Source organism: Rutidosis leptorrhynchoides, chromosome 5 (assembly GCF_046630445.1).
Source record: "Rutidosis leptorrhynchoides isolate AG116_Rl617_1_P2 chromosome 5, CSIRO_AGI_Rlap_v1, whole genome shotgun sequence".
Classification (NCBI taxonomy): Eukaryota; Viridiplantae; Streptophyta; class Magnoliopsida; order Asterales; family Asteraceae; genus Rutidosis; species Rutidosis leptorrhynchoides.
The window spans coordinates 225,989,442-226,061,530 of NC_092337.1; positions in this window are offsets into that span (position 1 = coordinate 225,989,442).

Sequence of the window (72,089 nt, forward strand, 5' to 3'; positions counted from 1 at the left end):
ATTAACAATGAACTACATATGTAAAAACAAGACTACTAACTTAATGATTTTTAAACGAGACATATATGTAACGATTATCGTTGTAAAGACATTTAATATATATATATATATATATATATATATATATATATATATATATATATATATATATATATATATATATATATATATATATATATATATATATATATATATATATATATCATATTAAGAGATATTCATACATGATAATATCATGATAATATAATAATTTAAAATCTCATTTGATATTATAAACATTGGGTTAACAACATTTAACAAGATCGTTAACCTAAAGGTTTCAAAACAACACTTACATGTAACGACTAACGATGACTTAACGACTCAGTTAAAATGTATATACATGTAGTGTTTTAATATGTATTTATACACTTTTGAAAGACTTCAATACACTTATCAAAATACTTCTACTTAACAAAAATTCTTACAATTACATCCTCGTTCAGTTTCATCAACAATTCTACTCGTATGCACCCGTATTCGTACTCGTACAATACACAGCTTTTAGATGTATGTACTATTGGTATATACACTCCAATGATCAGCTCTTAGCCGCCCATGTTAATCACCTAACACATGTGGGAACCATCATTTGGCAACTAGCATGAATTATCTCATAAAATTATAAAAATATGAGTAATCATTCATGACTTATTTACATGAAAACAAAATTACATATCCTTTATATCTAATCTATACACCAACGACCAAAAACACCTTCAAACACTTCCATTCTTCAATTTTATTCATCTAATTGATCTCTCTCAAGTTCTATCTTCAAGTTCTATCTTCAAGTTCTAAGTGTTCTTCATATATTCTACAAGTTCTAGTTACATAAAATCAAGAATACTTTCAAGTTTGCTAGCTCACTTCCAATCTTGTAAGGTGATCATCCAACCTCAAGAAATCTTTGTTTCTTACAGTAGGTTATCATTCTAATACAAGGTAATAATCATATTCAAACTTTAGTTCAATTTCTATAACTATAACAATCTTATTTCAAGTGATGATCTTACTTGAACTTGTTTTCGTGTCATGATTCTGCTTCAAGAACTTCGAGCCATCCAAGGATCCGTTGAAGCTAGATCCATTTTTCTATTTTCCAGTAGGTTTATCCAAGGAACTTAAGGTAGTAATGATGTTCATAACATCATTCAATTCATACATATAAAGCTATCTTATTCGAAGGTTTAAACTTGTAATCACTAGAACATAGTTTAGTTAATTCTAAACTTGTTCGTAAACAAAAGTTAATCCTTCTAACTTGACTTTTAAAATTAACTAAACACATGTTCTATATCTATATGATATGCTAACTTAATGATTTAAAACCTGGAAACACGAAAAACACCGTAAAATCCGGATTTACGCCGTCGTAGTAACACCGCGGGCTGTTTTGGGTTAGTTAATTAAAAACTATGATAAACTTTGATTTAAAAGTTGTTATTCTGAGAAAATGATTTTTATTATGAACATGAAACTATATCCAAAAGTTATGGTTAAACTCAAAGTGGAAGTATGTTTTCTAAAATGGTCATCTAGACGTCGTTCTTTCGACTGAAATGACTACCTTTACAAAAACGACTTGTAACTAATTTTTACAACTATAAACCTATAATTTTTCTGTCTAGATTCATAAAATAGAGTTCAATATGAAACCATAACAATTTGATTCACTCAAAACGGATTTAAAATGAAGAAGTTATGGGTAAAACAAGATTGGATAATTTTTCTCATTTTAGCTACGTGAAAATTGGTAACAAATCTATTCCAACCATAACTTAATCAACTTGTATTGTATATTATGTAATCTTGAGATACCATAGACACGTATACAATGTTTCGACCTATCATGTCGACACATCTATATATATTTCGGAACAACCATAGACACTCTATATGTGAATGTTGGAGTTAGCTATACAGGGTTGAGGTTGATTCCAAAATATATATAGTTTGAGTTGTGATCAATACTGAGATACGTATACACTGGGTCGTGGATTGATTCAAGATAATATTTATCGATTTATTTCTGTACATCTAACTGTGGACAACTAGTTGTAGGTTACTAACGAGGACAGCTGACTTAATAAACTTAAAACATCAAAATATATTAAAAGTGTTGTAAATATATTTTGAACATACTTTGATATATATGTATATATTGTTATAGGTTCGTGAATCAACCAGTGGCCAAGTCTTACTTCCTGACGAAGTAAAAATCTGTGAAAGTGAGTTATAGTCTCACTTTTAAAATCTAATATTTTTGGGATGAGAATACATGCAGGTTTTATAAATGATTTACAAAATAGACACAAGTACGTGAAACTACATTCTATGGTTGAATTATCGAAATCGAATATGCCCCTTTTTATTAAGTCTGGTAATCTAAGAATTAGGGAACAGACACCCTAATTGACGCGAATCCTAAAGATAGATCTATTGGGCCTAACAAACCCCATCCAAAGTACCGGATACTTTAGTACTTCGAAATTTATATCATATCCGAAGGGTATCCCGGAATGATGGGGATATTCTTATATATGCATCTTGTTAATGTCGGTTACCAGGTGTTCACCATATGAATGATTTTTATCTCTATGTATGGGATGTGTATTGAAATATGAAATCTTGTGGTCTATTATTATGATTTGATATATATATAGGTTAAACCTATAACTCACCAACATTTTTGTTGACGTTTTAAGCATGTTTATTCTCAGGTGATTATTAAGAGCTTCCGCTATCGCATACTTAAATAAGGACGAGATTTGGAGTCCATGCTTGTATGATATTGTGTAAAAACTGCATTCAAGAAACTTATTTTGTTGTAACATATTTGTATTGTAAACCATTATGTAATGGTCGTGTGTAAACAAGATATTTTAGATTATCATTATTTGATAATCTACGTAAAGCTTTTTTAAACCTTTATTGATGAAATAAAGGTTATGGTTTGTTTTAAAAATGAATGCAGTCTTTGAAAAACGTCTCATATAGAGGTCAAAACCTCGCAACGAAATCAATTAATATGGAACGTTTTTAATCAATAAGAACGGGACATTTCACCGAGGCCAACCTTGCACTTGTTCAATGACGTTATATGTATTTTTACTACGAAATACAATATGGTGAGTTTCATTTGCCTTTTTACCCTTTATATTTTTGGGCTGAGAATACATGCGCAATTTTTATAAATGATTTACGAAATAGACACAAGTAATTGAAACTACATTATATGGGTTAATGATCGAAGCCGAATATGCCCCTTTTGCTTGGTAACCTAAGAATTAGTAAACCGATCTACTAATTGACGTGAATCCTAAAGATAGATCTATTGGGCCTAACGAACCCCATCCAAAGTACCGGATGCTTTAGTACTTCGAATTCATTTTTATCATGTCCGAAGGATTTCCCGGAATGATAGGGGATATTCTTATATGCATCTTGTTAATGTCGGTTACCAGGTGTTCACCATATGAATGATTTTTGTCTCTATGCATGGGACGTATATTTATGAGAACTGGAAATGAAATTCTTGTGGTCTATTAAAATAATGGGAATGAATGATTATGATAAACTAATGAACTCACCAACTTTTTGGTTGACACTTTAAAGCATGTTTATTCTCAGGTGTTAAATAAATCTTCCGCTGTGCATTTGCTCATTTTAGAGATATTACTTGGAGTCATTCATGGCATATTTTGAAAGACGTTGCATTCGAGTCGTTGAAATTCATCAAGATTATTATTAAGTCAATTATAGTTGGATGTATTATGAAATGGTATGCATGCCGTCAACTTTCGTTGTAAAGAAAGTTTGTCTTTTAGAAACGAATGCAATGTTTGTAAAATGTATCATATAGAGGTCAAATACCTCGCGATGAAATCAATTATTGTGAATCGTTTATAATGTATATAAACGGGTCCTTTCATGTCAAACCCGGTAGCCACCTTTAGGATTCGCGTGAATTAGGGCCATACCCATTTCTAATTCTTAGGTTAACAAGCAATAATAATCAGGGGAAAATATTCACAACAATTAGTGGCAATTATAACGTCCATCTAATTCAAAAATAATCCACAGAACTTCTGTCTGCATAATAATTCATTCGAGAAATATTTTGCTTGTGTCTATCTCGTCAAACATTTATTAAAGCATTTCATGTATTCTCAGATCAAAATATATTTCAAAAGCATTTAATAAAGCAGTTGTAAAAACAACGCATATATTCTCAGTTCCAAAAATGTAAAGAGTAAAAGGGAATCAAATGAACTCACTATACGATATTTTGTAGTAAAAATATGCATATGATGATACTGAACAATGCAGGTTTGGCCTTGGATTCACGAACCTATATCATTCATATATATATTAACACATATAATCGTAATCGAATAAATATGTATATTATTATTAGTGATATAATTTTTATATTATTAACTTATATATTTTTCATTATTTCATTAAATGTATTCTTTTTGTATATAAAAGTATTAATATAGTTAAGTTACGTATGTTAAATATATTTTTATATCTATCATTTGTTTGTTGAATCTAGTAATTGTAATAATACTAAAATAATATTTGTAATTGTAAGAATGATAATATTGCTAATACTTAATATTACTAATAAAAATAATAATGTTAATAATCTTAGTGACAAATATAATGGCATAATAATAACTATAAAAATATTAATCTTTACTGTTAATGATAGTTTTAATAATAAATCTTATAATTATGATAATTATAGTAGTTTTTAATAACATGAAAAATTTAGTAATGATGGTAATAATCATTTTGATAATAATACTTAATACTTAATAATAATAATAATTTTTACTATTTTATTACTAATAATAATATTAATAATAATAATACTTATGTTTATAATAATAATTCTAATATTTATAATGATACTAGTACTAATATTAATGAATATGATAATAAATTTTATTATGTTCATAATAATAATAATCGTGATCATAATAATGATATTAATATTAAAATTATAAAAATAATAATAATAACATTAGTAATTAGTAATACTTATATACTTATAATAATATTAATAATAATAATTTTAATACTTATAACTATGATAATATTAGTAATTATAACTATACTACTTTTTAATATCAACCATAATATTAATCAATACTAATAATAATACTCATAATAATAACAACAACAATAATAACAACAATAATAATAATAATAATAATAATAATAATAATAATAATAATAATAATAATAATAATAATAATAATAATAATAATAAAAGAAAGTAGGCTACCTTCAAGAAAATCGGCCTAAAAAACATACTGCCTCATCAGGGACTCGAACCCAAGACCACTCGCTAACCCGAATCATCCCCTAACCAACCGTCTGTGACTGTTTTTCTGAATTGAACCCCAATAATATAAATATAACCCATTTTTTTTTATTGTTTCTTTCATCTTCTTCTTAATTCCCATTAGATCAGAGGCCAAAGCTAATTCATCAATTAGTTAATTATGAAATTTTAGGATTTGAAAAGGATACATAAAACAATTTGTGATTGATCAAATTAATTTAAAACAAAAAAAATATAAAAAACGCTGTAACGGTCAGTGAAGAACACGAAGTAACACAAAATCAATTTCGATATTTTAGGAAGTTTTAGACTAGGATTACAACACGAATTATTTTTCAAATCATCTCTAGAAACTTTCTGTAACCTCAATTTAACTTAAAACATTAAAATCAAATCGAATTTTACAAAGAACAATTTCTTTGACTTTTAAAAATCAAGCTTTGACTCCAAAATTAGAATTCGATAGGAAATATTGGACCTTGAAACTTTACAGATAGTTTGGATTAATGATTCCTAACAAAATGGCATTATTACATTTTGAAATTGATTTCTAAATCGAGCTTATGTAAAAATGAGGTACGAACAGAGGTTGAGTTTGGTTCTTGATTTTTCTGTTTAATTTAAATTGATTAAGAAAGCAGTTAGTGATATTTAATTGATAACGAAGGAAATTGAATGATTCTATAACAATTGAGATAATTGATTTATAACGCAGAAAGTGAGTATCATTGGCAATAATAGAGCAGACAAGAACAAAATAAAGGGAATAAATAAATAAAAAGTGACAAAGACCTCTAACAGAATTTGTTTTTGTATTAGTGAAATGAAATCGATGGCAGGTAGAAAACAAGATCGTGCAGTAGAAGGAGAAAGAAAAAAATAACGCAGAAAGGAATAAGAATAAATTCTAATTTAATTTAATTAATATTAATAATTAATAATTATATTAATAATAATACTAATTAATAATAACTATTAATAATAATATTAATGATTTTAATGATATTGGTAATATTAATTATCAAAATAATAGTTTTTAAAAGTGGGACTATAACTCACTTTCACAGATTTTTACTTTGCCGGTAATAAGACTTGGCCACTAGTCGATTCACGAACCTATAACAATATATACATATATATCAAAGTATGATCGAAATATATTCACAACATTTTTATTACGTTTTAATGATCTAAGTTTGTTAAGTTAGCAGTCCATCGTTAGTAATCTACAACTAATTGTCAACAGTTAATAGTACAGAAATAAATCAATATATATTATCTCGAATCAATCCACGAACCAGTGTATACAAGTCTCAGGCTAGATCACAACTCAAAGTATATATATTTTTGAATCAACCTCAACCCTGTATAGCGAACTCTAGCATTACAGCATATAGAGTGTCTATGGTTGTTCCAAATAATATATATAGATGACGTTGATATGATATATCAAAACATTATATACGTGTCTATGGTCTATCAAGGTTACATAATATGTTAGAGTACATGTATAATACAATATAAGTTAGTTAAGTTATGGTTAGAATAGATTTGTTACAAATTTCACGTAGCTACAACAAGCAAAAATATCAAATTTTGTTTTACCCATAACTTCTTCGTTTTAAATCCGTTTTGAGTGATTCAAGTTGCTGTGGTTTCATAATGAACAGAAATTTATGAAACTAAACAAAAAAAGTATAAGTTTATAGTCAGAAATATAGGTTAGAAGTCATTTTTGTAAGAGGTAGTCATTTCAGTCGAAAGAATGACGTCTTGATGACCATTTTGAAAAACATACTTTCACTTTGAGTTTAACCATGATTTTTGGATATAGTTTTATGTTCATAAGAAAAATCATTTTCCCAGAAGTACAACTTTTAAATCAAAGTTTATCATAGTTTTTAATTATGTAACCCAAAACAGCCCCCGGTTTTACTACGACGGCGTATGTCCGGTTTTACGGTGTTCTTCGTGTTTCCAGGTTTTAAATCATTAAGTTAGCATATCATATAGATATAGAACATGTGTTTAGTTGATTTTAAAAGTTAAGTTAGAAGTATTAACTTTGTTTATAAACAAGTTTAGAATTAACTAAACTATGTTCTAGTGATTACAAGTTATAATCTTCGAATAAGATAGTTTTATATATATGAATTGAATGATGTTATGAACATCATTACTACCTCAAGTTTAGTAGTTAAACCTACTGGAAGTGACAAAAAATGATCTAGCTTCAAAGGATCTTGGATGGATTTAAAGTTCTTGAAGTAGAATCATGACATGAAAACAAGTTCAAGTAAGATTATCACTCGAATTAAGATTGTTATAGTTATAGAAATTAAATCAAAGTTTTAATATGAGTATTACCTTGATTTAGAAAGATAACCTACGGCAAATAACAAAGATTTCTTGAGATTGGATGATCATTTGAAATGGATTTACAAGATTGGAAGTAAGCTATTAAACTTGAAAGTATTTATGAAGTGTTCTTGATGTGTTCTTGAATGATGATGTTTCTTGATTGTAATTGAAGCTAGATTGACCTAGATGATCAATATTACTGAATTATAGACGTTCTTAATATTAGAGAGAGTTAAGATGGAGAAAATTTGGATTAGAAAATCAAAGAAATGTGATGTGTGTGTTGTTTGAAAAAAATACCTAATGCTTAGTCAATATATGGTTACTAGTTTTTGTTTTCATGCTCATAAGTCATGCTAGTTGTCAAATGATGGTTTCCACATGTCTTGGTGACTCACAAGGGCTGCTAAGAGCTGATTATTGAAGTGTATATACCAATAGTAAATACATCTAGAAGCTGTGTATTGTATGAGTACGAATACGGATGAAAACAAGTAGAATTGTTGATGAAAACGAATGAGAATGTAATTGTAAGCATTTTTGTTAAGTAGGAATACTTTGATATGTGTCTTGAAGCCTTTCAAAAGTGTACTGATATGAAATGTCCCGTTCTTATTGATTAAAAATGTTCCATATTAATTGATTTCGTTGCGAGGTTTTGACCTCTATATGAGACTTTTTCAAAGACTGCATTCATTTTTAAAACAAACCATAACCTTTATTTCATAAATAAAGGTTTAAAAAGCTTTACGTAGATTATCAAATAATGATAATCTGAAATATCCTGTTTACACACGACCATTACATAATGGTTTACAATACAAATATGTTACATCAAAATCAGTTTCTTAAATGCAGTTTTTACACAATATCATACAAACATAGACTCCAAATCTTGTCCTTATTTTAGTATGCAACAGCGGAAGCTCTTAGTATTCACCTGAGAATAAACATGCTTTAAACGTCAACAAAAATGTTGGTGAGTTATAGGTTTAACCTATATATATCAAATTGTAACAATAGACCACAAGATTTCATATTTCAATACACATCCCATACATAGAGATAAAAATCATTCATATGGTGAACACCTGGTAACCGACATTAACAAGATGCATATATAAGAATATCCCCATCATTCCAGGACACCCTTCGGATATGATATAAATTTCAAAGTACTAAAGCATCCGGTACTTTGGATGGGGTTTGTTAGGCCCAATAGATCTATCTTTAGGATTCGCGTCAATTAGGGTGTCTGTTCCCTAATTCTTAGATTACCAGACTTAATAAAAAGGGGCATATTCGATTTCGATAATTCAACCATAGAATGTAGTTTCACGTATTGTGTCTATTTTGTAAATCATTTATAAAACCTGCATGTATTCTCATCCTAAAAATATTAGATTTTAAAAGTGGGACTATAACTCACTTTCACAGATTTTTACTTCGTCGGGAAGTAAGACTTGGCCGCTGGTTGATTCACGAACCTATAACAATATATACATATATATCAAAGTATGTTCAAAATATATTTACAACACTTTTAATACATTTTGATGTTTTAAGTTTATTAAGTCAGCTGTCCTCGTTAGTAACCTACAACTAGTTGTCCACAGTTAGATGTACAGAAATAAATTGATAAATATTATCTTGAATCAATCCACGACCCAGTGTATACGTATCTCAGTATTGATCACAACTCATACTATATATATTTTGGAATCAACCTCAACCCTGTATAGCTAACTCCAACATTCACATATAGAGTGTCTATGGTTGTTCCGAAATATATATATAGATGTGTCGACATGATAGGTCGAAACATTGTATACGTGTCTATGGTATCTCAAGATTACATAATATACAATACAAGTTGATTAAGTTATGGTTGGAATAGATTTGTTACCAATTTTCACGTAGCTAAAATGAGAAAAATTATCCAATCTTGTTTTACCCATAACTTCTTCATTTTAAATCCGTTTTGAGTGAATCAAATTGCTATGGTTTCATATTGAACTCTATTTTATGAATCTAACAGAAAAAGTATAGGTTTATAGTCAGAAAAATAAGTTACAAGTCGTTTTTGTAAAGGTAGTCATTTCAGTCGAAAGAACGACGTCTAGATGACCATTTTAGAAAACATACTTCCACTTTGAGTTTAACCATAATTTTTGGATATAGTTTCATGTTCATAATAAAAATCATTTTCCCAGAATAACAACTTTTAAATTAAAGTTTATCATAGTTTTTAATTAACTAACCCAAAACAGCCCGTAGTGTTACTACGACGGCGTAAATCCGGTTTTACGGTGTTTTTCGTGTTTCAGGTTATAAATCATTAAGTTAGCATATCATATAGATATAGAACATGTGTTTAGTTGATTTTAAAATTCAAGTTAGAAGGATTAACTTTTATTTGCGAATAAGTTTAGAATTAACTAAACTATGTTCTAGTGATTACAAGTTTAAACCTTCGAATAAGATAGCTTTATATGTATGAATCGAATGATGTTATGAACATCATTACTACCTCAAGTTCCTTGGATAAACCTACTGGACATGAGAAAAATAGATCTAGCTTCAAAGGATCCTTGGATGGCTTGAAAGTTCTTGAAGCAGAATCATGACACGAAAACAATTTCAAGTAAGATTTCCACTCGAAATAAGATTGTTATACTTATAGAAATTGAATTAAAGTTTGAATATGATTATTACCTTGTATTAAAAAGATAACCTACTATACGTAACAAAGGTTTCTTGATCTTGCATGATTACTTGGAATGGATTTAGAAAACTTGGAAGTAAACTTGCAATCTTGGAAGTATTCTTGATTTTATGAAACTAGAACTTTTGGAATTTATGAAGAACACTTAGAACTTGAAGATAGAACTTGAGAGAGATCAATTAGATAAAGAAAATTGAAGAATAAAAGTGTTTGTAGGTGTTTTTGGTCGTTGGTGTATGGATTAGATATAAAGGATATGTAATTTTGTTTTCATGTAAATAAGTCATGAATGATTACTCATATTTTTGTAATTTTATGAGATATTTCATGCTAGTTGCCAAATGAAGGCTCCCACATGTGTTAGATGACTCACATGGGCTGCTAAGAGCTGATCATTGGAGTGTATATACCAATAGTACATACATCTAAAAGCTGTGTATTGTACGAGTACGAATACGAGTGCATACGAGTAGAATTGTTGATGAAACTGAACGAGGATGTAATTGTAAGCATTTTTGTTAAGTAGAAGTATTTTGATAATTGTCTTGAAGTTTTTCAAAAGTGTATGAATACATATTAAAACACTACATGTATATACATTTTAACTGAGTCGTTAACTCAACGTTAGTCGTTACATGTAAATGTTGTTTTGAAACCTTTAGGTTAACGATCTTGTTAAATGTTGTTAACCCATTGTTTATTATAACAAATGAGATGTTAAATTGTTATATTATCATGATATTATGATATATAATATATCTTAGTATGATATATATACAGTTAAATGTCGTTACAACGATAATCGTTACATATATGTCTCGTTTCGAAATCATTAAGTTAGGAGTCTTATTTTTACATATGTATTTCATTGTTAATACACTTAATAATATATTTACTTATCATTTAACATAATTAAACAAGTGTATCAATATCTTAATATGATTCATATGTACCTAGTAAGACGTTGTTATAACGATAATCGTTATATATATATCGTTTTCGAGTTTCTTAAATTAATAGTCTCATTTTTATGTATATAACTCATTGTTAAAATACCTAATGAGATACATACTTATAATAAAATCATGTTAACTATATATATATCCATATATATGTCATCGTATAGTTTTTACAAGTTTTAACGTTCGTGAATCACCGGTCAACTTGGGTGGTCAATTGTCTATATGAAACCTATTTCAATTAATCAAGTCTTAACAAGTTTGATTGCTTAACATGTTGGAAACACTTAATCATGTAAATAACAATTTCATTTAATATATATATAAACATGAAAAAGTTCGGGTCACTACAGTACCTACCCGTTAAATAAATTTCGTCCCGAAATTTTAAGCAGTTGGAGGTGTTGACGTATCTTCTGGAAATAAATGCGGGTATTTCTTCTTCATCTGATCTTCACACTCCCAGGTGAACTCGGGTCCTCTACGAGCATTCCATCGAACCTTAATAATCGGTATCTTATTTTGTTTAAGTCTCTTAACCTCACGATCCATTATTTCGACGAGTTCTTCAATGAATTGAAGTTTTTCATTGATTTGGATTTCGTCCAACGGAATAGTGAGATCTTCTTTAGCAAAACATTTCTTCAAATTTGAGACGTGAAAAGTGTTATGTACAGCCACGAGTTGTTGAGGTAGCTCCAGTTGGTAAGCTACTGGTCCGACACGATCTATAATCTTGAATGGTCCAATGTACCTTGGATTTAGTTTCCCCCGTTTACCAAATCGAACAACGCCTTTCCAAGGTGAAACCTTAAGCATGACCATTTCTCCAATTTCAAACTCTATATCTTTTCTTTTACTGTCCGCATAGCTCTTTTGTCGACTCTGGGCGGTTTTCAATCTTTGTTGAATTTGGATGATTTTCTCGGTAGTTTCTCTTATTATCTCCGGACCCGTAATCTGTCTATCCCCCACTTCACTCCAACAAATCGGAGACCTACACTTTCTACCATAAAGTGCTTCAAACGGTGCCATCTCAATGCTTGAATGGTAGCTGTTGTTGTAGGAAAATTATGCTAACGGTAGATGTCGATCCCAACTGTTTCCGAAATCAATAACACAAGCTCGTAGCATGTCTTCAAGCGTTTGTATCGTCCTTTCACTCTGCACATCAGTTTATGGATGATAGGCAGTACTCATGTCTAGACGAGTTCCCAATGCTTGTTGTGATGTCTGCCAGAATCTTGAAATAAATCTGCCATCCCTATCAGAGATAATAGAGATTAGTATTCCATGTCTGGAGACGACTTCCTTCAAATACAGTCGTGCTAACTTCTCCATCTTGTCATCTTCTCTTATTGGCAGGAAGTGTGCTGACTTGGTGAGACGATCAACTATTACTCAAATAGTATCATAACCACTTGCAGTCCTTGGCAATTTAGTAATGAAATCCATGGTAATGTTTTCTCATTTCCATTCCGGGATTTCAGGTTGTTGTAGTAGACCTGATAGTTTCTGATGTTCAGCTTTGACCTTAGAACATGTCAAACATTCTCCTACATATTTAGCAATATCGGCTTTCATACCTGGCCACCAAAAATGTTTCTTAAGATCCTTGTACATCTTCCCCGTTCCAGGATGTATTGAGTATCTGGTTTTATGAGCTTCTCTAAGTACCATTTCTCTCATATCTCCAAATTTTGGTACCCAAATTCTTTCAGCCCTATACCGGGTTCTGTCTTCCCGAATATTAAGATGCTTCTCCGATCCTTTGGGTATTTCATCCTTTAAATTTTCCTCTTTTAAAACTCCTTGTTGCGCCTCCTTTATTTGAGTAGTAAGGTTAGTGTGAATCATTATATTCATAGATTTTACTCGAATGGGTTCTCTGTCCTTTCTGCTCAAGGCGTCGGCTACCACATTTGCCTTCCCCTGGTGGTAACGAATCTCAAAGTCGTAATCATTCAACAATTCAATCCACCTATGCTGCCTCATATTCAGTTGTTTCTGATTAAATATGTGTTGAAGACTTTTGTGGTCGGTATATATAATACTTTTGACCCCATATAAGTAGTGCCTCCAAGTCTTTAATGCAAAAACAACCGCGCCTAATTCCAAATCATGCGTCGTATAATTTTCTCGTGAATCTTCAATTGTCTAGACGCATAAGCAATCACCTTCATCCGTTACATTAATACACAACCGAGACCTTGCTTTGATGCGTCACAATAAATCACAAAATCATCATTTCCTTCAGGCAATGACAATATAGGTGCCGTAGTTAGCTTTTTCTTCAATAATTGAAACGCCTTCTCTTGTTCATCCTTCCATTCAAATTTCTTCCCTTTATGCGTTAATGCAGTCAAGGGTTTTGCTATTTTGGAGAAATCTTGGATGAATCTTCTGTAGTAACCAGCCAATCCTAAAAATTGACGTATATGCTTCGGAGTTTTTAGGGTTTCCCACTTTTCAACGGTTTCAATCTTTGCCGGGTCCACCTGGATACCTTCTTTGTTCACTATGTGACCGAGGAATTGAACTTCTTCCAACCAAAATGCACACTTTGAAAACTTAGCATACAGTTTTTCTTTCCTCAATACTTCTAGCACTTTTCTCAAATGTTCTTCGTGCTCTTGATCATTCTTTGAGTAAATAAGTATGTCATCGATGAAAACAATGACAAACTTGTCAAGATATGGCCCACACACTCGATTCATAAGGTCCATGAACACAGCTGGTGCGTTAGTCAATCCAAACGGCATAACCATAAACTCGTAATGACCATAACGCGTCCTAAAAGCAGTTTTTGGAATATCATCCTACTTTACTCGCATTTGATGATATCCAGAACGTAAATTGATCTTCGAATAAACGGACGAGCCTTGTAGTTGATCAAATAAGTCGTCAATTCTCGGCAGTGGATAACGGTTTTTGATGGTAAGTTTGTTCAACTCTCTGTAGTCAATACACAACCTAAATGTACCATCCTTCTTCTTGACAAACAAAACAGGACCTCCCCATGGTGATGTGCTTGGTCGAATGAAACCACGTTCTAATAGTTCTTGCAGTTGGCTTTGTAGTTCTTTCATCTCGCTGGGTGCGAGTCTATAAGGAGCACGAGCTATTGGTGTAGCTCCTGGTACAAGATCTATTTCAAATTCAACAGATCGATGTGGAGGTAGTCCCGGTAATTCTTTCGGAAATACATCGGGAAATTCTTTTGCGACGGGAACATCATTGATGCTCTTTTCTTCAGTTTGTACTTTCTAGAAGTGTGCTAGAACAGCATAGCAACCTTTTCTTATTAGTTTTTGTGCCTTCAAATTACTAATAAGATGTAGCTTCATGTTTCCCTTTTCTCCGTACACCATTAAGGGTTCTCCTTCTTCTCGTACAATGCGAATTGCATTTTTATAACATACGATCTCTGCTTTCACCTTCTTCAGCCAGTCCATGCCAACTATTACATCAAAACTCCCTAACTCTACTGGTATCAAATCAATCTTAAATATTTCGCTACCCAGTTTAATTTCTCGATTCCGGCATATATTATCTGCTGAAATTAATTTACCTTTTGCTAATTCGAGTAAAAATTTACTATCCGACGGCGTCAATGGACAACTTAATTTAGCACAAAAATCTCTACTCATATAGCTTCTATCCGCACCCGAATCAAATAAAACGTAAGCAGATTTATTTTCAATAAGAAACGTACCCATAACAAGCTCTGGGTCTTCCTGTGCCTCTGTCGCATTAATATTGAAAACTCTTCTGCGGCCTTGTCCATTCGTGTTCTCCTGGTTCGTACAATTTCTAATAATGTGGCCCAGTTTTCCACATTTATAACAAACTACATTGGCATAACTTGCTCCGACACTACTTGCTCCGCCATTACTCGTTCCGACACCATTTGTTCCTTTCGTTCTGTAAACTCCTGGTCCGTAGACCTCACACTTCGCCGCGCTATGACCATTTCTTTTACACTTGTTGAAAAATTTGGTGCAGAACCCCGAGTGATACTTTTCACACCTTTGGCATAGCTGCTTCTGATTGTTGTTGTTGTTGCGGTTGTTATTGTTGTTGGGATGATTGTTGTAGTTGTTGTTGTTGTTGTTGTTGTTGGTGGGCCGTTTGTTGTAGTTGTGATTGATGTTGCGATTGTTGGGATAATTGTTGCGATTATTATTGTAATTGCTGTTGTTGTTGTATTGGTGATTCTTATCACCGTTTTCCTCCCACTTTCTTTTGACTTGCTTCACATTGGCCTCTTTAGCCATCTGTTCTTTAATTCTTTCCTCAATCTGGTTCACTAGTTTGTGAGTCATTCTACATGCCTGTTGTATGGAGGCGGGCTCGTGTGAACTTATATCTTCTTGGATTGTTTCCGGTAATCCTTTCACAAACGCGTCGATCTTCTCTTCCTCATCTTCGAACGCTCCCGGACACAATAGGCACAATTCTGTGAATCGTCTTTCGTACGTGGTAATATCAAATCCTTGGGTTCGTAACCCTCTAAGTTCTGTCTTGAGCTTATTGACCTCAGTTCTGGGACGGTACTTCTCGTTCATCAAGTGCTTGAATGCTGACCACGGTAGTGCGTACGCATCATCTAGTCCCACTTGCTCTAGATAGGTATTCCACCATATTAACGCAGAACCTGTGAAGGTATGCGTAGCGTACTTCATTTTGTCCTATTCAGTACACTTACTTATGGCAAACACAAATTCGACCTTCTCAGTCCACCGTTTCAATCCGATCGGTCCTTCGGTTCCATCAAATTCCAAAGGTTTGCAGGCAGTGAATTCTTTGTAGGTGCATCCTACACGATTTCCTGTACTGCTAGATCCAAGGATATTGTTGGTATGTAGCGCAGCCTGTACTGCGGCTATGTTTGAAGCTAGAAAAGTACGGAATTCCTCTTCATTCATATTCACGGTGTGTCGAGTAGTCGGTGCCATTTCCTTCAAAATAGTCAAATGGAACAAGTTAATCATACAGAATATTAAGAGTAGTTAATAGTATTTCGTAGCATAATATGAACTCATTTATAAAAGCTTTTTCTTCATATTAGCGTTTTATAAGTTTAAATTCGGGTAGTACCTACCCGTTAAGTTCATACTTAGTAGCTAATATACAATTCAACTACTACAATTCTATATGAAAAACTGATTATAATAATATTTCGCGTTCAAACTTTTATACAATATTTTACAAACTTACAATACCGCTTATTTTACATAAAGCATGAAATATAGCACACAATAACTTTGATACAAGATAGTTATGAAGATAATTCTAGCTAGTACACAAGTCGTTCAGCAAAGGCAATAAAGACACGTAATTCATACGTCCAGAAACAAGTCATGCATTCTGGTTTTACTAGGACTACTTCCCATCCTTGGTCTTGTGGAACATAACCGTTATGGCCGTTGATAATACAGCGTGTTGTAACGTCGTCAAAGGGACAAGGGTTACGTAATGACCAACAGTCTTGTAATAACCTATAAACCTCATTTCTTACCCCAATTACCGACTCCATCACTTGTGGGAACGTTTTGTTTAATAGTTGTAGCCCGATGTTCTTTTTCTCACTTTGGTGAGAAGCAAACATTACTAACCCGTAAGCATAGCATGCTTCTTTATGTTGCATGTTAGCCGCTTTTTCTAAATCATAAAGTCCTATATTCGGATACATTGAGTCAAAATAATTTCTTAACCCGTTGCGTAAAATAGCATTTGGGTTCCCCGCAATATATGCGTCAAAGTAAACACATCGTAACTTATGGGTTTCCCAATGTGATATCCCACATCTTTCAAACGAAAGTCTCTTATAAACCAAGACATTCTTGGAACGTTCTTCGATTGTCTTACAAACTGATTTCACCGTAAATAGTTGTACCGAAGAATTCTGACCGACTCTAGACAAGATTTCATCAATCATGTCTCCGGGTAGGTCTCTTAAAATATTGGGTTGTCTATCCATTTTGTGTTTTTATACTGTAAAATAGACAAGAGTTAGATTCATAAAAAAAATACTTATTAATACAAGCAATTTTTACATATATCATAAAGCATAAGCACACTATATTACATACATTACACCACACGAATACAACTATCTTATTCCGACTCGCTCGTTTCTTCTTCTTTGGTTTTGGTTCGTTTTGCCAAGTTTCTAGGGATATATGATGTTCCCCTAATACGAGCTGTCATTTTCCACAATGGTTTAGAAAAACCTGGTGGTTTAGAGGTTCCCGGGTCATTGTTACAACTTAAGGGCTTCGGGGGTTGACGATACATATAAAGTTCATCGGGGTTGGAATTAGATTTCTCTATTTTTATGCCCTTTCCCTTATTATTTTCTTTTGCCTTTTTAAATTCAGTTGGGGTAATTTCTATAACATCATCGGAATTCTCGTCGAAATCCGATTCATCGGAGAATTGGTAATCCTCCCAATATTTTGCTTCCTTGGTGAAAACACCATTGACCAAAATTAACCTTGGTCGGTTGGTTGAGGATTTTCTTTTACTTAACCGTTTTATTATTTCCCCCACCGGTTCTATTTCCTCCTCCGGTTCTGATTCTTCTTCCGGTTCTGATTCTTCTTCCGATTCTTCTTCGGGAACTTGTGAATCGGTCCAATATATATTCGACTCTTCATTATTATTAGGTGAGTCAATGGGATTTGTGCTAGAGGTAGACATCTATCACACATTATCAAACATGTTAAGAGATTAATATATCACATAATATATACATGTTAATAATATATAGTTTCCAACAAAAATGTTAAGCAATCATTTTTAAAGAAAACACGGTCGAAGTCCAGACTCACTAATGCATCCTAACAAACTCGATAAGACACACTAATGCAAATTTTCTGGTTCTCTAAGACCAACGCTCGGATACCAACTGAAATGTCCCGTTCTTATTGATTAAAAACGTTCCATATTAATTGATTTCGTTGCGAGGTTTTGACCTCTATATGAGACGTTTTTCAAAGACTGCATTCATTTTTAAAACAAACCATAACCTTTATTTCATAAATAAAGGTTTAAAAAGATTTACGTAGATTATCAAATAATGATAATCTAAAATATCCTGTTTACACACGACCATTACATAATGGTTTACAATACAAATATGTTACATCGAAATCAGTTTCTTGAATGCAGTTTTTACACAATATCATACAAACATGGACTCCAAATCTTGTCCTTATTTTAGTATGAAACAGCGGAAGCTCTTAGTATTCACCTGAGAATAAACATGCTTTAAACGTCAACAAAAATGTTGGTGAGTTATAGGTTTAACCTATATATATCAAATCGTAACAATATACCACAAGATTTCATATTTCAATACACATCCCATACATAGAGATAAAAATCATTCATATGGTGAACACCTGGTAACTGACATTAACAAGATGCATATATAAGAATATCCCCATCATTCCGGGACACCCTTCGGATATGATATAAATTTCGAAGTACTAAAGCATCCGGTACTTTGGATGGGGTTTGTTAGGCCCAATAGATCTATCTTTAGGATTCGCGTCAATTAGGGTGTCTGTTCCCTAATTCTTAGATTACCAGACTTAATAAAAAGGGGCATATTCGATTTCGATAATTCAACCATAGAATGTAGTTTCACGTACTTGTGTCTATTTTGTAAATCATTTATAAAACCTGCATGTATTCTCATCCCAAAAATATTAGATTTTAAAAGTGGGACTATAACTCACTTTCACAAATTTTTACTTCATCTGGAAGTAAGACTTGGCCACTGGTTGATTCACGAACCTATAACAATATATACATATATATCAAAGTATGTTCAAAATATATTTACAACACTTTTAATACATTTTGATGTTTTAAGTTTATTAAGTCAGCTGTCCTCGTTAGTAACCTACAACTAGTTGTCCACAGTTAGATGTACAGAAATAAATCGATAAATTTTATCTTGAATCAATCCACGACCCAGTATATACGTATCTCAGTATTGATCACAACTCAAGCTATATATATTTTGGAATCAACCTCAACCCTGTATAGCTAACTCCAACATTCACATATAGAGTGTCTATGGTTGTTCCGAAATATATATAGATGTGTCGACATGATAGGTCGAAACATTGTATACGTGTCTATGGTATCTAAAGATTACATAATATACAATACAAGTTGATTAAGTTATGGTTGGAATAGATTTGTTACCAATTTTCACGTAGCTAAAATGAGAAAAATTATCCAATCTTGTTTTACCCATAACTTCTTCATTTTAAATCCGTTTTGAGTGAATCAAATTGCTATGGTTTCATATTGAACTCTATTTTATGAATCTAAATAGAAAAAGTATAGGTTTATAGTCAAAAAAATAAGTTACAAGTCGTTTTTGTAAAGGCAGTCATTTCAGTCGAAAGAATGACGTCTAGATGACCATTTTAGAAAACATACTTCCACTTTGAGTTTAACCATAATTTTTGGATATAGTTTCATGTTCATAATAAAAATAATTTTACCAGAATAACAACTTTTAAATCTAAGTTTATCATAGTTTTTAATTAACTAACCCAAAACAGCCCGCGGTGTTACTACGACGGCGTAAATCCGGTTTTACGGTGTTTTTCGTGTTTCCGGGTTTTAAATCATTAAGTTAGCATATCATATAGATATAGAACATGTGTTTAGTTGATTTTAAAAGTCAAGTTAGAAGAATTAACTTTTATTTGCGAACAAGTTTAGAATTAACTAAACTATGTTCTAGTGATTACAAGTTTAAACCTTCGAATAAGATTGCTTTATATGTATGAATCGAATGATGTTATGAACATCATTACTACCTCAAGTTCCTTGGATAAACCTACTGGAAATGAGAAAAATAGATCTAGCTTCAAAGGATCCTTGGATGGCTTGAAAGTTCTTGAAGCAGAATCATGACACGAAAACAATTTCAAGTAAGATTTCCACTCGAAATAAGATTGTTATAGTTATAGAAATTGAATTAAAGTTTGAATATGATTATTACCTTGTATTAGAAAGATAACCTACTGTAAGTAACAAAGGTTTCTTGATCTTAGATGATTACTTGGAATGGATTTAGAAAACTTGGAAGTAAACTTGCAATCTTGGAAGTATTCTTGATTTTATGAAACTAGAACTTTTGGAATTTATGAAGAACACTTAGAACTTGAAGATAGAACTTGAGAGAGATCAATTAGATGAAGAAAATTGAAGAATGAAAGTGTTTGTAGGTGTTTTTGGTCGTTGGTGTATGGATTAGATATAAAGGATATGTAATTTTGTTTTCATGTAAATAAGTCATGAATGATTACTCATATTTTTGTAATTTTATGAGATATTTCATGCTAGTTGCCAAATGATGGCTTCCACATGTGTTAGGTGACTCACATGGGCTTCTAAGAGCTGATCATTGGAGTGTATATATCAATAGTACATACATCTAAAAGCTGTGTATTGTACGAGTACGAATACAGGTGCATACGAGTAGAATTGTTGATTAAACTGAACGATGATGTAATTGTAAGAATTTTTGTTAAGTAGAAGTATTTTGATAAGTGTATTGAAGTCTTTCAAAAGTGTATGAATACATATTAAAACACTACATGTATATACATTTTAACTGAGTCGTTAAGTCAACGTTAGTCGTTACATGTAAATGTTGTTTTGAAACCTATAGGTTAACGATCTTGTTAAATGTTGTTAACCCATTGTTTATTATAACAAATGAGATGTTAAATTGTTATATTATCATGATATTATGATATGTAATATATCTTAGTATGATATATATACAGTTAAATGTCGTTACAATGATAATCGTTACATATATGTCTCGTTTCGAAATCATTAAGTTAGTAGTCTTATTTTTACATATGTATTTCATTGTTAATACACTTAATAATATATTTACTTATCATTTAACATAATTAAACAAGTGTATCAATATCTTAATATGATTCATATGTACCTAGTAAGACGTTGTTATAATGATAATCGTTATATATATCGTTTTCGAGTTTCTTAAATTAATAGTCTCATTTTTATGTATATAACTCATTGTTAAAATACCTAATGAGATACATACTTATAATAAAATAATGTTAACTATATATATAACCATATATATGTCATCGTATAGTTTTTACAAGTTTTAACGTTCGTGAATCACCGGTCAACTTGGGTGGTCAATTGTCTATATGAAACCTATTTCAATTAATCAAGTCTTAACAAGTTTGATTGCTTAACATGTTGGAAACACTTAATCATGTAAATAACAATTTCATTTAATATATATATATATATATATATATATATATATATATATATATATATATATATATATATATAACATGGAAAAGTTCGGGTCACTACATAATACATCTTAATACACTACATGTATATACATTTTAACTGAGTCGTTAAGTCATCGTTAGTCGTTACATATAAATGCTGTTTTGAAACTTTTAAGTTAACGATCTCATTTAATGTAGTTAACCCATTGTTTATTAAATCTAATGAGATGTTAAATTATCATATTATCATGATAACATGGTGTATGAATATATCTTAATATGATATATATATACATTAAAATGTCGTTACAACGATAATCGTTACATATATGTCTCGTTTCGAAATTCTTAAGTTAGTATTCTTGTTTTACATATGTAGTTCATTGTTAACGTACTTAATGATATATATAATTATCATTTTATCATGTTAAATATATTTTAACAATATCTTAATATGATATATATGTATTTAATAAGACGTTGTTATAACGATAATCGTTATATATATCGTTTCGAGTTTCTTAACTTAATAGTCTCAGTTTTATGTATATAACTCATTGTTAATATACCTTGTGAGATACCTACCTATCATAATATCATGTTAACTATATATATATATATATATATATATATATATATATATATATATATATATATATATATATATATATATATATATATATATATATATATATATATCCATATATATATATTATCATATAGTTTTTACAAGTTTTAACGTTCTTGAATTGCCGGTCAACTTGGGTGGTCAATTGTCTACATGAAACTCATTTCAAATAATCAAGTCTTAACAAGTTTGATTGCTTAACATGTTGGAAACATTTAATCATGCAAAAAATAGTTATCATTTAATATATATAATCATGGAAAAGTTCGGGTCACTACAGTACCTACCCGTTAAATAAATTTCGTCCCGAAATTTTAAGCAGTTGAAGGTGTTGACGCATCTTCTGGAAATAAGTGCGGGTTAAAATGTCCCGTTCATATTGATTATAAACGTTCCATATTAATTGATTTCATCGTGAAGTTTTGACCTCTATATGAGACATTTTTCTAAGTCTGCATTCATTTTTAAAACAACCATAACCTTTATTTTATCGATAATGGTTTAAAAAGTATTACGTAGATTATCAAGTAATGATAACCTAAAATATACCGTTTACACACGACCATTACATAATGGTTTACAATAAGAATATATTACATCAAAATAAGTTTCTTGAATGCAGTTTTTACACAATATCATACACGTATGGACTCTAAATCTTGTCCTTATTTTAGTATGCAACAGCGGAAGCTCTTAGTAATCACCTGAGAATAAACATGCTTAAAACGTCAACAAAATTGTTGGTGAGTTATAGGTTTAACCTACATATTATCAAATCATAATAATAGACCACAAGATTTCATTTTTATAACACATCTCATATCAGGCATTTCGCAAACTGCATAGAGATAAAAAAACATTCATATGTTGAACACCTGGTAACCGATCTTAACAAGATGCATATAGAATATCCCCATCATTCCGGGACTCTCATCGGATATGATAAATCGAAGTACTAAAGCATCTGTAACTCGGATGAGGCTTGTTAGGCCAAATAGATCTATCATTATGATTCGCGTCAATTAGGGGCCATTTCCCTAATTCTTAGGCTACCAAGCTAAAAAGGGGCATATTCGGTTCTATAATTCAACATATAAAGTATTTTCGATTACTTGTGTCTATTTTGTAAGACATTTATAAAATCGCATGTATTCTCATCCCAAAAAATAATAGATTTTAAAAGTGGGACTATAACTCACTTTCACAGATTTTTACTTCGTCGGGAAGTAAGACTTGGCCACTTGTCGATTCACGAACCTATAACAAATATGTACATATATATCAAAGTATGTTCAAAATATATTTACAACATTTTTAATACATTTTAATGTTTTAAGTTTATTAAGTCAGTTGTCCTCGTTAGTAACCTACAACTAGTTGTCCACAGTTAGATGTACAGAAATAAATCGATATATATTATCTTGAATCAATCCACGACCTAGTGTATACACATCTCAGGCTAGATCACAACTCAAAGTATATATATTTTTGGAATCAACCTCAACCCTGTATAGCTAACTCAATCATTACTGCATATAGAGTGTCTATGGTTGTTCCAAATAATATATATACATGGGTCAATATGATATGTCAAAACATTTGCATACGTGTCTATGGTATCCCAAGATTACATACTATATTAGAATACATATATGATCCAATATAAGTTAGCTAGGATATGATTAATATAGATTTGTTACCAATTTTCACGTAGCTACATCAAGCAAAATTATCCAATCTTGTTTTACCCAAAACTTCTTCGTTTTAAATCCGTTTTGAGTGATTCAAGTTGCTATGGTTTCATATTGAACTTAAGTTTATGAATCAAAATAGAAAAAGTATAAGTTTATAGTCGGAAATACAGATTACAAGTCATTTTTGTAAAGGTAGTCATTTCAGTCGAAAGAACGACGTCTTGATGACCATTTTGAAAAAACATACTTTCACTTTGAGTTAAACCATGATTTTTGGATATAGTTTCATGTTCATAAGAAAAATCATTTTTATAGAAGAACAACTTTTAAATCAAATTTTATCATAGTTTTTAATTAACTAACCCAAAACAGTCCGCGGTGTTACTACGACGGCATATATCCGGTTTTACGGTATTTTTTGTGTTTTCAGGTTTTAAATCATTAAGTTAGCATATCATATAGATATAGAACATGTGTTTAGTTGATTTTAAAATTCAAGTTAGAAGGATTAACTTTATTTGCGAACAAGTTTAGAATTAACTAAACTATGTTCTAGTGATTACAAGTTATAATCTTCGAATAAGATAGTTTTATATATATATAAATCGAATGATGTTATGAACATCATTGTTACCTCAATTTTAGTAGGTAAACCTACTGGATGTGACAAGAAATGATCTAGCTTCAAAGGATCTTGAATGGCTTGAAAGTTCTTGAAGTAAAATCATGACACGAAAACAAGTTCAAGTAAGATTTCTACTCGAATTAAGATTGTTATAGTTATAGAAATTGAATCAAAGTTTGAATATGAATTATACCTTGAATTAGAATGATAACCTACTGTAAATAACATAGGTTTTTTGATCTTAGATGATTACTTGGAATGGATTAGAAAGCTTGGAAGTAAGCATTTATGAAGTGTTCTCGAGTAGTTGTTTTGTATGTTGATCTAGGTTAACTAGATTGAGCTAAATTATGAAGACAATGATGAAGAACACTTAGAACAATAAGAGAGGAATTGAGAGAGAGTAATTTGATGCATAAAAGTCGGAATGAAAATGTGTTTATGGTTGGTGAAGAAAAACGTGAATGAGCACTTGTGATATAGGCTCCATTAGTTTGTATTTTTGTTAGATATTTCATGCTAGATGTTAAATGATGGTTCCCACATGCTTAGGTGACTCACCAAGGCTGCTAAGAGCTGATCATTGAAATGTATATACCAATAGTATATACGTCTAGAGGTTAGGTATTGTACGAGTACGAATACGGATTGAATACGAGTAAATTGTGTTTACTGTAGCAAATAGTATTTTACTGTAGCAAATAGTGTTTTACTTGTACATCTTTGATTTATTTGAATTTCTTCTTATATATATATATATATATATATATATATATATATATGTATATATATATATATATATATAAAATAAAAACTTACATCATAAAAAAATAAAACGATTATATAATTATCACAAGTTATGACGTTCGTGAAACATCAGGCAAACTGGGTGGTCAATTGTCTACATGAAACCTATTTCAATTAATCAAGTCTTAACAAGTTTGATTGCTTAACATGTTGGAAATATTTAATCATGTAAATATCAATTTCATTTAATACATATAAACATGGAAAAGTTTACGTCACTACAGTACCTACCCGTTAAATAAATTTCATCCCGAAATTTTAAGTTGTTGAAGGTGTTGACGAATCTTTTGGAAATAAGTGCGGGTATTTCTTTTTCATCTGGTCTTCACGCTCCCAGGTGAACTCGGGTCCTCTACGAGAATTCCATCGAACCTTAACGATTGGTATTTTATTTTACTTAAATCTTTTAACCTCACGATCCATTATTTCGACGGGTTCTTCAATAAATTGAAGTTTTTCGTTGATTTGGATTTCGTCTAATGGAATAGTGAGATCTTCTTTAGCAAAACATTTCTTCAAATTCGAGACGTGGAAAGTGTTATGTACAGCCGCGAAGCTACTGGTCCGACACGATCTATAATCTTGAATGGTCCAATGTACCTCGGATTTAATTTCCCCCGTTTACCAAATCGAACAACGCCTTTAAAAGATGAAACCTTAAGCATGACCATATCACCAATTTCAAATTCCATATCTTTTCTTTTACTGTCCGTGTAGCTCTTTTGTCGACTTTGAGCGGTTTTCAGTCGTTGTTGAATTTGGATGATCTTCTCGGTAGTTTCTTGAATTATCTCCGGACCCGTAATTTGTCTATCCCCCTCTTCACTCCAACAAATCGGAGACCTACACTTTCTACCATAAAGTGCTTCTAACAGCGCCATCTCAATGTTTGAATGGTAGCTGTTGTTGTAGGAAAATTCTGCTAACGGTAGGTGTCGATCCCAACTATTTCTGAAATCAATAACACATGCTCGTAGCATGTCTTCAAGCGTTTGTATCATCCTTTCACTCTGCCCATTAGTTTTTAGATGATAGGCCGTACTCATATTTAGACGAGTTCCTAATGCTTGCTGTAATGTCTGCCAGAATCTTGAAATAAATCTGCCATCCCTATCAGAGATAATAGAAATTGGTATTCCATGTCTGGAGACGACTTCCTTCAAATACAGTCGTGCTAACTTCTCTATCTTATCATCTTCTCTCATTGGCAGAAAGTGTGCTGACTTGGTGAGGCGATCGACTATTACCCAAATAGTATCATAACCACTTGCAGTCCTTGGCAGTTTAGTAATGAAATCCATGGTAATGTTTTCCCATTTCCATTCTGGGATTTCAGGTTGTTGAAGTAGACCTGATGGTTTCTGATGTTCAGCTTTGACCTTAGAACACGTCAAATATTCTCCTACGTATTTAGCAATATCGGCTTTCATACCCAGCCACCAAAAGTGTTTCTTGAGATCTTTGTACATCTTTCCCGCTCTGGGATGTATTGAGTATCCAGTTTTATGTGCTTCCTTAAGTACCATTTATCTCACATCTCCAAACTTTGGTACCCAAATTCTTTCAGCCCTATACCGAGTTCCGTCTTCCCTAATATTAAGATGTTTCTCCGAACCTTTGGGTATTTCATTCTTCAAATTTCCCTCTTTTAAAACTCCTTGTTGCACCTCCTTTATTTGAGTAGTAAGGTTAGTACGAATAATTATATTCATAGCTTTTACCCGCATAGGATCTCTGTCCTTTCTACTCAAAGCGTGGGCTACCACATTTGCCTTCCCCGGGTGGTAACGAATCTCAAAGTCGTAATCATTCAACAATTCAATCCACCTACGCTGCCTCATGTTCAGTTGTTTCTGATTAAATATGTGTTGGAGACTTTTGTGGTCGGTATATATAATACTTTTGACCCCATATAAGTAGTACCTCCAAGTCTTTATTGCAAAAACAACAGCGCCCAATTCCAAATCGTGAGTCGTATAATTTTGCTCATGAATCTTCAATTGTCTGGAAGCATAAGCAATTACCTTCGTTCGTTGCATTAATACGCAACAGAGACCTTGCTTTGAGGCGTCACAATATATCACAAAATCATCATTCCCTTCAGGCAATGACAATATAGGTGTCGTAGTTAACTTTTTCTTCAACAATTGAAACGCTTTCTACTGCTCATCCTTCCATTCAAATTTCTTTCCTTTATGCGTTAATGAAGTCAAGGGTTTTGCTATTTTGGAAAAATCTTGGATGAATCTTCTGTAGTAACCAGCCAATCCTAAAAATTGACGTATATGTTTCGGAGTTTTTGGGGTTTCCCACTTTTCAATGGTTTTAATCTTTGCCGTATCCACCTGAATATCCTCTTTGTTTACTATGTGACCGAGGAATTGAACTTCTTCCAACCAAAATGCACACTTTGAAAACTTAGCGTACAGTTTTTCTTTCTTCAGCAACTCTAGCAGTTTTCTCAAATGTTCTTCGTGCTCTTGATCATTCTTTGAGTAAATGAGTATGTCATTGATGAAAACAATGACAAACTTGTCAAGGTATAGTCCACACACTCGGTTCATGAGGTCCATGAACACGGCTGGTGCGTTAGTCAACCCAAACGGCATAACCATAAACTCGTAATGACCGTAACGTGTTCTGAAAGCAGTCTTCGGAATATCATCCTCCTTCACCCGCATTTGATGATACCCAGAACGTAAATCAATCTTCGAATAAACTGACGAGCCTTGTAGTCGATTCTCGGTAGTGGGTAACGATTTTTGATGGTAAGTTTGTTCAACTCTCGATAGTCGATACACAATCTGAATGTACCATCCTTCTTTTTGACAAACAAAACAAGAGCTCCCCATGGTGATGTGCTTGGTCGAATGAGACCACGTTCTAACAGTTCTTGTAGTTGACTTTGAAATTCCTTCATTTCTCCGGGTGTAAGTCTGTAAGGAGCACGAGCTATTGGTGCAACTCCCGGTACAAGATCTATTTAAAATTCAACGGATCGATGTGAAAGTAATCCCGATAATTCTTTCGGAAATACATCGAGAAATACTTTTGCGACGGGAACATCATTGATGTTCTTTTCTTTGGAATTGACTTTCTCGACGTGTGCTAGAACGGCATAGCAACCTTTTCTTATTAGCTTTTGCGCCTTCAGGTTACTAATAAGATTTAACTTCGCGTTGCTCTTTTCTCCGTACACCATTAAGTGTTTTCTCTTTTCGCGCATAATGCGTATCGCATTTTTGTAACAAACGATCTCAACTTTCACCTCTTTCAATCAGTCCATGCCAATTATTACATCAAAACTCCCTAATTCTACTGGTATCAAATCAATCTTAAACGTTTCGCTAACCAGTTTAATTTCTCGATTCTGACATATTTTATCTGATGTAATTTGCTAATTCGAGTAAAAAATTATTATCCAGTGGCATTAATGGACAACTTAATTTAGCACAAAAATCTCTACTCATATAGCTTCTATCCGCACCCGAATCTGTGATGACCCGGGAATTTCCGACCAAATTTAAACTTAATCTTCATATGGTTTCGACACGATAAGCAAAGTCTGTAATGTTGAGTCTCAAAATTTTTGAACTATTCATTTACCCTTTGACTATTTCCGACGATTCACGAACAACTGTTTGTAAATAAATATGTATATATATATATAATATATGTATATAAATTATAACTTGAACACGTTAATAAAATATATTATACGATTTAGTTATTGAATATATAGAGATACCATTTTTTTACGATATTAAAAACAAATAATTACGTATATACAATACAATTGTAAGATATTATATAAAGTATATACACATAATTTCTATACCTGGTTATTTTATGTATATGGTAATATATATGCGTATAACCTATAAATATTACACTTAGAAATTTATAATATTTCATGTAACTAATTATGTATTGATATTAATTTGTTATACTAATACTAATATTATTATTATTATTACTAATGATATCAATATTAATACTATTATTAATTATTATCATTTATAATTACTATTATCATTATTAATAATCTTAAAAATAAAAACAAGTAAATAAATCAAATCTGTTATGTATCCGTATCAACTGTCCATTCATTTTATTTCTTGTGATCTTTTGTCAATAAAGAAGAAGTGGATTGTGAGCTGTGAATTTTCTATCCTCACCAACCCCAACTTCAACTACTTTCCTTCTATTACTAAAAGCAAACATATTTGAATCATTATTGGTACTATCCCATCGTATTTTTTTCTTCTCCTTTTATATTTTCGTTTGGTTTGGCCAAGAACTCTCATTAGTTGAGCCGATGTTTGCGACTGTAAACTCAACACCAACTACTACCATAAACCACCCACCGGCTGTAACATCCCGCCTTTTTCCATTTACTTTTCCGTTTAACTATTTAAATCCCGTTATATGTTTATAACATCTCCGGTTAAAACGTGTTTTAAAAATATCTCGTCTAGGTATTTCACGCACCCGCAAACGAACTTGAGGGACTAGTTTCGCCAAAATGCCAAAGAGGTGACTAGCCTTTGACTAGTCAACCCCCACCCCCATCTTTTCTTTTTCATTTCCCTTTTTTTTCTTCTACTTCCATATTTTCTCTCAATTCTCCAATTTCAAGAATCATCATCTAAATCAAATTGAGCAAGCATCCATCTAAACAAATTGCATATTCGGAATCCTCTCATCTTCCTCTTCGATTCCATACCGATTTCATCAAGTTTGGGTAACTTTCTAAAATCACTAGATTTTGTGTTCTTGATGTTTTTAACTTATAAAGTTGTTAATTAGTGTCTGTGGCTCAAGTCTAACATGATTATATGATTTATATGCTCGATTTCGTTATTTGAAGTAACTAGCTTGAATATGAACTTTGGTGTGTTTGATTTGGTAATTTGGTTGCTTAAATGTTGTTGTTATGGTAAAGTGCAAGTATTAAATGTGTTACTAGTAGCACTAGCTTCAATTTGATGTGTAGGTTGTTTTAGAAAACTTCATAAACTTGATTATTGGTTTTGGTGGATTTGGATTAGGGTTTGATGAACTTGAAATGAACTTTTGATGCTTTGAATGACATGAAATGTTATTTATAAGTGTTAGGTTGTATTGTATGCTTGATCACCTTCGAAACGGCATATCATTCATGTAAATTGGTTGCCGAATCATCGAATTTCATTTATGAACTTGAGTGCATTTAATGAGGAGCTTTGAATGTGATTTTGGTTGTTGTAAAAGTAAATGTGATGGATGAAATGTGTTTAGTTTTTTTCCTTGTCAAAATACCTTTCCGATGATATAAGATACATGCTTTGGTTGTTTGCGGGTCATAAATGGTGATTGGTTGAAGTTAGGTTCGTGCATAAAACTTAAAAACTGCCAGAATTCTCTGCACAGGTAATGGCACGGCGCGCCATATACCCGCGCCGCGCGCCAAAGTGGTCTGTCCAACTTTGTCGATTTTCGAATAATGTTTGCTATGCTACGCACCTCCGATTCACATATAACTTGTTCTAACATGCTCATATATGATTAAAAACCTCAGAAAATTAGTTCGGGACCCGACCCGAACGTGTTGACTTTTTCGTTGACTTTGACCGACCAAAGTTTGACTTTTTGTCAAACTTAACCAAATGATTATGCAACCTTCCTAACTTGTTTCTATACTTGTATCTTGCATGAAACTTGACAATTTGATTTCACATGCTACATAATCGAGTCGTAACGAGCCATATGACTAATTGAACATCTTTGACCTATCGTGTTTACCGTTATTGATACGACCTATTTGTTTAGGTCAAGACTAGCACTATCCTTCGCACACGTTACTTTGTGAAGTACTTTTCATACGTGCACTCAAGGTGAGATCATAGTCCCATCTTTCAAACAACTTTTATGCTTTAAACTATGGGATGAGAAACATATACGTATCATACTTTTATACATTGAACACAAGTACGAAAACGAACATTCCACGTACGGGTTTGAACGAAAATCCTCAATTCAATTATCATTAGTTACACTTGCAGGGTGTAAACGTGAACTTATATTATGTGATCACATGGGCTTGACGAGCCTCATTCGGACGGTTCGCTACCGTTAGCGGATGAAATATATTTTTGGGTCTAGTGTATGTTCTAACACTACGCAAAGGGTTCAAAATAGTTAAGTTTGATAATTGGGTGCCCGCGAAACAAATAACAACTTTGGAATACAAATGATTTTGATAATCATATTATATTAAATCTTGTGGTTCAAATGCAACGTTTACTAAAACACCTATGATTTCACCAACGTTTTCGTTGACAGTTTTTTATATGTTTTCTCAGGTCCTTGAAAGCTACTTGATACATGCTTCCGCACTCTTTTTGATACTTGCTTGGATGTCGAGTATGCATGCATAGTTGGAGCATCTTTTGACTACTTTAAATTGTGTCGCATAGGTTTCATTCGTACGTTAAACTTTGTATTGTAACTAATCTTTTGAACTACATTTGTAAACTTGAAACATCCCTTTACTTATGAAAAAAATGGGACATATTTTGGTCAAACATCATAATAAAGACTTATGACCACGCAACGGGACCGAAGTAGTCGGCGCCGTCAAACATGATTTGGTCGGGTCGCTACAGATGGTATCAGAGCGTTGGTTGTAGGGATTTAGAGTTCATTGGTGTCAACCCCGAGTCATAGGGTACATTGGTGAGTCTAGACTACAACCGGCATATAGACATGAAGTAGGAATTACTTGACTACTTGTGCATTATACTCGAACTCGTCTATCACATCAATTTCTTACTCAACCTTAATCTCACGTTACTTAATTTAATTGACGCGCCACCTTGACTATTTGAATTAGTGTCGAATGCACATATGAATTAGGTAATATAATTTTCGGGATTATATTACGGTGACTCATATGAACATTCCGACATTATGACATAAAGAATTTAAGGCGAGTCAAGGAAAATTTTTCTCTATCCTTATTCCATATCATGGTTAGTATTATTAAGAATACTAATCAACGGTATTCTTATGTTTTGAAGGAACAATGCATCCTCGTCGTGTGCCACGCCATGAGACTCCCGAACAAGCTCTACAACGAATGATAGCCACCGCCGTGGAAGCGGCCATGGCCGATCACTCCTCCAACAATAACAACAACCACAACAACAATAATGGAGCCGGTAACTCAAACGAAGGGTGCTCCTACAAATCCTTCATGGGGTGCAAACCTCACACTTTTGATGCAATCGGGGGACCGGTTACTCTTACTCGATGGTTCGAACAAACGGAGGCCGTCTTTAGCATAAGCGGTTGTCGAGACCAAGACAAGGTTAAATACTCCACTCACACCTTCGCCGGTGTCGCTCTTACATGGTGGAATACTTATGTACAATCAGTGGGTACCGATGAAGCTCACGCCCTCTCTTGGGCCAATTTAAGGGAAAAGATGGTCATCGAATATTTCCCTTGCGAAGAAACCTGAAACCTCGAACAAGAGCTAAGAACCTTAGAGGCGGTCGGAAACGATCTCAAGGCCTATAATCAACGATTCGCCGAACTATCCTTGATGTGTCCCAACCTCATGAACCCCGAATCTCTAAGGGTCGAACTTTATATGTATGGTCTTCCAAAGAGCATCAAACAAGGGGTGATGTCATCCAAACCCGCTAATCTACAACAAGCATTGAACATGGCCCGCCAATTGATCGAAACGGTTGACGAAATTGTAGTTCCGGCACCTAAGGCCGAGGATAAATCGGGCGGCAACAAAAGAAAGTGGGAACCCTCCCAATCAAGCAACAACAACTTTGCTAAGAAGCCTTACACCTCCGACGCCAAGAAAAGTTATGGCGGAAATAAACCCTTTTGCAACAAATGCCACAAGCACCACTATGGTGAATGTAGCAATCTATTTTGCCACCGGTGCCAAAGGGGTGGTCATGTGGCCAACGATTGTAGAAGTGCTGCCCCCGTCGCTCAAAAGGTGCCCAATGCACCAAAACCGGGTACTTGTTATGAATGTGGCCAAACGGGACATTTTAGAAATGCATGTCCGAAGAAGAAAGCCAACCCCAACACACGCGGCCGAGCTTTCAACATCAACACCGAGGAAGCCCGAGATGACAATGAATTAGTCACGGGTACGTTTCTCCTCAACAACACTTATGTTACTTGTTTATTCGATTCGGGTGCCGATAAGAGTTTTGTATCCAAAACTCTGACTCATTCTTTTAATACTCCACCACTCCCATTAGATACCACTTATACCATTGAAGTGGCTAACGGAAAACTATTGAGTGCCGACACACATTACCGGGGGTGTACGTTAAACATTTTGGGTAATGAGTTTGAAATTGACTTGATACCCATGGTACTAGGAAGCTTCGATATATTAATCGGTATGAATTGGCTAGCCAAAACAAAATCTCACATCCTTTGCGATCTTAACGCAATCCGAATCCCTATCGAGAATGGTGAACCTTTGATCGTCTATGGCGATAAGAGTTGCACCGGACTTAACCTCGTTTCGTGTATTAAAGTTAGAAAACTACTACGTAATGGTTGTTTTACGATCCTTGCTCACGTTAAGAAAGTCGAGTCCGATGAGAAGCACATCGATGATGTGCCAATTGTTAGTGACTATTCCGATGTATTTCCCGACGAATTGCCGGGTCTTCCACCTCATCGACCGGTTGAATTCCAAATCGATCTTATTCCAGGGGCCGCACCCGTAGCACGTGCACCTTATAGACTCGCTCCATCCGAAATGCAAGAATTGCAAAGTCAAATCCAAGAACTACTTGATCGTGGTTTTATCCAACCTAGCCATTCACCTTGGGGCGCTCCGATTTTGTTTGTTAAAAAGAAAGACGAATCCCTACGAATGTGCATTGATTATCGTGAACTAAATAAATTGACGGTTAAAAATCGATATCCTCTTCCTCGTATCGATAACCTCTTTGATCAACTACAAGGGTCTTGTGTATATTCAAAAATCGATCTCCGCTCGAGTTATCATCAATTAAGGGTTAAGGGGGAAGATGTGTGACGACCCGGGAATTTTTGACCAAATTTAAATTTAATCTTCATATGAATTTGACACGATAAGCAAAGTCTAAAATGTTGAGTCTCGAAAACTTTGAATCTAGGTTCATGTATACATTTGACCTTTGACCATGTCGACGATTCACGAACAATTGTGTGTAATTAAATATATAAACATAAATGTATATATATATATATATATATAATAATTGGAAATAATAAAATTTAATATAAACATTAAAGTTAAGAATATAAAAGTAATAATTAGAATAATTAAGTTATTGTTAAAATATATAAAAGTATATATATAAAAATACTACATTGAAATTATATATGATTCTATTATATATAAAATATATGAATATTAACTACTCAATAAAAGGCATCACATAATATATTAATACATAAATAATAAATGTAATTACAAGTTGTAATAGTAATATATATAGATAATATATTAAATTGATTATTATTAAAATAAATATTAATATCAGTATTATGAACATTATTATTGATAAATATCATTATACTTATTAATTGTATTATTGTTATTATTTGTATTTTTATTATTATTTTTATTAGTATTAATAATATTAAAAGAATTATCATTAATAAGAAATTATATTAAGTATTAATATTAGTTATACAATTTATAATTCAATGAATCATTCGGGTTGTCTAAGATCACAATCACACTTTATTAAATCCTTGTTTCTGTATGGTAGTTGTTAGATGTCAAATTCACTGTCATATACAAACAATCAGGATTAACTTTCCCATTACTTAAACAATTATATGATTCAATCTACCATATTTCTTTTCCCTACAATCATCAAACTTATCTATCTCTACATATCTCCTTATCTCTATCTTCCTCGTATTCTCTCTTCCTCTAATTCTTCTTCGTGAACAACCATCACCACCATCGGCCACTCTTTACCCTACCACCACCAATCACCTCCACGACAACCTCAAGTCACCAACACCACCCTCTCACATACTTAAGCCGCCACCTTCTCTCTCTCTATCTCTCCCTCTTTTAAAATTTTGTTATGAGCATATCACCATCATCACCTTTGGTTAACCACAACCATAAACCCATCGAACACCACCTTACTTCTTCTCCGTCGCCACCCTTAACTACCAACCGTACCACCACCATCATTGCATCTTCGGTCACATTTTTTTTTCTTTTTCCATCGACTACCAAACCAACATCTTACACCATCTTGTGTCCTAACATCTATTTTTGTTATGATCGTGAACCGATCACCTCCATCATCGTGAACCCACCAAACCGTCACCCAATTGACACCACCATAGATTCCATCACTAACATCGTGACCACCACTGAGCACCATACCACCTTCATTCTTGAACACCATGAACAACCACCGTCGATCACCACCTCTCCACCATCGACAACCATGAACTACATACCTCTTTCTCTAGCTCGTATTCTCTCTCCCTCTTTTGGTATTTGAAACCGAGAACCTGTACAACCATTCGTCATCCAATTTTACCTCCCTTGAACCCTAATACAAACCGTCTCATCACCATCAATCGATTTCCAAATAAGAAATCGAATTAAACAACTTCATTATATACGATCTCTTATAACGATCCATCGTACGTCAAACCTACTATGAAAAGGAATTTTGTTCGTGATGGGATCAGGAAAACAAATTTCCAGATCATGTTAAAAGAAGATTGATTATTCTGCAATTTGAGGAACAATTTAAGGTGCTTTTGAAGAAATTGTCAAAAAATAGCGAGATGGAGAGTCTTTCAGTGAACCCGGTGATGAATTACAAAAAGAAGCTAATTACTGCACTTATTGGTTGAAGTGTGTGAAGAGCATTCTTTATTGAATGGGTTGAACACTACACAAGGCAGTGGCATCCCTTTACGCTACCAAACACAATAGGAAGTGGTGAGTGGAAATCCAACTGGACAACCCACTTAATAATCTAATCGAATAAAACAGTTATTTTTTTTGTCGCCTCTTTTAATTTACGAGCTGGACGTTTTCCTTTTTAATTAAGCTGCACAATCAATTCTTTTATCTTGGGCCGAATGGTTGTTTAATATTTAATGGACCGTGAACTTTGTGTTAGAAATTTGGGCCACCACCTTATTTTGGACCGAGGACTTGATTCTTCGGATGAGCCTTAAAATTGTGACCATGTTATGATAAAACATGATCGAGAGATATATAAAATGATGATAATCGTGGTGGTGACGGGTTATAAACGAATAAGATGAAGATGTTTATGATTATGATCACATTGATGGTGATTATGAAGAAGATGATAACGAGTAACGAATTAAATATAATGTTACACAAAATAATAAAACGATGTAGCGTGATGATGATTATGATTCGTTAATGATATGCGAAATAACAATAATAATAATTATGGTTAAGGATATTATCGGGTTAGCGGGACGTCGTGGGTTCGAACCCGAACTTGGGCATTTTTAAGGGCTACTTCTTTGAGGTAGTATTACAATTACCATTATTATTATTATTATTACTATTATTATTAGTATTATTATTACTATTAATATTATTATTATTATTATTATTATTATTATTATTATTATTATTATAAGTATTATTATTAAATATTATCATTATTATTAATGTCACTATTTTAGTATTAAAAATATTACTTTAATAAATAAAGGACATTTATGTAAAAATATATTGTACATCTATATTAATATTAAATACTATCTTGTTAAATACAATGTTATTATAAATAAGTTACAAATAATATATAAATATATTTAAAATTAAATCATATATATAAATAGTAAATCTTAATACATAACTAAAGATATATAAAATTGTTTGATTACGATTATATGTATTAATATACACAAATGATATAGGTTCGTGAATCCAAGGCCAACCTTGCATTGTTCAATGTTGTTATATGTATTTTTACTACAAAATACAATAGGTGGGTATAGGATTCGGGCCCATTTGTTCAATGGTTTCGTACACGAGAAAGATGTACTGTATTTAAAAGATATAGCATGTACATTACAGGTGGGTATAGGATTCGGGCCCATTTGTACCATGCAGGATTTAAATATTGTGGTCTATCAAAATGATGAATTTTATTGTTTTATGATAAACTTATGAACTCACCAACCTTTTGGTTGACACTTGATAGTATGTTTATTCTCAGATACAAAAGAAATCTTCCGCTGTGCATTTGCTCATATTAGGGATATTACTTGGTGTCATTCATGACATATTTCAAAAGATGTTGCATTCGAGTCATTGAGTTCATCAAGATTATTATTAAGTCAATTATATTTGGATATATTATGAAATGATATGCATGCCTGTCAACTGTCGATGTAACAAAAGTTTGTCTTTTAAAAACGAATGCAATGTTTGTAAAATGTATCATATAGAGGTCAATTACCTCGCGATGTAATCAACTGTTGTGAATCATTTGTAATCGATATGGACTTCGTCCGGATGGATTAGGACGGGTCCTTTCAGTTGGTATCAGATCGGTGGTCTTAGCGAACCAGGTCTTGCATTAGTGAGTCTAGCTGATAGTCGTTAGAATGCATTAGTGAGTCTGGACTTCGACCGTGTCTGCATGTCAAAAGTTTTGCTTATCATTTCGTGTCAAAAATTACCTGCTTATCATTCTTAGAGAATCACTTGCTTATCATCCTTAGTCTAGACACATCTTATTGCATTGATTTCATGATTAGTGTATAGATAAAATTCATATCTTAGCATGTCTGCTAATTCATATCTTAGCGTATCTGATATTGTAAACTTTACCTGTCATTTTCCGTAGATTCCTCCGTAACTTATGGGATTTTAGTATTATATATGCATATGTAAATTATGTATTGCAGGGTACTGATCTACATCCTTTAATCTATTTCTTATCGAAAATACTTCATCTGATCGTACGAGATGAATCCCTCACCCAATTCGAGTCCCTCAGATTTCGATAGCTATTCCGATAGTTATTCCGACAACTATTCCGATATGGATTTCCACTCGAGCTCCGAAAGCGGTGTCATCAGAATAAATCCATCAATCATCCACCCCCAATTCATCTGATGGGTTCGTAGTCGACTTAATCAATGGAGACGCGAAGAAGGCGATCCTTTGCACCAATCGAATTTACCTCTTGACGAAGAACCCGAAGCGCTTACCAGTGAACTAGTCCGAAACACCATTTTCACCCTCATTTTCTGAATATCTCGCCATGATTATATTCTGTCTAAAATTCTAAACCTCATTCATCCGCTCGTCTGAACCGATAATCATCCCAGCATAATAGAAGAAGTCAATGAGCTTTGCGCTCGAGTAGTGGCTTTGGAAAATATGGTGCAAAACGTACCAGCTTCAGCAACATCACCGGCACCAACAGTATTACCAATATCAACACCAGTACCACCAACAACCCAAGTTTCAACATCACATGCCTCAACACCGCAATCTATACCCTAAGCATGATCTTCGTTCTACATATCGTTTTACATCGATTATCTTCGTTCTACTTATCGTTACACATCATTTATTTTTGTTCTACCTGGCAATTATGTAATCTTTAATATTTTAGAGATTATGTATTCTAGTTCTAACGGTAAACCATATGAGTTTAATATCACATTGACTCATTAAATCCATGATTACATCTGAAGAAAATATATATGTAAGTATATTTTCATAAAGTCTGTAATTAAAAAGTCTTTCGTACAAACTATTAATGATAAAAATATTTTAACGGGTAGGTAATACCCGAGGAATATTTAGATTTCACGTTAATAAGTTACAATGTACATTCTTCGAATCTGATTCAACAGTCATTTACTATCCTACTTACTCCACAGGTATACGTGTCTGTTCACCAAAGAATAACTATTTTCATTCCAATTAATTTCATATACGAGTTTTCTGCCAATCAAAATCCAAGTCAAGATTTGACAAGTGGCATAAGGAAGAAAATAATGAATAAAAAAAATTGATTAGTAACCAATTAATTAACTACGTAAAATTTTAAACCTATACTAACCAAATCCTGGCTGACTGTTCCTAACTAACTGTTCCTATATGACTATATCCTTATAATATACTAGTTTTGGTTGAACTATTAGACTATTGGACTACTATCATGTACAATTAAAAAAAAGTATTAAAAGAGTAGAAAATATTAATTACAACACATTATGGTCTTAAAAGATCTTAAATAAATTACATCTACTACAGTTAAATATTTCCTCAAGTTGCCACTTGATTTCATCTTAAACCTCATTTGAATCTTGACGATCCCAATCCGTGTTCAAACCTTTCATGACTCTTGAAGACACCTCAATCGAGAGGACGAACCAGCCGCACTTCATCTACGGAAGAAAAGATTGATGCATATAGTTATGCACCTGAAAACACTCGGAAACCTGAGTAAACGTTAAACACATAGCTGTGCTAGTTCATTTAGCGTTATTATTACCCAACATAACTTTACAACTCCCGTGCAAAATAGCCAATATTGTCACAGCTCCAGCAAGACAACTTCGACTTTTCATTCAAAACAACCTTATTATAACCTTGATTTATATGCGTGTTCTTTTATTATTACCGGGAAACCTTTTATATTACACCATATTACCATCAGCGGTTAATCATCTAAAAACACAATTCTCTTGAATACACCTCGAATTGATAACCGATGATTCAGATATGGTAGCATTAAATGCAGAGGAAACAGCAAAAATCGTAGATGGTCTAAACGGTCAAAAGTTTGATAATAAAGAATGGAATGTTGGAAACGCCCAATAGAAAATTTAGTACCGAAAAGCTGATTATGCGAAACTATGAAGGAAGCCGTGGACAAATTACAAGTACCAAACCCTATATTCAAAGAATCCAGGTAATTCTGGATCCGATGAAATCTTTAGAGAATATCTTTCTCCGAAGTCATGTTAAAATCTTGCGGAAAATTTTTCTTCATCAACCTTCGAACATAGAAATTCCAAAATATCATCATAAATATCTTCGATATTTCTGAGGATATTTTCATAAATATTCTTATCCGAAATTAATTACCTCTTCGTGTTTTCTGTATTCCATTATATTGGAAACTTCTGTAAAATAAAAGTATAAATTATGAATGAATTGTGGAGAAGTGTTGGGAACTGAAGCATGGGTTAGTATAATATAATGACGTCTGGCCAACGTGATTATATTGCAGTAAGTCATGCTGAGTTTTTAATGGGACAAGATGATTCATGGATCATAACGTCATCATGTGCCATGTTACATAACTCTTTCATTCTAATTAACCTCTGAACATATCAAGAAATATATTCTTGATAGTTCTATTCTCAATGATTCTGGTAATTTGACATATCAAATCGTGCTATTACGTTCTTTCTTGATTAGAACATTAAGTTCATTCGAAACTTCATACTTACAAATTCTGGACCATTACTCGTTTTACTAGAGATCAAGAGGAGATTAAAAAGGTAAAGAGCTCCGAAACATAAGGGAAGATATAAAACCCAACAACAACACATAAATTACAAACCGTGTATGTCAATGTTTATCACAACATAAAGACACGGGAGAATTAAAAACACTATAACCCCAACGGCGAAGAAGAAGAAAACAGATTCCTCCGGTGGAAATTGGAAAAGGAGAATGATTGTTGTGATAGTAAGGATAAGGAAAAAAATTAGAACTGGATTAAGCATTTTCACAATCTTTTAGATGTAGGAACTAAGAAAGAAAGTGTAGGAATGGTGAAAATAATGGGACGGAAGAACTTAAATTATATTGGAAATATCAGACAAAGCAATCGAGACAGATGATCGCATTTAATTATAGAGATCTTAATTTTCCTACTCGCTGAAAAATCAAATCTTTTGGATTTCGAATATTTTCTTTAAATCCCTTGAATTCCAGAGATTAACAGTGACTACGTCAAAAGTTAAATCTCTATCTCAATCTTTTGTAATAGCTTCATTCGTACTCTTCGAATAGTCGAATTGTTTTATCCATATTACTCGATGATGATAAAACTCTATTTATCAATTCATATTCATCATGAAAATATTTTTATTGTTAGCCATGACCACCTCACTCAAATTTCGGGACGAAATTTCTTTAACGGGTAGGTACTGTGACGACCCGGGAATTTTCGACCAAATTTAAATTTAATCTTCATATGAATTTGACACGATAAGCAAAGTCTAAAATGTTGAGTCTCGAAAACTTTGAATCTAGGTTCATGTATACATTTGACCTTTGACCATGTCGACGATTCACGAACAATTGTGTGTAATTAAATATATAAACATAAATGTATATATATATATATATATATATATATATATATATATATATATATATATATATATATATATATATATATAATAATTGAAAATAATAAAATTTAATATAAACATTAAAGTTAAGAATATAAAAGTAATAATTAGAATAATTAAGTTATTGTTAAAATATATAAAAGTATATATATAAAAATACTACATTGAAATTATATATGATTCTATTATATATAAAATATATGAATATTAACTACTCAATAAAAGGCATCACATAATATATTAATACATAAATAATAAATGTAATTACAAGTTGTAATAGTAATATATATATATATATATATATATATATATATATATATATATATATATATATATATATAGATAATATATTAAATTGATTATTATTAAAATAAATATTAATATCAGTATTATGAACATTATTATTGATAAATATCATTATACTTATTAATTGTATTATTGTTATTATTTGTATTGTTATTATTATTTTTATTAGTATTAATAATATTAAAAGAATTATCATTAATAAGAAATTATATTAAGTATTAATATTAGTTATACAATTTATAATTCAATGAATCATTCGGGTTGTTTAAGATCACAATCACACTTTATTAAATCCTTGTTTCTGTATGGTAGTTGTTAGATGTCAAATTCACTGTCATATACAAACAATCAGGATTAACATTCCCATTACTTACACAATTATATGATTCAATCTACCATATTTCTTTTCCCTACAATCATCAAACTTATCTATCTCTACATATCTCCTTATCACTATCTTCCTCGTATTCTCTCTTCCTCTAATTCTTCTTCGTGAACAACCATCACCACCATCGGCCACTCTTCACCCTACCACCACCAATCACCTCCATGACAACCTCAAGTCACCAACACCACCCTCTCACATACTTAAGCCGCCACCTTCTCTCTCTCTATCTCTCCCTCTTTTAAAATTTTGTTGTGAGCATATCACCATCATCACCTTTAGTTCACCACAACCATAAACCTATCGAACACCACCTTACTTCTTCTCCGTCGCCACCCTTAACTACCAACCGTGCCACCACCATCATTGCATCTTCGGTAACATTTTTTTTCTTTTTCCATCGACTACCAAACCAACATCTTACACCATCTTGTGTCCTAACATCTATTTTTGTTATGATCGTGAACCGATCACCTCCATCATCGTGAACCCACCAAACCATCACCCAATTGACACCACCATAGATTCCATCACTAACATCGTGACCACCACCGAGCACCATACCACCTTCATTCTCGAACACCACGAACAACCACCGTCGATCACCACCTCTCCACCATCGACAACGATGAACTACATACCTCTTTCTCTAGCTCGTCTTCTCTCTCCCTCTTTTGGTATTTGAAACCGAGAACCTGTACAACCATTCGTCATCCAATTTTACCTCCCTTGAACCCTAATACAAACCGTCTCATCACCATCAATCGATTTCCAAATAAGCAATCGAATTAAACAACTTCATTATATACGATCTCTTATAACGATCCATCGTAGGTCAAACCTACTATGAAAAGGAAGTTTGTCCGTGATGGGATCAGGAAAACAAACTTCCAGATCATGATAAAAGAAGATTGATTATTCTGCAATTTGAGGAACAATTTAAGGTGCTTTTGAAGAAATTGTCAAAAAATAGCGAGATGGAGAGTCTTTCAGTGAACCCGGTGATGAATTACAAAAAGAAGCTAATTACTGCACTTATTGGTTGAAGTGTGTGAAGAGAATTCTTTATTGAATGGGTTGAACACTACACAAGGCAGTGACATCCCTTTACACTACCAAACACAATAGGAAGTGGTGAGTGGAAATCCAACTAGACAACCCACTTAATAATCTAATCGAATAAAACAGTTATTTTTTTTTGTCGCCTCTTTTAATTCACGAGCTGGACGTTTTCCTTTTTAATTAAGCTGCACAATCAATTCTTTTATCTTGGGCTGAATGGTTGTTTAATATTTAATGGACCGTGAACTTTGTGTTAGAAATTTGGGCCACCACCTTGTTTTGGACCGAGGACTTGATTCTTCGGATGAGCCTTAAAATTGTGACCATGTTATGATAAAACATGATCGAGAGATATATAAAATGATAATAATCGTGGTGGTGGCGGGTTATAAACGAATAAGATGAAGATGTTTATGATTATGATCACATTGATGGTGATTATGAAGACGATGATAACGAGTAACGAATTAAATATAATGTTACATAAAATAATAAAACGATGTAGCGTGATGACGATTATGATTCGTTAATGATATGCGAAATAACAATAATAATAATTATGGTTAAGGATATTATCGAGTTAGCGGGACGTCGCGGGTTCGAACCCGAACTTGGGCATTTTTAAGGGCTACTTCTTTGAGGTAGTATTACAATTACCATTATTATTATTATTACTATTATTATTACTATTATTATTACTATTAATATTATTATTATTATTATTATTATTATTATAAGTATTATTATTAAATATTATCATTATTATTAATGTCACTATTTTAGTATTAAAAATATTACTTTAATAAATAAAGGACATTTATGTAAAAATATATTGTACATCTATATTAATATTAAATACTATCTTGTTAAATACAATGTTATTATAAATAAGTTACAAATTATATATAATTATATTTTAAATTAAATCATATATATAAATAGTAAATCTTAATACATAACTAAATATATATAAAATTGTTTGATTACGATTATATGTATTAATATACACAAATGATATAGGTTTGTGAATCCAAGGCCAACCTTGCATTGTTCAATGTTGTTATATGTATTTTTACTACAAAATACAATAGGTGAGTTCATTTAATTCCCTTTTACTCTTTATATTTTTGGGACTGAGAATACATGCGCTACTTTTACAACTGCTTTATTAAATGCTTTTGAAATACATTTTGAACTGCGAATACATGAAATGCTTTTATAAATGTTTGACGAGATACACACAAGTAAAACATTCCTCGAATGAATTATTATGCAGACAGAAGTTCTGCGGATTATTATTGAATTATGTGGACATGATAATTGCCACCATTGAATTATGTGGACATGATAATTGCCACCATTGAATTATGTGGACAAGATAATTGCCACCAGTTGATATGAATGTTATATATCGAGAGAATGATTTTATACACATGTTATGTATATGTTATTTTTGTGCACAAGATATGTGTACGGTTACTATGATTTATGAAAATGGTTTCGTACACGAGAAAGAAGTACTGTATTTAAAAGATATAGCATGTACATTACAGGTGGGTATAGGATTCGGGCCCAGTTGTACCATGCAGGATTTAAATATTGTGGTCTATCAAAATGATGAATTTTATTGTTTTATGATAAACTTATGAACTCACCAACCTTTTGGTTGACACTTGATAGTATGTTTATTCTCAGGTACGAAAGAAATCTTCCGCTGTGCATTTGCTCATATTAGGGATATTACTTGGTGTCATTCATGACATATTTCAAAAGATGTTGCATTCGAGTCGTTGAGTTCATCAAGATTATTATTAAGTCAATTATATTTGGATATATTATGAAATGATATGCATGCATGTCAACTGTCGATGTAACAAAAGTTTGTCTTTTAAAAACGAATGCAATGTTTGTAAAGTATATCATATAGAGGTCAATTACCTCGCGATGTAATCAACTATTGTGAATCGTTTGTAATCGATATGGACTTCGTCCAGATGGATTAGGACCGGTCCTTTCAAGATGTCTCCAAAACCAATTTCCGAACTCGTTATGGTAGTTATGAATTTCTTGTAATGCCATTTGGTCTCACTAACGCACCGGCGGTGTTCATGGATCTTATGAACCGCGTGTGCAAACTGTATCTTGACAAATTCGTTATCGTGTTCATCGATGATATTTTGGTTTATTCTAAAAGCGAAGAAGAACACGAGGAACACCTCCGGCTCGTGCTTGAACTTTTAAGACAAGAACGACTCTATGCCAAATTCTGCAAGTGTGAATTTTTTTTGAAGCCATTAGTAAATGGGAGACTCCCACTACTCCTACTCACATTCGTCAATTCTTGGGTCTCGCAGGATACTACCGTAGATTCATCAAGGATTTCTCTTTGGTTACTCGTCCTCTAACCGCTTTAACTCACAAGGGAAAGAAATTCAATTGGGCGATCGAACAAGAATCTGCATTTCAAATCTTGAAAACAAAGCTAACCACCGCTCATATCTTGTCACTTCCCGAAGGCAATGATGATTTTCTTGTGTATTGTGACGCCTCGAAACATGGTTTTGGGTGTGTGTTGATGCAACGAATGAAAGTCATTTCTTATGCTTCTCGACAACTCAAAATTCATGAACGAAACTACACGACACATGATCTCGAACTCGGAGCCGTTGTCTTTGCACTCAAAATGTGGAGACACTATCTTTATGGAACCAAGAGTACTATCTTTACCGATCACAAAAGTCTCCAACACATCTTCGACCAAAAGCAACTAAACATGAGACAACGAAGGTGGATTGAAACCTTAAACGATTACGATTGCGAGCTTCGTTACCATCCCGGGAAGGCAAATGTAGTAGCCGATGCCTTAAGTCGAAAAGAAAGAGCGGTGCCTCTTCGTGTCCGAGCCTTAAACATCACCATCCACACCAACCTTAATAGCCAAATTCGGGTGGCCCAAGATGAGGCTCTCAAGGATGAAAACGTTTCACACGAGCTCTTGAACATTCTCGTCTCTCGATTCGAAATTCGAGAGACCGGACTCCGATATTTCGCCGAAAAGATTTGGGTGCCTAGTTATGGGGACCTACGAAGCCTTATTTTAGATGAAGCCCATAAGTCACGATACTCGATTCACCCCGGTGCCAATAAGATATACCACGACCTTAAACAACTATATTGGTGGCCGAACATCAAAAGGGACATAGCTACTTATGTTTCCAAGTGTTTGACATGTTCCAAAGTCAAAGCCGAACACCAAAGACCGTCCGGATTACTTCAACAACCCGGAATCCCGCAATGGAAGTGGGAAAGAATAACAATGGATTTTATCACCAAACTACCAAAAACGACGGGCGGTTATGATACCATTTGAAATGTCCCGTTCTTATTGATTAAAAACGTTCCATATTAATTGATTTCGTTGCGAGATTTTGACCTCTATATGAGACGTTTTTCAAAGACTGCATTCATTTTAAAACAAACCATAACCTTTATTTCATCAATAAAGGTTTAAAAAGCTTTACATAGATTATCAAATAATGATAATCTAAAATATCCTGTTTACACACGACCATTACATAATGGTTTACAATACAAATATGTTACAACAAAATAAGTTTCTTGAATGCAGTTTTTATACAATATCATACAAGCATGGACTCCAAATCTCGTCCTTATTTAAGTATGCGACAGCGGAAGCTCTTAGTATTCACCTGAGAATAAACATGCTTTAAACGTCAACAAAAATGTTGGTGAGTTATAGGTTTAACCTATATATATCAAATCGTAACAATAGACCACAAGATTTCATATTTCAATACACATCCCATACATAGAGATAAAAATCATTCATATGGTGAACACCTGGTAACCGACATTAACAAGATGCATATATAAGAATATCCCCATCATTCCGGGACACCCTTCGGATTTGATATAAATTTCGAAGTACTAAAGCATCCGGTACTTTGGATGGGGCTTGTTGGGCCCAATAGATCTATCTTTAGGATTCGCGTCAATTAGGGTGTCTGTTCCCTAATTCTTAGATTACCAGACTTAATAAAAAGGGGCATATTCGATTTCGATAATTCAACCATAGAATTTAGTTTCACGTACTTGTGTCTATTTTGTAAATCATTTATAAAACCTGCATGTATTCTCATCCCAAAAATATTAGATTTTAAAAGTGGGACTATAACTCACTTTCACAGATTTTTACTTCGTCGGGAAGTAAGACTTGGCCACTGGTTGATTCACGAACCTATAACAATATATACATATATATCAAAGTATGTTCAAAATATATTTACAACACTTTTAATATATTTTGGTGTTTTAAGTTTATTAAGTCAGCTGTCCTCGTTAGTAACCTACAACTAGTTGTCCACAGTTAGATGTACAGAAATAAATCGATAAATATTATCTTGAATCAATCCACGACCCAGTGTATACGTATCTCAGTATTGATCACAACTCAAACTATATATATTTTGGAATCAACCTCAACCCTGTATAGCTAACTCCAACATTCACATATAGAGTGTCTATGGTTGTTTCGAAATATATATAGATGTGTCAACATGATAGGTCGAAACATTGTATACGTGTCTATGGTATCTCAAGATTACATAATATACAATACAAGTTGAGTAAGTTATGGTTGGAATAGATTTGTTACCAATTTTCACGTAGCTAAAATGAGAAAAATTATCCAATCTTGTTTTACCCATAACTTCTTCATTTTAAATCCGTTTTGAGTGAATCAAATTGCTATGGTTTCATATTGAACTCTATTTTATGAATCTAAACAGAAAAAGTATAGGTTTATAGTCGGAAAAATAAGTTACAAGTCATTTTTGTAAAGGTAGTCATTTCAGTCGAAAGAACGACGTCTAGATGACCATTTTAGAAAACATACTTCCACTTTGAGTTAACCATAATTTTTGGATATAGTTTCATGTTCATAATAAAAATCATTTTTTCAGAATAACAACTTTTAAATAAAAGTTTATCATAGTTTTTAATTAACTAACCCAAAACAGCCCGCGGTGTTACTTCGACGGCGTAAATCCAGTTTTACGGTGTTTTTCGTGTTTCCAGGTTTTAAATCATTAAGTTAGCATATCATATAGATATAGAACATGTGTTTAGTTGATTTTAAAAGTCAAGTTAGAAGGATTAACTTTTGTTTGCGAACAAGTTTAGAATTAACTAAACTATGTTCTAGTGATTACAAGTTTAAACCTTCGAATAAGATAGCTTTATATGTATGAATTGAATGATGTTATGAACATCATTACTACCTTAAGTTCCTTGGATAAACCTACTGGAAAAGAGAAAAATGGATCTAGCTTCAACGGATCCTTGGATGGCTCGAAGTTCTTGAAGCAGAATCATGACACGAAAACAAGTTCAAGTAAGATCATCACTTGAAATAAGATTGTTATAGTTATAGAAATTGAACCAAAGTTTGAATATGATTATTACCTTGTATTAGAATGATAACCTACTATAAGAAACAAAGATTTCTTGAGGTTGGATGATCACCTTACAAGATTGGAAGTGAGCTAGCAAACTTGAAAGTATTCTTGATTTTATGTAACTAGAACTTGTAGAATATATGAAGAACACTTAGAACTTGAAGATAGAACTTGAGAGAGATCAATTAGATGAAGAAAATTGAAGAATGAAAGTGTTTGTAGGTGTTTTTGGTCGTTGGTGTATGGATTAGATATAAAGGATATGTAATTTTGTTTTCATGTAAATAAGTCATGAATGATTACTCATATTTTTGTAATTTTATGAGATATTTCATGCTAGTTGCCAAATGATGGTTCCCACATGTGTTAGGTGACTCACATGGGCTGCTAAGAGCTGATCATTGGAGTGTATATACCAATAGTACATACATCTAAAAGCTGTGTATTGTACGAGTACGAATACGGGTGCATACGAGTAGAATTGTTGATGAAACTGAACGAGGATGTAATTGTAAGCATTTTTGTTAAGTAGAAGTATTTTGATAAGTGTCTTGAAGTCTTTCAAAAGTGTATAAATACATATTAAAACACTACATGTATATACATTTTAACTGAGTCGTTAAGTCATCGTTAGTCGTTACATGTAAGTGTTGTTTTGAAACCTTTAGGTTAACGATCTTGTTAAATGTTGTTAACCCAATGTTTATAATATCAAATGAGATTTTAAATTATTATATTATCATGATATTATCATGTATGAATATCTCTTAATATGATATATATACATTAAATGTCTTTACAACGATAATCGTTACATATATGTCTCGTTTAAAAATCATTAAGTTAGTAGTCTTGTTTTTACATATGTAGTTCATTGTTAATATACTTAATGATATGTTTACTTATCATAGTATCATGTTAACTATATATATATATATATATATATATATATATATATATATATATATATATATATATATATATATATATATATATATATATATATATATATATATATATATATATATATGTCATCATATAGTTTTTACAAGTTTTAACGTTCGTGAATCACCGGTCAACTTGGGTGGTCAATTGTCTATATGAAACATATTTCAATTAATCAAGTCTTAACAAGTTTGATTGCTTAACATGTTGGAAACATTTAATCATGTAAATATCAATCTCAATTAATATATATAAACATGGAAAAGTTCGGGTCACTACAGTACCTACCCGTTAAATAAATTTTGTCCCAAAATTTTAAGCTGTTGGAGGTGTTGACGAATCTTCTGGAAATAGATGCGGGTATTTCTTCTTCATCTGATCTTCATGCTCCCAGGTGAACTCGGGTCCTCTACGAGCATTTCATCGAACCTTAACAATCGGTATCTTGTTTTTGCTTAAGTCTTTTAACCTCACAATCCATTATTTCGACGGGTTCTTCGATGAATTGAAGTTTTTCGTTGATTTGGATTTCAACTAACAGAATAGTGAGATCTTCTTTAGCAAAATATTTCTTCAAATTCGAGACGTGGAAAGTGTTATGTACAGCCGCGAGTTGTTGAGGTAACTCAAGTCGGTAAGCTACTGGTCCGACACGATCAATAATCTTGAATGGTCCAATATACCTTGGATTTAATTTCCCTCATTTACCAAATCGAACAACGCCTTTCCAAGGTGCAACTTTAAGCATGACCATCTCTCCAATTTCAAATTCTATATCTTTTCTTTTAATGTCAGCGTAGCTCTTTTGTCGACTTTGGACGGTTTTCAACCGTTGTTGAATTTGGATGATCTTCTCGGTAGTTTCTTGTATAATCTCCGGACCCGTAATCTGTCTATCCCCCACTTCACTCCAACAAATCGGAGACCTGCACTTTCTACCATAAAGTGCTTCAAATGGCGCCATCTCAATGATTAAATGGTAGCTGTTGTTGTAGGAAAATTCTGCTAATGGTAGATGTCGATCCCAACTGTTTCCGAAATCAATAACACATGCTCGTAGCATGTCTTCAAGCGTTTGTATCGTCCTTTCGCTCTGCCCATCAGTTTGTGGATGATAGACAGTACTCATGTCTAGACGAGTTCCTAATGCTTGCTGTAATATCTGCCAGAATCTTGAAATAAATCTGCCATCCCTATCAGAGATAATAGAGATTGGTATTCCATGTCTGGAGACAACTTCCTTCAAATACAGTCGTGCTAACTTCTCCATCTTGTCATCTTCTCTTATTGGCAGGAAGTGTGCTGATTTGGTGAGACGATCAACTATTACCCAAATAGTATCAAAACCACTTGCAGTCCTTGGCAATTTAGTGATGAAATCCATGGTAATGTTTTCCCATTTCCATTCCGGGATTGCGGGTTGTTGAAGTAGACCTGATGGTTTCTGATGCTCAGCTTTGACCTTAGAACACGTCAAACATTCTCCTACGTATTTAGCAACATCGGCTTTCATACCCGGCCACCAAAAATGTTTCTTGAGATCCTTGTACATCTTCCCCGTTCCAGGATGTATTGAGTATCTGGTTTTATGAGCTTCTCTAAGTACCATTTCTCTCATATCTCCAAATTTTGGTACCCAAATCCTTTCAGCCCTATACCGGGTTCCATCTTCCCGAATATTAAGATGCTTCTCCGATCCTTTAGGTATTTAATCCTTTAAATTTCCCTCTTTTAAAACTCCTTGTTGCGCCTCCTTTATTTGAGTAGTAAGGTTATTATGAATCATTATATTCATAGATTTTACTCGAATGGGTTCTCTGTCCTTCCTGCTCAAGGCATCGGCTACCACATTTGCCTTCCCCTGGTGGTAACGAATCTCAATGTCGTAATCATTCAATAATTCAATCCACCTACGCTGCCTCATATTCAGTTGTTTCTGATTAAATATGTGTTGAAGACTTTTGTGGTCGGTATATATAATACTTTTGACCCCATATAAGTAGTGCCTCCAAGTCTTTAATGCAAAAACAATCACGCCTAATTCCAAATCATGCGTCGTATAATTTTGTTCGTGAATCTTCAATTGTCTAGACGCATAAGCAATCACCTTCGTTCGTTGCATTAATACACAACCGAGACCTTGCTTTGATGCATCACAATAAATCACAAAATCATCATTCCCTTCAGGTAATGACAATATAGGTGCCGTAGTTAGCTTTTTCTTCAATAACTGAAACGCTTTCTCTTGTTCATCATTCCATTCAAATTTCTTCCCTTTATGCGTTAATGCAGTCAAGGGTTTTGCTATTCTGGAAAAGTCTTGGATGAACCTTCTGTAGTAACCAGCTAGTCCTAAAAACGGGCGTATGTGTTTCGGAGTTTTCGGGGTTTCCCACTTTTCAACAGTTTCTATCTTTGCCGGATCCACCTTAATACCTTCTTTGTTCACTATGTGACCGAGGAATTGAACTTCTTCCAACCAAAATGCACACTTTGAAAACTTAGCGTACAATTCTTCCTTCCTCAATACTTCTAACACCTTTCTCAAATGTTCACCGTGTTCTTGGTCATTCTTTGAGTAAATAAGTATGTCATCAATGAAAACAATGACAAACTTGTCAAGGTATGGTCCACACACTCGGTTCATAATGTCCATGAACACAGCTGGTGCATTAGTTAAACCAAACGGCATGACCATAAACTCGTAATGACCGTAACGTGTTCTGAAAGCAGTCTTTGGAATATCATCTCCTTTCACCCGCATTTGATGATACCCGGAACGTAAGTCAATCTTTGAATAAACAGACGAGCCTTGTAGTTGATCAAATAAGTCGTCGATTCTCGGTAGTAGGTAGCGGTTCTTGATGGTAAGTTTGTTCAACTCTCGGTAGTCGATACACAACCTGAATGTACCATCTTTCTTCTTGACAAACAAAACAGGAGCTCCCCACGGTGATGTGCTTGGTCGAATGAAACCACGCTCTAAAAGTTCTTGTAATTGGCTTTGCAGTTCTTTCATCTCGCTGGGTGCGAGTTTATAAGGAGCACGAGCTATTTGTGCAGCTCCTGGTACAAGATCTATTTGAAATTCAACGGATCGATGTGGGGGTAATCCCGGTAATTCTTTCAGAAATACATCGGGAAATTCTTTTGCAATGGGAACATCATTGATGCTCTTTTCTTCAGTTTGTACTTTTTCAACGTGTGCTAGAACAGCATAGCAACCTTTTCTTATTAGTTTTTGTGCCTTCAAATTACTAATAAGATGTAGCTTCGTGTTGCCCTTTTCTCCGTACACCATTAAGGGTTTTCCTTTTTCTCGTATAATGCGAATTGCATTTTTGTAACAAACAATCTCTGCTTTCACTTCTTTCAACCAGTCCATACCGATTATCACATCAAAACTCCCTAACTCTACTGGTATCAAATCAATCTTAAATGTTTCGCTAACCAGTTTAATTTCTCGATTCCGACATATATTATCTGCTAAAATTAATTTACCATTTGCTAATTTGAGTAAAAATTTACTATCCAAAGGCGTCAATGGACAACTTAATTTAGCACAAAATCTCTACTCATATAGCTTCTATCCGCACCCGAATCAAATAAAACGTAAGCAGATTTATTGTCAATAAGAAACGTACCCGTAACAAGCTCCGGGTCTTCCTGTGCCTCTGACGCATTAATATTGAAAACTCTTCCGCGGCCTTGTCCATTCGTGTTCTCCTGGTTCGGGAAATTTCTAATAATGTGGCCCGGTTTTCCAAATTTATAACAAACTACATTGGCATAACTTGCTCCGACACTACTTGCTCCGCCATTACTCGTTCCGACACCATTTGTTCCTTTTGTTCTATTAACCCCTGGTCCGTAGACCTCACACTTCGCCGCGCTATGACCATTTCTTTTACACTTGTTGCAAAATTTGGTGCAGAACCCCGAGTGATACTTTTCACACCTTTGGCATAGCTGCTTCTGATTGTTGTTGTTGTTGCGGTTATTATTGTTGTTGGGATGATTGTTGTAGTTGCTGTTGTTTTTGTTGTTGTTGTTGGGCCGTTTGTTGTAGTTGCGATTGATGTTGCGATTGTTGGGATAATTGTTGCGATTATTGTTGTAATTGCTGTTGTTGTTGTATTGGTGATTCTTATCACCGTTTTCCTCCCACTTTCTTTTGACTTACTTCACATTGGCCTCTTCAGCAGTCTGTTCTTTAATTCTTTCTTCAATCTGGTTCACTAGTTTGTGAGCCATTCTACATGCCTGTTGTATGGAGGCGGGCTCGTGTGAACTTATATCTTCTTGGATTCTTTCCGGTAATCCTTTCACAAACGCGTCGATCTTCTCTTCCTCATCTTCGAATGCTCCCGGACACAATAGGCACAATTCTGTGAATCGTCTTTCGTACGTGGTAATATCAAATCCTTGGGTTCGTAACCCTCTAAGTTCTGTCTTGAGCTTATTGACCTCGGTTCTGGGACGGTACTTCTCGTTCATCAAGAACTTGAATGCTGACCACGGTAGTGCGTACGCATCGTCTTGTCCCACTTGCTCTAGATAGGTATTCCACCATGTTAATGCAGAACCTATGAAGGTATGCGTAGCATACTTCACTTTGTCCTCTTCAGTACACTTACTTATGGAAAACACCGATTCGACCTTCTCGGTCCACCGTTTCAATCCGATCAGTCCTTCGGTTCCATCAAATTCCAAAGGTTTACAGGCAGTGAATTCTTTGTAGGTGCATCCTACACGATTTCCTGTACTGCTAGATCCAAGGTTATTGTTGGTATGTAGCGCAGCCTGTACTGCGGCTATGTTTGAAGCTAGAAAAGTACGGAATTCCTCTTCATTCATATTCACGGTGTGTCGAGTAGTCGGTGCCATTTCCTTCAAATAAGTCAAATGGAACAAGTTAATCATACAGAATATTAAGAGTAGTTAATAGTATTTCGTAGCATAATATGAACTCACTTATAAAAGCTTTTTTTCTTCATATTAGCGTTTTATAAGTTTAAATTCGGGTAGTACCTATCCGTTAAGTTCATACTTAGTAGCTAATATACAATTCAACTACTACAATTCTATATGAAAAACTGATTATAATAATATTTCGCGTTCAAACTTTTACACAATATTTTACAAACTTACAATACCGCTTATTTTACATATAGCATGAAATATAGCACACAATAAATTTGATACAAGATGGTTGTGAAGATAATTCTATCTAGTACACAAGTCGTTCAGCAAAGGCAATAAAGACACGTAATTCATACGTCCAGAAACAAGTCATGCATTCTGGTTTTACTAGGATTACTTCCCATCCTTGGTCTTGTGGAACATAACCGTTATGGCCGTTGATAAGACAGCGTGTTGTAACGTCGTCAAAGGGACGAGGGTTACGTAATGTCCAACAGTCCCGTAACAATCTAAAAACCTCATTTCTTACCCCATTTACCGACTCCGTCACTTGTGGGAACGTTTTGTTTAATAGTTGTAGCCCGATGTTCTTGTTCTCACTTTGGTGAGATGCGAACATTACTAATCCGTAAGCATAACATGCTTCTTTATGTTGCATGTTAGCCGCTTTTCCTAAATCACGAAGTCTAATATACGGATATATTGAGTCAAAATAATTTCTTAACCCATTGCGTAAAATAGCATTTGGGTTCCCCGCAATATATGCGTCAAAGTAAACACATCGTAACTTATGGATTTCCCAATGTGATATCCCCCATCTTTCGAACGAAAGCCTTTTATAAACCAAGGCATTCTTGGAACGTTCTTCGAATGTCTTACAAACTGATCTCGCCTTAAATAGTTGTGCCGAAGAATTCTGACCGAATCTAGACAAGATTTCATCAATCATGTCTCCGGGTAGGTCTCTTAAAATATTGGGTTGTCTATCCATTTTGTGTTTTTATACTGTAAAATAGACAAGAGTTAGATTCATAAAAAAAAATACTTATTAATACAAGCAATTTTTACATATATCATAAAGCATAAGCACACTATATTACATATATTACACCACACGAATACAACTATCTTATTCCGACTCGCTTGTTTCTTCTTCTTCGGTTTTGGTTCGTTTTGCCAAGTTTCTAGGGATATATGATGTTCCCCTAAACGAGCCGTCATTTTCCACATTGGTTTAGAAAAACCTGGTGGTTTAGAGGTTCCCGGGTCATTGTTACAACTTAAGGACTTCGGGGGTTGATGATACATATAAAGTTCATCGGGGTTGGAATTAGATTTCTCTATTTTTATGCCCTTTCCCTTATTATTTTCTTTTGCCTTTTTAAATTCAGTTGGGGTAATTTCTATAACATCATCGGAATTCTCGTCGGAATCCGATTCATCGGAGAATTGGTAATCCTCCCAATATTTTGCTTCCTTGGCGGAAACACCATTGACCATAATTAACCTTGGTCGGTTGGTTGAGGATTTTCTTTTACTTAACCGTTTTATTATTTCCCCCACCGGTTCTATTTCTTCATCCGGTTCTGATTCTTCTTCCTGTTCCGATTCTTCTTCCGGTTTCGACTCTTCTTCCGGTTCCTCTTCGGGAACTTGTGAATCAGTCCACGAATCATTCCAATTTACATTTGACTCTTCATTATTATTAGGTGATTCAATGGGACTTGTTCTAGAGGTAGACATCTATCACATAATATCAAACGCGTTAAGAGATTAATATATCACATAATATTCACATGTTAAAAATATATAGTTTCCAACAAAATTTGTTAAGCAATCATTTTTCAAGTAAACACGGTCTAAGTCCAGACTCACTAATGCATCCTAACAAACTCGATAAGACACAGTAATGCAAAATTCTGGTTCTCTAAGACCAACGCTCGGATACCAACTGAAATGTCCCGTTCTTATTGATTAAAAACGTTCCATATTAATTGATTTCGTTGCGAGGTTTTGACCTCTATATGAGACGTTTTTCAAAGACTGCATTCATTTTAAAACAAACCATAACCTTTATTTCATCAATAAAGGTTTAAAAAGCTTTACGTAGATTATCAAATAATGATAATCTAAAATATCCTGTTTACACACGACCATTACATAATGGTTTACAATACAAATATGTTACAACAAAATAAGTTTCTTGAATGCAGTTTTTACACAATATCATACAAGCATGGACTCCAAATCTCGTCCTTATTTAAGTATGCGACAGCGGAAGCTCTTAGTATTCACCTGAGAATAAACATGCTTTAAACGTCAACAAAAATGTTGGTGAGTTATAGGTTTAACCTATATATATCAAATCGTAACAATAGACCACAAGATTTCATATTTCAGTACACATCCCATACATAGAGATAAAAATCATTCATATGGTGAACACCTGGTAACCGACATTAACAAGATGCATATATAAGAATATCCCCATCATTCCGGGACACCCTTCGGATATGATATAAATTTCGAAGTACTAAAGCATCCGGTACTTTGGATGGGGCTTGTTGGGCCCAATAGATCTATCTTTAGGATTCGCGTCAATTAGGGTGTATGTTCCCTAATTCTTAGATTACCAGACTTAATAAAAAGGGGCATATTCGATTTCGATAATTCAACCATAGAATGTAGTTTCACGTACTTGTGTCTATTTTGTAAATCATTTATAAAACCTGCATGTATTCTCATCCCAAAAATATTAGATTTTAAAAGTGGGACTATAACGCACTTTCACAGATTTTTATTTTGTCGGGAAGTAAGACTTGGCCACTGGTTGATTCACGAACCTATAACAATATATACATATATATCAAAGTATGTTCAAAATATATTTACAACACTTTTAATATATTTTGATGTTTTAAGTTTATTAAGTCAGCTGTCCTCGTTAGTAACCTACAACTAGTTGTCCACAGTTAGATGTACAGAAATAAATCGATAAATATTATCTTGAATCAATCCACGACCCAGTGTATACGTATCTCAGTATTGATCACAACTCAAACTATATATATTTTGGAATCAACCTCAACCCTGTATAGCTAACTCCAACATTCACATATAGAGTGTCTATGGTTGTTCCGAAATATATATAGATGTGTCGACATGATAGGTCGAAACATTGTATACGTGTCTATGGTATCTCAAGATTACATAATATACAATACAAGTTGATTAAGTTATGGTTGGAATAGATTTGTTACCAATTTTCACGTAGCTAAAATGAGAAAAATTATCCAATCTTGTTTTACCCATAACTTCTTCATTTTAAATCCGTTTTGAGTGAATCAAATTGCTATGGTTTCATATTGAACTCTATTTTATGAATCTAAACAGAAAAAGTATAGGTTTATAGTCGGAAATATAAATTACAAGTCGTTGGATGGCTCGAAGTTCTTGAAGCAGAATCATGACACGAAAACAAGTTCAAGTAAGATCATCACTTGAAATAAGATTGTTATAGTTATAGAAATTGAACCAAAGTTTGAATATGATTATTACCTTGTATTAGAATGATAACCTACTGTAAGAAACAAAGATTTCTTGAGGTTGGATGATCACCTTACAAGATTGGAAGTGAGCTAGCAAACTTGAAAGTATTCTTGATTTTATGTAACTAGAACTTGTAGAATATATGAAGAACACTTAGAACTTGAAGATAGAACTTGAGAGAGATCAATTAGATGAAGAAAATTGAAGAATGAAAGTGTTTGTAGGTGTTTTTGGTCGTTGGTGTATGGATTAGATATAAAGGATATGTAATTTTGTTTTCATGTAAATAAGTCATGAATGATTACTCATATTTTTGTAATTTTATGAGATATTTCATGCTAGTTGCCAAATGATGGTTCCCACATGTGTTAGGTGACTCACATGGGCTACTAAGAGCTGATCATTGGAGTGTATATACCAATAGTACATACATCTAAAAGCTGTGTATTGTACGAGTACGAATACGGGTGCATACGAGTAGAATTGTTGATGAAACTGAACGAGGATGTAATTGTAAGCATTTTTGTTAAGTAGAAGTATTTTGATAATTGTATTGAAGTCTTTCAAAAGTGTATAAATACATATTAAAACACTACATGTATATACATTTTAACTGAGTCGTTAAGTCATCGTTAGTCGTTACATGTAAGTGTTGTTTTGAAACCTTTAGGTTAACGATCTTGTTAAATGTTGTTAACCCAATGTTAAATGTCTTTACAACGATAATCGTTACATATATGTCTCGTTTAAAAATCATTAAGTTAGTAGTCTTGTTTTTACATATGTAGTTCATTGTTAATATACTTAATGATATGTTTACTTATCATAGTATCATGTTAACTATATATATATATCCATATATATGTCATCATATAGTTTTTACAAGTTTTAACGTTCGTGAATCACCGGTCAACTTGGGTGGTCAATTGTCTATATGAAACATATTTCAATTAATCAAGTCTTAACAAGTTTGATTGCTTAACATGTTGGAAATATTTAATCATGTAAATATCAATCTCAATTAATATATATAAACATGGAAAAGTTCGGGTCACTACACCATTTGGGTTATTGTTGACCGTCTCACCAAATCCGCACACTTTCTCGCCATGAAGGAGACCGACAAAATGGAGAAACTTGCACGACTTTATATCATGGAGATCATAGCCCGACACGGTGTACCTTTATCGATTATCTCCGACTGATATGGCCGTTTTGTTTCTAGATTTTGGCGTACCTTGCAAGAAGCGTTGGGAACGCGTTTAGACATAAGCACTGCATATCATCCTCAAACCGATGGACAAAGCGAACGTACAATTCAAACCTTAGAGGACATGTTACGAGCTTGCGTGGTTGATTTTGGAAAAGCTTGGGACAAGCACTTACCTCTCGCCGAGTTCTCTTACAACAATAGTTATCACGCGAGTATAAAAGCCGCCCCATTCGAAGCATTATATGGCTGAAAATGCCGTTCTCCTCTTTGTTGGGCCGAAGTAGGCGACGTACAAATCACCTGTAACGTCCTCCCAATAGGGTCTGGAAGAAACGTTACTAATATCAAATAAACCAACATATTATAATACGAGAACAATACTAAATGAGAAAATTTAACTTTATTGAGTACGCAGCGGAAAATGAAATGTCGTTACAATAATGGAAATAACGATAAAGTAATTGTTCATATGCAGAAGTAATAAATGCGATATCTCTTGATCCTAAGTCCAAGTAGCATCACATAAGTAGTAGATAAGAAAGCTTGAATCAAACAGCACCTGAGATAAAACATGCTAAAGTGTCAACCAAAAAGGTTGAGTGAAGTTCATAGGTTTAACAAAAGTAGTTATCGTTGTTTTTAGACCACAAGATTTAGTTGTAAAGTTGATCTCCCGCAGGATCAAAAAGTAGATCTCGCAGATCCAAAAGTTATGCCAGTGCGTGATATTTAGACTAAACGTTCAAGTTTGCCCCATGACAAGTTGTGTCTGTCCTTGTCGGTTTAAATTTCATTATCAAGTAATACAAAGACTGAGTCAAATGTATCGGGGACGTTACTCCCGATAGGCCTACCCCTAATAAATAAGCATGCCGCAGCACTTAAAAATATCACTGTAGGGACTTAGTCGGACGTAGCCGGGTATAGCATAGTTTTAGCAGTTGGTACTTGTGTCTAAATTGTAAATAGTAAAAGCAGCATGTGTCTCACCCCAAATAAGTTAAATAAGTTTGCTAGCAATAAAGAGTGGGGCTATGAATTCACCTTAGTAAGTAGAGAGAGTTATTCCTCGGAATAGAGAGTTGAACGAGTGAGCAGGAAAGTCAACCTATTGACATTTAAGAGTAGTTAAGTGTTTTGCCCATGTTTAAGTTTAAGTATGTGTTTAAGTATAGTTTGTTTTACTAAGTTTCTATTCCTAGTAAGTTACTATTTTTATAAAGTTTCTATTTTTAGAAAGTTTCTTATTTTACTAAGTTTCTATGACTAGAGAGTTTCTACTTTTATGAGTGTTTCCATTTTAGGATACTTGCCGTATTTGATAAGCTTCCAATCACCCCTTTCCCTTCGAATGGCTAATTTAGATCTAGGGGCTTGAGCCATAGGACCCTTTAAATCGGAAATCCAAACCCTCTGCCTAGAATCTCGTAGAAACCATTCGTCAAGAAAGTTCGAAGATCTATACATCTCTAATACATATCCCAAAATGTTTTTGTGCTACAATATAATTAGTAGGTTATAGGTGCTAGTAATAGTAATAGTGTATACATGTTAAGTACTAGTATAAGTAGTATTAGGGTTTCATTAATTAGGGTTAGTTAATTAAAGTAGTAATTAATAACTAGGGTTTAGTAATTAATGTCCTAGGGTTTCATAAATGTTTAGAGTTTAATTAATTAGGGTTTAAGAATTATAGTTTAGGTGTAATTAGGGTTTAAGGTTTTAATATGTATATGTATATATAATTCGTATATATATGTATATATATATATATAAATATTTTTTTTACATGTATATATGTATATATAAATCTAGGTGTGTTTATGTATATACTTATGAATAACAAGTTTATAATATGAATATGAATTATCAAAGATCAAAGTTTATGTAAATAGTTTAGGGTTTATGTTATACCTTTGAAGATTCAAGATAATTAACAAAGAAAAGATGAACACGATGAAGATGGAAGATCAAAGCCTTGAAAATCTTGAAGAACTCCTTGAAGATTCTTGAAGAACACGAAGAACAAGCTTGAAGATCCGAATACCACAAGAGAGGGAGAGGGAGAGATTGTTTTTAAGAGAGGATTTTGGTGTGATTTGTGAATGAGAAACTAGGTGTTTATATAGTGCAAGTATTAGAGTGTTAGTCAACATAAGGATGTTCTAATTAATGATTTTATTTTGTTTTATAATTTTTAGTCAACAATAGGTGGTACTAGTTTATAATTAGTCAACATAAGGATGTACTAGTTTACACTTTATTTTTAGTCAACATAAGGATGTAAGATTTTTTTAGTCTCATTATTATTACTATTATTATTATTATTATTTTTACATTTACTACATGATAAGTATTATTTTCTTTTTACTAATTCATGACTTGTATATATTTAGTTCCCAATTGTTTTATTATTTATATAAATGTCACTTTTTATTTATTACTTATAGGTTATTAGTTATAATATTACATAAATGCATAAATTTTAATTAGCAGTGAGTGTCGACTAACAGTTTATTATTTTCATCTTTTATTAACTTGTCAATTTTTGTACAAAGTTAATTAATATGTTTTCTAACTCTTAACACTTAACAATTGTTGATTAAAGTTTAATCATTAAGTTTTAATTATATTGTTTGGGCTTTTAATATTGGAAAAATATAGAATGGAAAAAATGAGGGTCGTTATAGTACCTCCCCGTTATTGAAAACTTCGTCCCGAAGTTTTTAGGTAGTTTCCTCGTTTGCATCAGCAGTTGAGAAGAGATGGGGATATTTCCGTTTCATATGGTCTTTGCGTTCCCAGGTATATTCGGGGCCTCTACGCGAATTCCAACGGACTTTAACGATAGGTATATTGCTTTTACGCGTTTGTTTGACCTCTCCTTCCATGATTTCTATAGGTTATTCAACGAAGTGCATTTTATCATTAATGCGAATATCATTCAAAATGATGATGTTATACAAGTCATTTCAGTAAATTGGATACATGAAATGTGTTATGAATAGTACTGAGCTCATTTAAAACCTTGAGCATTTTATGCCACAATATTAGGGCAGACAAACAAAGAGGAGTTCGTGAAAATCACAGTCATGAAATTTGATAGAGATCTTCATTGTTTACAACAAGAATATTTTAATGATGAATATAAGTTGAAAAATAAAGTTTTATCACTATTGAATAATATGGATAAAACGATTCGTTTATAGGAAGAGTATAAATGAAGCTATCATAAAAGAGTGAAATGAGAAAATTAAATGTTCGCCTTAACTTTTGACGTAGTCACGATTGATTTCCGGAATTCAAGGAATTAAAGGAAATCTTCGTAATCTATAAGATTTGATTCTCCGGTATTTACGAAATTTTGAGATTTGTTTGATTAAATGCGGTGATTTGCCTCGATTGATGTGTTTGGAATTTTGCTATAAATTAGCTTCTTTCGTTTCATTATCTTCACCACTTCTATACTTTCTTTCTCAATTCAAACTTTCAAAAGATTAAGAAAATGCTTAATCCAGTTCTGATCCTGGTTATTATATTGACCATCTATGCAGTCATTCTTCTTTTTCTTTTACCGCCAGAGGAATCTGTTTACTTCTACTATGCTCTTGGGGTTATAGTGTTTTTAATTATCCCGTGTCTTTATATTGCTATACGCATTGATATACACGGTTTGTAATTTCGGAGTCGTTATCGGGCTTTATATTTTCCCTTATATGTCGGAGCTTTATGCTTTTGTTTCTTCTTCCCGACTTCAAGTCAAGCGAGTAATGGTCCAGAATTCATAGGTATGAAGTTTCGAATGATCATAATATATAAAGTAGAAAGGAAATGTAATAGCACGATTTGATTTGTCATATTACCAGAATATCCGGAAAAGACCGAATCATCAAGAAAAATATGTTCTTGATATATTTAGAGGTTAAATAGAATGTAAGAGTCGTGTAACATGGAAAATGATGATTATAAAATCTATGAATCATCATCTTCCATTAAAAACTTAGCATGACTTACTGTAATATAATCACGTTGGCCTGACGTCATTATATTATACTAACTCATGCTTCAATTCCCAACACTTCTTCAAAGCATTTATAATTTAAACTCGAATTTTACAGAATATAGAAACTAAAACAGTTTCCTTTATAAAGATATCGCAAAGAGATACTTAATTGCGGACATGAATCGTTATGAAGATATCTTTCGAAATATAGAGGATATTTATGATGATATTTTGGAATTTCTAAATTCGAAAGTTGATGAAGAAAAATTTTCCGCAAGCTTTTAACATGACTTCGGAGCAAGATATTCTCTAAAGATTTCACCGGATCCAAAATTACCTGGATTCTTTGAATATAGGGTTTGACCCTTGTGTTTGTCCTTGGTCTCCTCCATGGTTAGCTCAATCCGTTTTTCAGTTCCAAATTTTCTTTTGAGCTTTTCCAACGTACCATTCTTTATTATCAAACTGTTGGCCCTTAAGACCATCTACAATTTTTCTGTTTCCTCTGCATTTAATGCAGCCATATTTGAATCATCGGTTATCAATCCGAAATGGTTTCAAGAAATTTCATTTTTAGATGATTAAACGCTGATTGCGATAGTCAAGATTCAAAGGATGTTTTCAAGAATTTTAAATTTGAAGTGTTTAAGCGTAAGATGCATCCATCAATGGATCTAACGGTTGACGAAGAAATGTTGTGATTTTCAAAAGTAAGGAATGGTAAGTTCGGTGGTTTGATTTGATAATTCATCATAGAATACGAATGAATATAATTCATGAATGTAGTGATCTTTAGGAAGATAACACTTGCTAAAGCTTTACTTAAGTTTCGATATGTCAAAATCAGAGTATGTAACTGAATTTGTATGAAAATGGTTTTTCTTTGGTGAACATATACATATATCATGTGAATGTAAGTAGTATAGTTAACAACTGCTGAATCAGAATGGAAGAATGTACAATGTAACATATTTATATGAGATATGAATATCTCTCGGGTTTTACCTACCCGTTAAAATATTTTTTTACAATTAACAGTTTGTACAAAAGAGAAGATATACGTTCATATATGTATTCTTCAGATGTAATCATGGTTTTAATGAGCTAATATAATATTAAACTCATTTGATTTGCTGTTGAAACGAGAATAAATAATCTCCAAAACCTTAGAGATTTCATAATTGTCGTGAAATATTTCGCTAATGAAGTTATGAATTAATACTTCATCGTTCATTGTTATTGATATACTTCGGTATATGATGTTGGTGCTCTTGGAATTCTTGTGAAATTCATAAGGCACTAATGATATTTTCTAGAAAGTTTCGAGTACATCGAAAATTAAAGTATACAATCAATCATATATTTGAGTAATACACTTGGTTTATTACGAAATGGAGTTTATTGTATTGAAGCAATGATTAATGATTGTTAAGTTATTAACAAAAGATGTACATCATAGCATATTGTGATATGAATTAACCATGTAGTACATACTAGTTAAGATTCACACGTAATAGCTTAGTACGAAAAGATTTATTATTGTTCCAATCCATATATATAAAGTATACATATGTAATTCTTCAGGAAGAATGAGTCAATACATCTTAACTCATTATTAATAATATTCATTGGTATCTATGGGGCGTATGATGTTGATGTTTGAGGTACTGAGTGCGATGTTGAGGCGTGGAATGCGGATGTTGTCGTTGGTGAAGCTGGTGATGTTGGTGGTGATGTTGGTGGTGATGCTGATGGTACTGGTGGTACTGGTTATGCTGCTGGTGCTGCTGCTGGTGTTCGTAGGTTTCGCACCATATTCTCCAGAGCCACTACTCGAGCGCGAAGCTCGTTGACTTCTTCTATTATTCCGGGATGATTGGCGGTTCGGACAAGTGGATGAATAAGATCTAAAATTTTAGATATTATATATTCGTGACTGGATATCCTGGAAATGAGGGTGAAAATAGTGTTCCGAACGGGTTCGCCAGTAAGTGCTTCAGGTTCTTCACCAAGAGGTGAATTCGGTTGGTGGAAGGGATCACCTTCTTCTTGTCTCCATTGATTTAGTTTACTACGAACCCATCCCCAATTCATCCAAAATAGATGATGGCTGATTGGTTGGTTCATTCCGGTTACGCTGCCATTGGAGCTCGAAGAGTTCGAGGAATCCATATTATGTGTTTGGAATTAGGGTTTTTGATATGAGATTAGTGTTGAATACTGGATGATATATTCGTCTCCTCGAATACGTGTATATAGCAAAAAGATTTCCGTAATTTACGGAGGAAATTTAGGAAAAGTGTTAGACAAAATCTATTGGGATAGATACGATAAGATATAATAAGATATGATGTGTCTATACTTTAATAATGGCAGTATGACGTGTCGAGATCATAAAGTGATAAGTATGTAATCTAATAATCTTTTGATTAAAGACTTTCAATTCGTATACTGTGATAACCCAATGACATTTTTCGATTCATAAACCGATGCATAAAGGCATAAGGCATATAGGTACGTGATATAACAGGGAGTTATATACGTTTGTGTGTGAGTAGTAACAATTATAAGAGTTTCAAAATCATGGATAATATTTCATGTAATACATATGTAATACACATAACCATGATAGATGACTTATGAATGTCAAGAATTTCTGAAATCATTGTGTCGCATTTAGATGCGGTGGTGTAATTGGATAGTACTCAGGAAAGTGAGCAGAGTTCTTAGATTAGCTCGTCATTCTAAGATAAGTAAAGTTTATAAAGTATAGTGTAGCATTTAACAGTTAAAGGCAACAATTAAAGGCACTATGGTCAAGAAAAGTTGTAGTCCTACATTAGGAAAGAGACTTTGATTAGAATCTTTAAGTTAAGTTTGGTAAAGCATGATTGTTAAGATTATAAGGCAATCCTAAGTGCTTTAAGTGTAAGGCAGGAAAGGTTATAGTTTCCTAGATTGCTAAGGCACCCTAGCTAGCAAGTAAGGCACACATAAAATTGCAATCCTGGTTCTCTATAACAGCCTGGTTATGCTCTGATACCAATCTGTAACGTCCTCCCAATAGGGTCTGGAAGAAACGTTACTAATATCAAATAAACCAACATATTATAATACGAGAACAATACTAAATGAGAAAATTTAACTTTATTGAGTACGCAGCGGAAAATGAAATGTCGTTACAATAATGAAAATAACGATAAAGTAATTGTTCATATGCAGAAGTAATAAATGCGATATCTCTTGATCCTAAGTCCAAGTAGCATCACATAAGTAGTAGATAAGAAAGCTTGAATCAAACAGCACCTGAGATAAAACATGCTAAAGTGTCAACCAAAAAGGTTGAGTGAAGTTCATAGGTTTAACAAAAGTAGTTATCGTTGTTTTTAGACCACAAGATTTAGTTGTAAAGTTGATCTCCCGCAGGATCAAAAAGTAGATCTCGCAGATCCAAAAGTTATGCCAGTGCGTGATATTTAGACTAAACGTTCAAGTTTGCCCCATGACAAGTTGTGTCTGTCCTTGTCGGTTTAAATTTCATTATCAAGTAATACAAAGACTGAGTCAAATGTATCGGGGACGTTACTCCCGATAGGCCTACCCCCAATAAATAAGCATGCCGCAGCACTTAAAAATATCACTGTAGGGACTTAGTCGGACGTAGCCGGGTATAGCATAGTTTTAGCAGTTGGTACTTGTGTCTAAATTGTAAATAGTAAAAGCAGCATGTGTCTCACCCCAAATAAGTTAAATAAGTTTGCTAGCAATAAAGAGTGGGGCTATGAATTCACCTTAGTAAGTAGAGAGAGTTATTCCTCGGAATAGAGAGTTGAACGAGTGAGCAGGAAAGTCAACCTATTGACATTTAAGAGTAGTTAAGTGTTTTGCCCATGTTTAAGTTTAAGTATGTGTTTAAGTATAGTTTGTTTTACTAAGTTTCTATTCCTAGTAAGTTACTATTTTTATAAAGTTTCTATTTTTAGAAAGTTTCTTATTTTACTAAGTTTCTATGACTAGAGAGTTTCTACTTTTATGAGTGTTTCCATTTTAGGATACTTGCCGTATTTGATAAGCTTCCAATCACCCCTTTCCCTTCGAATGGCTAATTTAGATCTAGGGGCTTGAGCCATAGGACCCTTTAAATCGGAAATCCAAACCCTCTGCCTAGAATCTCGTAGAAACCATTCGTCAAGAAAGTTCGAAGATCTATACATCTCTAATACATATCCCAAAATGTTTTTGTGCTACAATATAATTAGTAGGTTATAGGTGCTAGTAATAGTAATAGTGTATACATGTTAAGTACTAGTATAAGTAGTATTAGGGTTTCATTAATTAGGGTTAGTTAATTAAAGTAGTAATTAATAACTAGGGTTTAGTAATTAATGTCCTAGGGTTTCATAAATGTTTAGAGTTTAATTAATTAGGGTTTAAGAATTATAGTTTAGGTGTAATTAGGGTTTAAGGTTTTAATATGTATATGTATATATAATTCGTATATATATGTATATATATATATATAAATATTTTTTTTACATGTATATATGTATATATAAATCTAGGTGTGTTTATGTATATACTTATGAATAACAAGTTTATAATATGAATATGAATTATCAAAGATCAAAGTTTATGTAAATAGTTTAGGGTTTATGTTATACCTTTGAAGATTCAAGATAATTAACAAAGAAAAGATGAACACGATGAAGATGGAAGATCAAAGCCTTGAAAATCTTGAAGAACTCCTTGAAGATTCTTGAAGAACACGAAGAACAAGCTTGAAGATCCGAATACCACAAGAGAGGGAGAGGGAGAGATTGTTTTTAAGAGAGGATTTTGGTGTGATTTGTGAATGAGAAACTAGGTGTTTATATAGTGCAAGTATTAGAGTGTTAGTCAACATAAGGATGTTCTAATTAATGATTTTATTTTGTTTTATAATTTTTAGTCAACAATAGGTGGTACTAGTTTATAATTAGTCAACATAAGGATGTACTAGTTTACACTTTATTTTTAGTCAACATAAGGATGTAAGATTTTTTTAGTCTCATTATTATTACTATTATTATTATTATTATTTTTACATTTACTACATGATAAGTATTATTTTCTTTTTACTAATTCATGACTTGTATATATTTAGTTCCCAATTGTTTTATTATTTATATAAATGTCACTTTTTATTTATTACTTATAGGTTATTAGTTATAATATTACATAAATGCATAAATTTTAATTAGCAGTGAGTGTCGACTAACAGTTTATTATTTTCATCTTTTATTAACTTGTCAATTTTTGTACAAAGTTAATTAATATGTTTTCTAACTCTTAACACTTAACAATTGTTGATTAAAGTTTAATCATTAAGTTTTAATTATATTGTTTGGGCTTTTAATATTGGAAAAATATAGAATGGAAAAAATGAGGGTCGTTATATCACCGGACCCGAACTCATTCATGAAACCACCGAGAAGATCTTTCAAATCCGAGATAGGCTTCGGACGGCCCGGAGTCGTCAAAAGTGCTATACCGACAAAAGACGCAACGACCTTGAATTTCAAGTCGGTGACCGCGTCATGTTAAAAGTCGCACCTTGGAAGGGTGTAATCCGTTTTGGAAAACGCGGGAAGCTAAATTCGCGGTATATTGGTCCTTTCGAAATCTTGGAGCGTATTGGAACCGTTGCTTATCGTTTAGATCTTCCGCCTCAATTGAACTCCGTTCATCCTACCTTCCTTGTATCTAACTTGAAAAAGTGTCTTGCCGAACCCGATATCGTCATCCCTCTCGAGGAACTTACTATTGATGACAAACTTCATTTTGTGGAGGAACCGGTTGAAATTGTGGACACCTCCGTCAAGACATTGAAACAAAGCCTAATTCCGATTGTTAAAGTCCGTTGGAACGCCAAAAGGGGACCCGAGTTTACTTGGGAAAGGCAAGATCAAATGCAAAAGAAATACCCTCATTTATTCCCGGCTCCGGAAACGCAAGATCCCGAGGAAGAAACAACGACTACTACGCCTACTTAAATTTCGGGACGAAATTTCTTTTAAGGAGTAGGTAATGTTACATCCCGCCTTTTTCCGTTTACTTTTCTATTTAACTATTTAAATCCCGTTATATGTTTATAACATCTCCGGTTAAAACGTGTTTTAAAAATATCTCGTCTAGGTATTTCACGCACTCACAAACGAACTTGAGGGACTAGTTTCGCCAAAATGCCAAAGAGGTTACTAGCCTTTAACTAGTCAACCCCCACCCCCATCTTTTCTTTTTCATTTCCCTTTTCTTCTTCTACTTCCATATTTTCTCTCAATTTTCCAATTTCAAGAATCATCATCTAAATCAAATCGAGCAAGCATCCATCTAAACAAATTGCATATTCAGAATCCTCTCATCTTCCTCTTCGATTCCATACCGATTTCATCAAGTTTGGGTAACTTTCTAAAATCACTAGATTTTGTGTTCTTGATGTTTTTAACTTATAAAGTTAATTAGTGTCTATGGCTCAAGTCTAACATGATTATATGATTTATATGCTCGATTTCGTTATTTGAAGTAGCTAGCTTGAATATGAACTTTGGTGTGTTTGATTTGGTAATTTGATTGCTTAAATGTTGTTGTTATGGTAAAGTGTAAGTATTAAATGTGTTACTAGTAGCACTAGCTTCAATTTGATGTGTAGGTTGTTTTAGAAAACTTCATAAACTTGATTATTGGTTTTGGTGGATTTGGATTAAGGTTTGATGAACTTGAAATGAACTTTTGATGCTTTGAATGACATGAAATGTTATTTGAAAGTGTTAGGTTGTATTGTATGCTTGATCACCTTCAAAATGGCATATCATTCATGTAAATTGGTTGCCGAATCATCGAATTTCATTTATGAACTTGAGTGCATTTAATGAGGAGCTTTGAATGTGATTTTGGTTGTTGTAAAAGTAAATGTGATGGATGAAATGTGTTTAGTTTTTTTCCTTGTCAAAATACCTTTCCGATGATATAAGATACATGCTTTGGTTGTTTGCGGGTCATAAATGGTGATTGGTTGAAGTTAGGTTCGTGCATAAAACTTAAAAACTGCCAGAATTCTCTGCACAGGTAATGGCGCGGCGCGCCATATACCCGCGCGGCACGCCAAAGTGGTCTGTCCAACTTTGTCGATTTTTGAATAATGTTTGCTATGCTACGCACCTCCGATTCACATGTAACTTGTTCTAACATGCTCATATATGATTAAAAACCTCAGAAAAATAGTTCGGGACCCGACCCGAACGTGTTGACTTTTTCGTTGACTTTGACCGACCAAAGTTTGACTTTTTGTCAAACTTAAACAAATGATTATGCAACCTTCCTAACTTATTTCTATACTTGTATCTTGCATGAAACTTGACAATTTGATTTCACATGCTACATAATCGAGTCGTAACGAGCCATAGGACTAATTGAACATCTTTGACCTATCGTGTTTACCGTTATTGATACGACCTATTTGTTTAGGTCAAGACTAGCACTATCCTTCGCACACGTTACTTTGTGAAGTACTTTTCATACGTGCACTCAAGGTGAGATCATAGTCCCATCTTTCAAACAACTTTTATGCTTTAAACTATGGGATGAGAAACATATACGTATCATACTTTTATACATTGAACACAAGTACGAAAACGAACATTCCACGTACGGGTTTGAACAAAAATCCTCAATTCAATTATCATTAGTTACACTTGCAGGGTGTAAACGGGAACTTATATTATGTGATCACATGGGCTTGACGAGCCTCATTCGGACGGTTCGCTACCGTTAGCGGATGAAATATATTTTCGGGTCTAGTGTATGTTCTAACACTACGCAAAGGGTGCAAAACAGTTAAGTTTGATAATTGGGTGCCCGCGAAACAAATAACAACTTTGGAATGCAAATGATTTTGATAATCATATTATATTAAATCTTGTGGTTCAAATGCAACGTTTACTAAAACACCTATGATTTCAGCAACGTTTTCATTGACAGTTTTCTATATGTTTTCTCAGGTCCTTGAAAGCTACTTGATACATGCTTCCGCAATCTTTTTGATACTTGCTTGGATGTCGAGTATGCATGCATAGTTGGAGCGTCTTTTGACTACTTTAAATTGTGTCGCATAGGTTTCATTCGTACGTTAAACTTTGTATTGTAACTAATCTTTTGAACTACATTTGTAAACTTGAAACATCCCTTTACTTATGAAATGAATGCGACATATTTTGGTCAAACGTCATAAT